This window comes from Dipteris shenzhenensis, chromosome 15 (genome assembly GCF_047967505.1).
Source record: "Dipteris shenzhenensis isolate YYH24624 ecotype China chromosome 15, Dip_SZ_1.0, whole genome shotgun sequence".
Taxonomy (NCBI): Eukaryota; Viridiplantae; Streptophyta; class Polypodiopsida; order Gleicheniales; family Dipteridaceae; genus Dipteris; species Dipteris shenzhenensis.
In genome coordinates, this window is record NC_141610.1 from 42,766,359 (window position 1) to 42,838,447 (window position 72,089).

The following is a 72,089-nucleotide window of genomic DNA, read 5'->3' on the forward strand; positions in this document are numbered from 1 at the left end:
GTGAGCTGCGGGTGAGATATAGAAGATGAACGACTACTAGGGAATTTATAGAACTACAGATGAAGACCGTAATGCGAGACATTATAAAATAAAATGATGGGATGCAAGACCGTAATGGGAGACATTTGAGACATGTAAGATAGTGATAGTACGTTGAAATCTATAAAATAAAATGATGGAACACAAGAATGATATAATTAATAGAATCTCATCATGAGATATTCTTTTAATATAATATAAGTTAGTAATTATTAGAATCTCATCATGAGATTCTTTTAATATAATATAAGTTAGACTTGCTGTACATAATAAATGATAGATTTTGAGTACATTGAAATCTATAAAATAAAGTGATGGAACATAAGAATGATATAATTATTAGATTCTCATCATAAGATATTTATTGTACATAATAAATTAGACTTTCAAAAAAGTAAAACCTAATGTATTGTAATGAATAAATATCATAAAATATCCTAATGTATTGCAACATTTAACATAAGTTTTAAAAACACTATCATTAATCAATACAAACAAGATAAAAATCTTCAAGGACTCATGTTTCTTTCTACATGTTTTACAACTGAATAGAGTCTGATGAGTACTCTTGAGGCTGTGATTCTCTAAGAGTACATTGAGTCTCTACTTGTGTGGATGGTGTACATTGAGATTCTACTTCTGGTGCAATCGGGATAGACTTAATCTCTTCCTCCTTTACAAGATGTGATGTTGTAGATGGACATTGAGTCTCCACTTCTTGTGTAGCCGGAAGAATGCATTGAGTCTCTAATTCAAGTGTAGACTGTAATGCTTCTACTTGAGGCTGTGATGATACAGAAGGAGACTGAATTGTCTCTTCTTTTTCTTTGGCTCCCTCAGGTTCTTCATTGAGTCCATCATGTTGTTTCCCAATGATAGCAGTTAGATAGTGAACAGTCTTAGCCACAAAATCTTGTAGCTCGAGCTTGGTATATGCTTCTATGGAGACATGTTCAAAAATTTCATTGAGATACAACATGAAGTTGTAGGCAATTCTCCACCCACTACTAAACATGTCTTTCTGCTCCACTGCGAGGCGTGTCTGGAAATTTGGTTGGTCTTGATGCTCCCTGATTTTCATAATCGCAAAAACTAACTTGTTTGCAAACCTGTCCATCATGACATATGACAAAGTGAATTTGTGTAGTAAATAGTAAGATGCATGTTCATAATGATATGATAAAATAACACTTACCTGAACACCCCGTGAAAGCCTGTAATTGAGTTGACAAACCAACAATGGTTGTCATCAAGGTCCCATACTATCAGGCTCCAATGTGAACTACATCACCAATAAAGAGCGATAAGATTTATCACAATATTAAGTATTAATTGACACAATATTATAAATAAGAGAGTAAAAGAAAGATTGAGACCATACTTACTTCTCATAGTATGGCATAAAGACAAGTAGTATGCCATCCAAGTCTAAAGGTTGTAGAATTGAACAAACATCATCTACTGTCTTCTTGGTATCACTAAGTACAGCTGAAAGAAGAGAATCGAGCATACAGACGCGATTTTGTACTGATCTAGGAAAATGAGATATAACCGTACTGCAGCAATAAATAAACAAATGTTAGAAGCAGATTGAATCAAATGATTGAAGTATCAAGCCAAGAGATGTTCATATCAAACCTGAGGATGGCCATCATGACTTTGTCATTAGCCTCTTTCAAAGGGTCGGAGAGGATTGTAACTTCCTCGCTACCAAAAGTCAAAACACGAGGTTGCTTGCTAATGATGACCCTAACCTCAGAAGAGCTCCCCATTTCGTCCAATACAGCGGTTACATCAGGACAACTTATGGGCGTAGCAACCAATGTTTCCCTCTGGATGCTCCACCACGTTATCAATAAATGCCTTAATGATAGATGACATAAATGCATATAGATGCAAGTCTGTATATGTGGACAATGAGGTTTCACCGCCTCTCAAATTAAAAATTTGAGCAAGGAGCAAAAAGCAGTTATATCTGACTCTCCACCCACAACTGTGGTCATCATTCTGCTTCGCTGCAGGGCATGTTACATACTCTATTTGATCTTCCAAGTCACCCTCCATTTGCATAAGTGCATCTATAGCACCTACCAACTTTCGAGCAGATCTACACATCAAAATAGAAAACATAAATGAATGTGCACATTGCATAGGATGCATCTCATTGACATAATTATGACACAAGTAGGTTATACTTACTCTGACACACTGCCATGGATAGATGCTATTGAATTGACAAAGAAGCATTGCTTGGCTAAGATGTCCACAATTACCAAGCTCCAATGCAAGCTGCATTATCAATTAAGAATAATTATTATTTGATATAATCCTCCACAATGTAAGAGATAAGCTAGGTAGGGATTGATACTCACTCCTCATGATATGCGGTAAAGATAACTCGTGCCGCAGTCAAATCAATAGGTTGCAATCACTTAAAAACATCATCTATGGTCTTCTGCTTATTGCTAAGTACACTAGAAACAAGAGGATCGACCATATATGCACATCTTTGTATATATAGCGGAAGCTGTTGTAAAACCATACTGCAATAAAAAGAAAAGAATATTAGTTCATTTGATCCAATGGAAATACAAAAGCATAAAGTCAGTAAAAAGTTTGTGTCAAACCTGAGGATGGCTATTATGACCTTGTCATTGACCTCTTTCTTGAAGTTTATGAGGATTGAAATGTCCTCTTCATCGAATATAAAAGTAAGAGGTTGTTCTCGAACTTGAAACCTAACTTGAAATGACTTCTCCATTTGCTGCAATGTATGATTATTTTCTAGAGTCATCCGACGGATAGCCAGAGCAGCTTTGCTTTCTTGAGATGAGCTTTCTATATTCTCTGCTCCAGCTATGTCCTCCTCATCCTCCTCCTCTCCCTTCTCCTATAAAAGGATAAAATAATTATGAGATTCAAAATTTTAAATTAATTATAAATTTAAAAAGACCTTTAAATGAATAAAGAAAATTAAACATAAGTTTTCATACCTCTACATATCTTCACGGTCTTTTTATGTAACCTTCAGAGGCAAGGTCAGTGTCATATCCATCTTCTTCTGCTTCCTTGCTATCGTTGGTGTCCTCACTATTATATCCAGAGCTTTGATCATTTTCATCATCTTTCTTGCTCTCATCATACATGATCATCTCTATGTCATCCTCTTCATGTGAGATCGGACCTTTCTTATCAAACTTTATTGTGAGAGAAGCCACGGTATCAAGGTATTCCAAGCAAGCAGGGCTCTCAATAATATTTACATTGTGTCCTTTTCTGATAAGAGCTTCAAACAGATGTCCCATTCGGCACAATGCGACTTCCCATCCGGACGGTAGCAAAAATTCCATCATACTAATTAAAAGATCAGCACTTTTTGCTGGCCTTTCATAGTGATTTGCGTTGCGATGGAGGGGACTTGGAGCTTCATGCTCTTCCAGCAGTAGTTGCAATCTCTTTGCATTCCCTCTTATATTGTTTTGTAAGGAGTGATCATTGTAAGGGCTCTTCATGCACAAGAAAAAGGTTTCTAGACTCTGTATCTTGAGACCGCATTCTCTCTTGTCCCTTTTTCTTGAGTATATCCCATTGTAAATCTTGAGCTCATTGCCATATTGTTTTTCTAGGATTGTTTTTCTAGGGTAGCAGACATTTGTTCCTTGTCATCTTTATCAGCAAATATGACTATATTACATTGTCCCACTCTACCAATGGTGGTATGTAATATTCTGTCAAGGAGTTGACGGATGTCATCCGGTGATATTTCATAGACAAAGAAAAGCTGAGGTCTCTCCCAAGCAGTGTCGTCGGACAAAAAATCATTCAATGAAACTCCCTTGCACTCAACACTCTTTCCAGACTCTGAAATGATTTCATGTATGAAATAAAAGCCCTTGTTCAAAGTTTTTTCTTTTCTGAGAGTGTGGTTATTGATGACTTTTTGTGCATATGCATACACATTTTCCGGAATGTCACTTCTCATAGAGGGAGTAATTTCAGATCCATCATCTTCTACCTTCACCCATTTATGCGCCCAAGCCTTCTGTTTAGCTGACGGTAAAGCTGATGCCATCTGCCTCACAATGTTATGATCAATTTTACATTGGCTAATTGGAATATTTTTTTCTCCCAATAAATATTCAATTGCACTCTTTACTGCATCACGCTTGACCTGTTGAATGATGCAATCTTCCATGCAATGATCTTTATCCTTTTTGCCAAAAAACCATTCTTTGGACATTAATTTCTCTGTAGCAAGACTTGCGTATTTGTCTGGTAGGTTTCTTAAAGGCCTCCACATCCGAGCTGTCATCTCTTTTTTCTCAATCTTCTTTGCCTTCTCTTTAATCAATGATGGAGCCTCATATGTGACATCTCCTTTCTCACATGCAAGACACACGTCTTTGATCTCCTGATGAAAAACTTCATCACTACGGAAAAGTATGCTTGTGTAGTCTTGATACCTATCCCTTACTGTCTTGAAGCTTGTAATCACCTCTGCTCTTTCCTGCTTTCCCCTTGGTACAATGGCACTCAAGCATGTGTAGAAGTCAACAAGATTATCCGCTTCCACTTTAGTTGCAGTTCTTTTGAGAGTGGTCAAAGGAGAATTAAAAGTTTTCCATATGGTCCTAGCTTTGAGCAACATCTCTGAAGTGGAGGTGATTTTTCGTAGTGCATAAATGTCATGATTAAGTCTTTCCGACTCAATCAAATATTTTTTCTCATTCTTGAAGATACAGATGCATGCAGAATAGTAGTGAAATTGAGGCACACTCACGAAGGTTTGATAAGTAATTTCTCCTTTCTTGTATGCATCTCTAGAGCGCTCATTACAAGCATAGGCATAGTGCTGACCATCTATTGCCTCAAATGTACAATGAGCTAAGAAATTTCTCTTGGCATCCCTTATATGTTGTTCTGGATCATTCACTGAACTCTTTCCTTCTTGAAGTGAGGGAACTTGTTTTCCGAGGAACTTAGTGAATTGCATCTCAAAATCTATAGGCTGAGAGAAATTGATGGATTGACTATAATCTCCCATGACTGGCCAAAATGTTCTTGGACGGAGTACCACATTAGAAACAACTGGTTTTTTTTCATCAATCAAAGCCTGAAAAATCTTTTCAGCATAGGCTGTATCTAAGGTCCTACTGTTGGTGAAGACACTTGCTTTGACCACTGTTGAAGCATGTATAACTTGAGTCTTCTGGCCCCATATATATCCTGGATCCTCATCTGTCACAGCCTCATTCAAGTGAAGATTTAGGTTCTTCATTGATAACATTTCTGCTTCTAGATCTGACTCCATTTCAAGACCCTCCGCATCCTCTTCATGTTCTTCCTCTTCTCTTCTTTGCCCTTTCTTTGTATATGAACGACCTCTTTTTCCAGTTATAGGACTTGGAACTGTAGCTCGTGAAGTACTTGCCTTTTGCATTTGATGTCGAGGTTTATTTTTTAGGGGCTCAATGTGAACTGCTTTAGATCGCCCTACTTCTTCTTCTATTGCCTCAACTTCAGGTATACTTAAGGGCTTCACTTGTTCTGTTATTCCATCAACTTCATGAGTTACACTATCTAAGTGAGTAATACCATGAACAAGAGATGTGTGTGCATGTCCTGTCTTATCTGATGCATGTCGTGTCTCACTCAATTCAATTTCTGTCTGAGATGCATGTGCATGTCCAGTCTCCACCAATTCAATTCCTGTCTCAGATGTAGATCCCTTGTAAGCATCCACGTGTACAAGGCCCTCATCCATTGCTACAATGTGTTCTGTCTCATCCACTCCACTTCCTCTCATTTGTATTACCATGAACCAGGTCTACATGGCGTGTCTCATCACTTCCTTTCTCATGTGTGGATTCTTGCACCTTAGGTCCCTCCAATGAAGTTGAACCTTGTTGGATGACACCCTGAAAGTATTCAAGGATAATCTTTGACTGCATTTTTCTTTCTTCCTCAATGGGAAATTCCTCCCACACATGTTGAAGGATCTCCAATGCAGGAACCAATTCAGGAAATCTAGGTGCTTTTGGCGGCGGCATCACAAAGTGCATTGCATCTTTCTTAGAAAGAAGAAACGATCTGTTGCTCATTCTTGACTTTGTGTAAATCATCATTGTACTGCTGTCTTTTTCAATTTTTATTCCTACTAAGGTGCCCCCTTGAATCAAATTGCTCTTTGAGAAAGATACATTTGATGCCCACTCATCTTTCTCCAACTCTCTCTTTGTCATCACTAGAATGAGATTTCCTTTACTTAAGACCAAGAACCATGCTTTCTTTGTTGTGTCAACAACTGTCCAGTTTGTGAAGTCCTTTGGGGCATAAATTCTTCCATTGTATTTCAGTGTCATACCATTGACAAATGCTGTAGCCTCAAGATCCATCCTGTATTCAAGCACAACACAAATTTTAAGTACTTTGACAAACTACAATTACTTTGAAAAATCAAAAGTACAATGAGTCCCATTAATACACCTCAAGTTTTTATTCTTCCCAATCATATAAGTATCAATTTCATGCTTTGGGAATAGCCTGAAAGGCTTTACAAGGCTTAGAGCATAAATGCTTTGGGAATAGCCTGAAAGGCTTTACAAGGCTTAGAGCATAAATGTGAAAAAAAATAAGGATTTACAATGATCTCTGAATACAAATTCGAAGTCTGTCATATATAAGTGCAAAATGCTCTGTCAACTCCCACAACTGATATAAGTGTAAAATGCTCTGTCAACTTCCACAATTGTAATCTGTCATGTCCACTGATACAACTTTCAATCATCTTGAAAGTTTAAAAACCTTAATCGTTGCTTAAATGGTAGGGTTGTTGTGACTGTGAAACCGAATGTGAACGAATGGACTGACTCCGATTAGGAACTAGTCGGGAAATTTTGAGCATGGCTTTGATTGGTTTTTTTGGAGTTCTCTCCTCTAAGGACAAACTAATCTATGCTAATCTAGACTACACCAACCGTCGAAGCGAAGAAAAGCAAGAAATAATTTCTTTTCCATTGTTCTTTTTAATATCCTTAGGTTGCGAATTAAAAGCAAAAAATAATCTATTTTCCATTATTCTTTTTAATACACTAAGGTTGTGAGTTTAAAAAAGATAAAATTTATATTTTATCTTTTTTAAACTCACACCCCTTTCTCTCTCTCTCCCCCCCTTCTCTCCCCCCCCTTCTCTCTCGCTGCCACCCCCATCCTCCCACCCCACCTCCCCCATTCTCACTCCCACGCCCACGTCCATTCTTTCACCTTCCCCACTCCCTCTCCCACTCCCATCCTCCCACCCCTTTCTCTCTCTCTCCCCCCCCTTCTCTCTCGCTGCCGCGGCAGCGGCCCCCCCCCTTCTCTCTCTCTCCCTTCCCCTTCTCATTTTAAAAAAGATAAAATTTATATTTTCAAAAACTAATTTACTTACAACTCATAAGAATTGAACATTCACATTAATAAGAAGTTAAAATCTTAATAAATTTGAATTTAAATAATAAAAACTATAAAGTAGTTTAACTTAAAGTTTATGAAAAAATAACGTAAAATAAAGAAAACAAGACTTAAAATTAAAAATTTAATATTTACCTAGAAGAATATATTAATTCTCCCTAAAAAGAAATAAATTAAAGTAATAATAACGAATGTAAGTTAAACTACTTTTAAAATTTTAATTTAAAATGTAATAAAATTAAAATTATACTTTTTATATTCCGAAACAAAATGCATTATAGTCTAAATTAAACTAGTAAATTGAAAATGAAAGTGAAACTCATTTTAAATTCAAAAACAAAGAAAAATTTAAAATTCAAGTTTCTACAAGTTTTGCTTTTAGCATACATTTGTCTTTTCACATCCACACGTTTGTCTTTTGAAACACAAGGTTGTCTTTTATCACAATTTTCACATCCACGCGTTTGTCTTTTGAAACACAAGGTTGTCTTTTATCACAATTTTCACATCCACGCGTTTGTCTTTTGAAACACAAGGTTGTCTTTTATCACAATTTTCACATCCACGCGTTTGTCTTTTGAAACACAAGGTTGTCTTTTATCACAATTTTCAAGTTTTCACACATTTATCTTTTCAAACACAAGGATTCATAGTTTAAAAAAAGGCGGGAAATTTGAAATTCTAGTTTCCACACGTTTCTCTTTTCAAACACCAAGGTTTATAGTTTTGTTTGTTTAAGTTTCGACTAAATCACACACCAATCTCCTCTAATATGCCTTGAGCATTGATCGTAGCTCCCAAATTCTTCCATCAAAACATCTCTCCTTTATCTCTTCTTGATCGTCGCCCACTCATTTTTTCTCCTCATTGGTAAGATTTTCTATCTCGATCGTACTTTCTCTTGTGCCCTTCCTCTCTAAATTTTCATCAAACACCAAGGTTTATAGTTTTGTTTGTTTAAGTTTCGACTAAATCACACACCAATCTCCTCTCATATGCCTCATTGATCGTAGCTCCTTTATCTTTTCTCGATCGTCGCCCACTCATTTCTCCTCTTCATTGGTAAGATTTTCTATCTCGATCGTACTTTCTCTTGTGTCCTCCCTCTCTAAATTTTCATCTCTCGTCCATCTCTCTCACTCTTCTCTCTCTCTCTTTCCTCTCCGCTCTAGTCTACGTTTCCTCTCATCTTAGTCTACTCTCTCCCCTCCTCTTCATTTCCCCTCTCTCTCTCTCTCTCCCTCTCTCCTCACCTTTTCCCTCTCTCTCACTTGCGCTCCCCACTCTCTCTCTCACTTGCCGCGGCCTCCCCCCTCTCTCTCTCTCCCCTCCCCTCTCTCTCTTTCCCCCCCTCTCTCCCTCTTGCTGCTGCGGCAGCGGCCTCCCCCTCTCTCTTTCTCTCTCTCCCTCTCTCTCTCTCTCTCCCCCCCTCCCTCTCTTTCGCTGCCGCGGCAGCGGCCCCCCCCTCTCTCTCTCTCTCTCCCCCCTCTCTCTCGCTGCGCCTCCCCCCTTCTCTCTCTCTCCCCCCTTCTCTCTAACTGCCGCGGCAGCGGCCCCCCCCTCTCTCTCTCCCTCCCCCTCTCTCTCGCTGCCGCGGCAGCGGCCCCCCCCCTTCCCTCTCTGCCGCCCCCCTCCTCTCCCACCCCCTTCTCTCTCTCTCTCCCCCCCTTCTCTCTCGATGCGGCAGCGGCCCCCCCTTCTCTCTCTCTCCCTCCCCCTCTCTCTCGCTGCCGCGCCCCCCCTCTCTCTCTCCCCCCCTCCTCTCTCGCTGCCGCGGTAGCGGCCCCCCCTCTCTCTCTCCTCTCCTCTCCCCCCCCTCCCTCTCCCCCCCTCTCTCCGCTGCCATGGCAGCGGCCTCCCCCCTGTCTCTCTCTCCCCCCCTCCTCTCTCGCTGCCCCCCCTCCTCTCTCGCTGCCGCGGCAGCGGCCTCCCCTCCTCTCTCTCTCTCTCCCTCCCCCTCTCTCTCGCTCTCACACCCCCCCCTTCTCTCTCTCCCCCCCGCTCCTCTCTCGTTGCCGTGGCAGCGGCCCCCCTCTCTCTCTCCCCTCCCCTCCCCTCCCTCTCCCCCCTCTCTCTCTCTCCCCCCTTCTCTCTCGCTACCCCCCCTTATCTCTCTCCCCCCCTCCTCTCTCGCTGCCGTGGCAGTGGCCCCCCACCTCTCTCTTCCCTCTCCCCCCCAGCGGCCCCCCCCTCCTCTCTCTCTCTCTCCCTCCCCCTCTCTCTCGCTCTCGCATCCCCCCCCTTCTCTCTCTCCCCCTCTCCTCTCTCGTTGCCGCGGCAGCGGCCCCCCCCTCTCTCTCTCCCCTCCCCTCCCCTCCCTCTCCCCCCCTCTCTCTCGCTGCCCCCCCTTATCTCTCTCCCCCCCCCTCCTCTCTCGCTGCCGCGACAGCGGCCCCCCCTCTCTCTTCCCTCTCCCCCCCCTTCCCTCTCCCCCCCTCTCTCGCTGTTGCGGCAGCAGCTCCCCCCTCTCTCTCTCCCCTCCCCTCCCCTCCCCTCCCTCTCCCCCCTCTCTCTCTCTCCCTCCCCTCTCTCTCGCTGCCCCCCCTTTTCTCTCTCCCCCCCTCCCTCTCTCGCTGCCGCGGCAGCGGCCCCCCCCTCTCTCTCTCTCCCTCCCCTCTCTCTCACTGCCCCCCCTTCTCTCTCTTCCCCCCCTCCTCTCTCGCTGCCATGGCAGCGGCCCCCCCTCTCTCTCTCTCCCTCCCCTCTCTCTCGCGCCCCCCCTCTCTCTCTCCCCCCCGTTCCTCTCTCGCTGCCGCGGCAGCCCCCCCCTCCTCTCTCTCCCCCCTCTCCCTCCTCCCTCTCCCCCCCTCTCTCCGCTGCCGCGACAGCGTGTCGCGGCCTCCCCCCTCTCTCTCTCTCCCCCCCTCTCTCGCGCTGCCGCGCCTCCCCCTTCTCTCTCTCCCCCCCTCTCCTCTCTCGCTGCCGCGGTAGCGGCCCCTCCCCTTCTCTCTCTCCCCCCCCCTCCTCTCTCGCTGCCGCCGCAGCTGCCCCCCCTCTCTCTCTCTCCCTCCCCCTCTCTCTCGCTGCCGCGGCCCCTCCCCTTCTCTCTCCCCCCCCTCCTCTCTCGCTGCCGCGGCAGCGGCCCCCCCTCTCTCTCTCCCCTGTCCTCCCCTCCCTCTCCCCTCCCCTCTCTCTCCCCTCCCCTCCCCTCCCTCCCCCCCTCTCTCCGCTGCCGCGGCAGCGGCCTCCCCCTCCCCTCTCTCTCTCCCCCCCCTCGCGGCTTCCCCCCTCTCTCCCCTCTCTTCCCCCCCTCCCCCCCCCTCGCGGCTTCCCCCCTCTCTCCCCTCTCTTCCCCCCCCTCCCCCTTCTCTCCCCCCTCCCTTTCTCTCCCCTCTCTTTCCCCCCCCTTCTCTCCTCTCTCTCCCTCTCTCTTTCTCTCTCTCTCTTTTGCTGCCGAGGCAGCAAGACTCTCTCTTATATTCTCTCTCTAAAAATCTTTCCTTCAATTTTCTCTCTCTAAGTTCTCTCTCTATAATAAAATTTCAAAGAATACAAATTTTAAAAAAAGTACCTGAAAAAAATTGAAATCTATGCTTGTGCTTGCTTGTGCTTGCTTTTGCTCTTCCTCCTCTTTTTGCTTCTCCTCTTGCTCTTCCTTGTTGAAATGAGAGAAACAATGAGAGAAGGAGAGTATATATAAGAAAAACTAGGGTTTTAAGTGCTTCTCTCTCATTGGTCCTTCTATAACATTATCTCCTCTCCCATTGGCCTCTCTATTAGATTATCTTCTCTCTCTCTCCCACCCACTCCCATCCTCCCACCCCATTCCCACTCCCACTCCCACCCCCATCCTCCCACCCCACCTCCCCCATTCTCATTCTCACGCCCACGCCCATTCTTTCACCTTCCCCATTCCCACTCCCTCTCCCACTCCCATCCTCCCACCCCACCCCTCCCACTCCCACCCTCACCCCACCCCCACCTCCCCCATTCCCATTCCCACTCCCACTCCCACTCCCACTCCCATTCTCCCACCCACTCCCATCCTCCCACCTCCACCTCTCACTCCCACTCCCATCCTCCCACCCCCACCCCTCCCCCCCCATTCCCACTCCCACTCCCATTCTCCCACCCTTATCCTCCCACCTCACCCCTCCCACTCCCATCCTCCCACTCCCTCTCCCACTCCCACTCCCACTCCCATTTTCCCACCCCCCCCACCTCCCCCATTCCCACTCCCACTCCCATTTTCCCACCCCCCCCACCTCCCCCATTCCCACTCCCTCCCCCATCCTCCCACCCCACCCCTCCCACTTCCACCCCCACCTCCCCCATTCCCACTCCCATCCTCCCACCTCACCCCTCCCACTTCCACCCCCACCTCCCCCATTCCCACTCCGTCTCCCACTTCCATCCTCCCACTCCCACTCCCCACCCCTCCCACTCCCACTCCCATCCTCCCACCCTCACCCCACCCCCACCTCCCCCATTCCCACTCCCTCTCCCACTCCCACTCCCGTTCTCCCACCCCCACCCCCACCTCCCCCATTCCCACTCCCTCTCCCACTCCCACTCCCATTCTCCCACCCCCACCCCCAGCCCCACCTCCCCCATTCCCACTCCCGCTCCCACTCCCACTCCCATCCTCCCATCCCCATCCCCACCCCCACCGCCCCCATTCCCACTCCCTCTCCCACTCTCCCTTTCTCCCACTACCACCCTCCCACACTCCCTTTCTCCACTTTCCCACTCTCCCTTTCTCCCACTACCACCCTCCCAACTATCAATTCCACTATTACTTATGAATTCTAATTAAAACTATTACTTAAATAAATGATATTACTTGAAAACACTCATAGGATTTAAGGTTTAGGATTTCGTGGTTTGGGTTTAGGATTTGGGGTTTGGTGAGTTAGGGTTTAGGGTTCAAGGTTTGAGGGTTAGGGTTTGGGGGTTAGGGTTTAGAGTTTGGTGGTTTAGGGTTTAGGGTTTGGGGGTTAGGGTTTAGGATTTAGGGTTTAGGGTTTAGGATTTAGGGTTTAAGGTTTAGGGTTTAGGGGTTAGGGTTTAGGGTTTAGGGTTTGGGGGGTAGGGTTTAGGGTTTGGGAGTTAAAGTTTAAGGTTTAGGGTTTAGGGTTTGGGGTTTAGGGTTTAGGGTTTAGGGTTTAGGGTTTGGGAGTTAGGGTTTAGGGTTTAGGGTTTAGGGTTTGGGGGTTAGGGTTTAGGGTTTAGGGTTTGGGGGTTAGGGTTAAGGGTTTAGGGTTTAGGATTTAGGGTTTAGGGGTTAGGGTTTGGGAGTTAGGATTTAGGGTTTAGGAGTTAGGGTTTAGCGTTTGGGGTTTAGGGTTTAGGGTTTGGGGTTTAGGGTTTGGGAGTTAGGGTTTGGGTTTTGGGGGTTAGGGTTTAGGGTTTAGGGTTTGGGAGTTAGGGTTTAGGGTTTAGGGTTTATGGTTGTTATTGGTTAGGCTTGAGGGTTGAGGGTTTAGGGTTTAGGGTTGTTTTGGTTTACGGTTTAAGGTTTAGGGTTTAGGGTTGTTATTGGTTTACGGTTGTTATTGGTTAGTGTCTAATTAAATTTTCAAACAAGTTCTGGATTTTTAAATCATTAATAAAGTAGATTATTGAGAAGAGACTAATGTTCTTTATAATGGTTGTTACAGCTTGTTTGCAAAGGAAACTCACAAAGGAGATGGCTACAAAATTTATTCCGGGGATGGAGGTGATCTTATGTTGCAAAAGAGAAGTAGTTGCATTTGCTACAATCCATGAAAGTGATCCAAATTCTATTTGTCACTTTAGAAGACTTGGCGAAGATAAGGTGGCGGTTATCGTATCAAGGATTCTTAGTGCACATGTTGAGCTAAAGCATAAGTGTGGGGATATGGAAATCCTTGGAGATGTTATGCCCTATAATACTTCCAACAAAGCATTTATTGCATGGGACAGAGATGAGACTTATCCAACACATGTCATCAGGAATACAAAGTGCATATCTTTGGATTTTAGAGTGGGAGATATTTTACAAATGTTATCATTTACAAATAAGTATGTAGCAGAAGGTCAAGTCTTGGGATTTGAACAAGTTGAACACTGGACATTTGCGTAGATGAGAATTCAAAAAGTTACTAATGATGGTATGGATGATAACTCAATGTCATTGGATGGTCCCTACTATGAGGTAGGTAAGGATTTGAGATGGAGCATGCAATTTTTAAAGATTGGAAAGACTCGGCATGTGGTTTTTAATGATAAACATAATGTATACTACAACATCAAAGAATTGAAATAATATGCCAATGTACCAAGCTCTATTCCTTCAGAGATGGATGATTCCAATGCACTCAACTATAGCACTGATGTCTTATCAGAAGTCGATGAGTTCATTGGTACCGAGAAAGAAAAATATTTCACAAGTGATGCCTTATCCGGGGTGGATGAGTTCATGCACATTGAGAACTTGGGCAAAGATGTCAAAAGTGTTATATCTTCAAGCATGGATGGCTTCATGGATACTGATAAAGTTCTTGGAGTCAAAGCAGGTAACTATGGAATTATGGAAATCATGCACGATAGTATAATGAGTGATGTTCTCTCTAGAGTAGAGGAGTTTTAAGACTATGGAGTTATGAAATCCATAGAAAGTGCATCAATGAGCGATGTTCTCTCAGGAATAGATGAGTTTGAAGATCATTCTGGACACTCTATCACCACTAACTATGGAGTTATGAAATCCATAGAAAGTGCATCAATGAGTGATGTTCTCTCAGGAATAGATGAGTTTGAAGATCATTCGGGACACTCTAATGCCATTGTGACAAGTGGTTCTACGATTGTATCAAAAGTAGGGATGAGATCAACAAAGGACTATTCGGTGTTTGACTTTGATTGTGAACTTGTAAATGTTACAAATGGTTTGACGAATGTCTCAAAAGCAAGGATGACATCAACAAAGGAATATTCAGTATTTGACTGTCAGAGTGATAAGATCAAGGATGCAACATCTCATGAAAACAACGTGACAAATAAATCTTACAAGGAGAACTACACAAATCCAAATAAGAATGTACAGAAGGTCCCAAAACGGACATACAGATGCATGAAAAGACAACGAGTGCAGGCAGATCCAGAAAAGCAACCAAAGAGAAAAAGAGTAATGAGTGAAGATGTTATGCTAAAAGCAATGCGATCTACATGCTGTAAGCATACATGTATGCGATCCATTAACTTACATGACATCAAGGGTTGTAGAGAACATGTCTGGCAAAGGAAAGGAAGCAGAAGAAATGAATACCTACTCACGAGATTGTCTTGCTTTCTTGTAAATGATAAGAGAAGGCGAAGTTCAGGACATCAAATAAGGCCTCTTATAAATGGAAAAAGTATATGCAATAATGCATATCGCATTTTACAGGATTATCACATGGCACATATTGGAATTTGGCTAATAAAGCAAAGTATGGAGTTAAATTTAACATTCATGGAAACATAGGAAGGCCCAAAACAAGAGCTTGAACGGTTGCGGCAACAGCAATTTTGAAAGATTACATTTATGAAAATGCTTTACCGCAACCCCACCTATCAGAAATGCATCTTCCGATAGGTTTGACCAAAAAAGAAGTATTTAACTCTATTGGAGAAACACAGAGGCAAAGAGGGCATGCACCAGCATCTTTTCATACTTTGTATACTCTTTGGAAAAAAAGCTTTGGACATGTTAAAATCCCAAAGAGGCAAAAAATGTCAAAGTGCAACGACTGTGATGATCTAAAGCGATCACTTGAGAGTGCAACATCTCCAGAACAAAAAGAAGCTTACAAAAGAAAGAGAGAATTTCATCATGGACTTGTTCGACATTCTAGAATAAAATATGCATTTTGGAAGGAGCAACCTATTTCTCACCCAAATGAGTACATGTGCATTATTGTAGATGGTATGGATCAAAATACAACAACATTACCTCGATTCGTTAACACTCCACCTAAGCTACAAGGCAAATACTTTTTAAAGACACATCTATGTGGAGTGTTAGTGCACGGATTTAAGTTTTTTGCAGACATATGGATTGATTCCTTGCATCTACACGATAGCAATCAAGTTGTAACATCCGTTATGAAGGCAATTCACAATGTACATGCAGAAAAAGGTCGCCTACCAGCAACTTTGAGAATACAAGCAGACAATTGCGAACGAGAGAATAAGAATGTACTCTTCTTTGCATTTTGCTCAATGCTAATCGCTCATAGAATCTTCAATGAGATTGAAGTTGGGTTTTTGTTGGTTGGGCACACACATGAGGATATCGATCAGGTATTTAGCACAATTTCAAGAGAACTAAAACACAAGGGCATGGAGACAATGGATGACTTGATAAGAAAATGTGGGAGGCAAGTTGGTGGCCGTAAGGAAGAAACAATATGCTCAATGGTTGAGAGGATGTATGATTGGAAGAGCTTTATTCTACCTTTCATACAAAAAGGTGGTGATGCCCTGATTGGTCATAGCGCTCCACACTATTTTTGATTTTTCTTAAAGGATGAAAAACCAGTGATGCAATGGCAACACTATTCTCTTGATACAAAATGGGAACCTGAAGAACCTTACTCTCTCTTAACTTCAATCCCGAGCAAAGAAATGCATCCAACATGGGCTCCTATAAAAGAATTCAGCGAGAAATCCAAAGGTGAAATAGAAGGCTTAAAAGCTTTTATCGCATACAAAGAGGAAATGCTCCGGAGATTTCCTGATTGGAAGCCCTCTTGGAAGGAACACACTACTGTTGTAATTAGCAAGACCTACCAATTGATAAAGGACCTTGCAAAAATGCGAGAAGATGATATTAAGGCAGAACGGCCTTTATTTTGGCCAAATGTTGGTAATGACTTGCGTCCAGCATGTGGTCTCTTTGAAAATGAGTTTGAATCGTTGCTCCCACGTCCATATTGTGGACCCAAGAAGAGAGAGTTTATGCCACAAATAGACATAGATGTCCATTGTTTTGTTGCAGTTCGACCATCGGATGATGAACATGAGAACGTGAAGTTTTGGGTTGCGAAAGTAGTTGACGTGAGCATGGATGACCGGGGGAGAGCTACAACATTTACAGCGGTATGGTATGAGCCAAGGGGCAGGAAGGAGAACCAAGATAACAGTACATTGTATAGTAGTTGTTTGAAAAAGGAATGGGTCCCAAACCCTGAAGCAATTTCAAGACTTTCCACAGAGACAGTCATAGTATCCTGGAAATCAAGGTCAAAGAAAACAAAGAAGCACATGGGGTATGATGTAGAAGACAAAATAAAATTACCGCAACCAATTATTACGCACATTACAGAGTTCACAAAGATGCTTGCCCGGGAGGAAGTAGAAGGAGATAGCGCAAATGAAGAATGCCCATGATAACACCATTCAAATATCGAGAAAGAGTGAAGGTAGTGGTGGTTGTCAGATGAGAGTGAATGAAGATGGCACCCAAGCGACAAGTGACGACAGAAAGGACATTCTGAACAAGCAAATGTTTGGATCGCTCATTTCTGTGATCATGATAGAAAAGGACATTCAAACAAGCAAATGTTTGGATCGCCCATTTGTACTAAACTCATTGTAAAGGAAAATTTAAATTATTGAAAAGGCCACAGGAGATCCTTTGTACAAAGACTCATCCATAGCAATATTTGTTGTAAGACTTATGACATGATAATGTAAAATTGCAAGCATAGCTATTGCTATTTTTTGGAGTACAAAAGAGGCTTCCATCATGTCTCATGTGTATATAAACCTTTTAATTTCTTGAATATTCAAGAGTGTTATAGTTTTCTGCATTGAAAGTAAAAAGAGTCTTACAGGTCTCTTATGTATACATTTTTAAAATGTTGTGAATCCTCAATAGCATGGTTTTTCATGGATTTAAACTAATAACTCGGATTTTTTATTTTAAGAATATGATTCTTATAAACAAGAAATACAAATTTAGGATTTAATAGTAGTTTTTGCATTATTTGTACAACATTGTAGAGAGATATTTTGAAATGTCTTATGTGAAAATGATAGTGCCAGAAAGTAAACTTTTGATTCTCGAATGACAGTTTCATAAAGTAAACTTTTCAGTTGGGAAGGATTTTAAGGAATAGTCCAAAAGTAGACATATGAGTCCAAAATTAATGAAATAAGTGTTTATAGCAACCTTTCTAATAGTCATTATATAGCGACGCTTTACGGGACGTGCTTTTTATACCGACGATTAGCGCCCCGTGCATCCTAAACGTCGGTACGTAAACGTGGCAATAGGATCCGTGTGTAGTAGTGTATGACAACTAAAGTGCAATTGCTTGTGTACATACATGATGAGGTGGCCATTGTAGGTACCGTTCATAGTTGGTCGATGTTTTTGCGGTTTATGAAAACTTTGAAGGGATTTGTAAGGTAGAGAGAAAGACCAAAAGCAAGAATGGTAGAGGGATGGCTTGTGCAAGAGCCATTAGTATATATCACGGAGTTTCTTGCATCCATGGATCCCGATATGCCATAGGCTTGGCATAACAAGGATGATGATCGCATTGTTGGCAAGGTTCCCCAAGGAAAAGGGCTTGAAAGAAAGATGAGCGAAGAGCAAATGGAGAAATTCAATAAGTTTTGTATCCTTAATAGCAATGAGATGCAAAAGTGGATTGAGAGATCTAAAGCGGCCAAAGGAGAAAGAATAAATGCAAGGATTAGGGATTTGCGAGGGAATTTAAACAGGCAAATGAAAATGTTTTAAACATTTTTTGACCCCCTCAGGAGCGTTTAAACTACCCCCCACCACCATTTTTAACTGAGATTGGCTCCAGCCTGTTACCACACAGTAAAACCACCTACCATGCAGCATCATGGCTAGTATACCGCCTGGTGTTCACCTATACCATGCGGGGGATGTATACATTGCACGGTCCTAGGCATATACCATGCGGGTTTGTGGTATATACCGAGTAGTATTATAAACATACCACATGGTGTAATTTCTTATATATACTTTGCGCCGACCTCGTATTATTCACATTCCCAAGAATCTAGCTCTGCTTGGAGTCTCGAAAAAAACAAAGAAAGACAAGGAAAAAGGGATAAAGAAATCTTCCAAACTAATTTGTGAGTTTTTATATCCTTTGGAAAAGTGTCCAGTGTTGGTGGTGTGCTTGCTTAGGCCAGTTGATATCTACCCACACTAGGAAGCAAAATGGATAAATGCATAGCTCTAAGTTGATGGATTATCGTTTGTGATGTGAAATATTATTTTTTAAAGAATGTTTTCATGTAAATATATTTGAAGTTATTTTCACAAAAAGAAAAGGAGAAAAGTTTTTTTCGTAGACATTAGCTTTTAAAATTTAGTGAAATTTCATATTTTTTATAGTTTACTAGCTATATAGCCTATAGATTACAAAAAACTAGTAAAAAATATATATGAGATTAATTGTAAGTATCTATGTGCCAATGGGGAGTCCGCTTATGCCGACTTGTAACTACTTGCATATAGATACAAATACCTTTGAACCATGTGCTAGTGGGTGATCTGCATATGCCAATTGGTAACTACTCGCACATGGATGTGAAATTCAAAATGATATATTATAGTTTATATGTACTTATTAGGAAGATGAAAATACTTGGCTTTTGCCGATTGTGGCTCACATTCACCAGCTGATAACAACTTGTTGAAAGTCTAGCTGATTGTGTAGCTCGCAATTGCCAGCTTGTATACCATACCCGCACATTATACGTTAGAGATCATTATAGACTATACTAGTTTGCTTGTAAGAAGAAATTTGTGGCATTGTATATTGTATATTTATGTGCAAAGAAAGTACTATCTTATCTGAGAACAATTAGTTGATCTTATATAGGTATGAGATGTATGTCTAAACTTACGTTAGATATTTTCCAACCTAGGTAGTATCCTTCACTTCATAGATTCAAACAAAGAATTTTGATTTAACTGCAAATGTAGGCATTGCTGGCTACTGCACTAGTGTGTGTGAAATACCGACATTTGCATACAGAGCATGATGATGTGAATGATTATAGTGTATGTATGTTGGCTCTTTCCTACTACTTTCGTAGGAAGAGCAGGGTTCTCTTAGTATGTAGGGTTCCGTGGCTTTTTGTCACCTATAGATATATTGGGGTTGTTGTTGTAGTATACGTGTAGAGTATACGTGTAGCTTAGGACCTCGAGTCGTGTTCCGGTGAGAGACGTAGGCTTAAGTGTGGTAACCAAACAAAGTGCATGCGTGTGTAAAAGGAACGTGTATCATCATGATTGAGGTAATGAAGGCTTTCGCCTTCATTGGGGGTTGTAGGGTTTAGGAGGAGTTTAAGGGTTTAGAAGGAGGTTCTAGGTTAGAAGGACATTCCAGGGTTTAGAAGGAGGGTCTAGGGTTTAGGAGTCCAGAGTTAGAAGGAGGATCCAAGGTTCAGAAGGAGGTTCTAGGGTTAGAAGGAGGTTCTAGGGTTTAGAAGGAGTTCCAGGGTTTAGAAGGAGGTTCCAGGGTTTAGAAGGAGTCCAGGGTTAGAAGGACTCCAGGGTTAGAAGGAGGTTCCAAGGTTCAGGGTAGAGTACATGGTGGAGAACTCATCTCCCTCGTAGATCATGGAGTTTAAGGGATGAGAAACAAAGGGTTTAGGGGGAGCATATGAGTGGGAGAGGAAGAAGGTGTAAGAGCATGGGGGAAAGAAGAGAGAGGAGGGAGGAGGAGGGAGGAGGAGGAGGAAGGAGGAGGAGGGAGGAGGAGAGGGAGAGGATGGGTTGCAAGGTTGGAGGAGAGGGGAGGAGGAGTTGCAAGGTTAGAACATGCTTTTGGACGTGGAGTGCAAGGAAGCATGGACACTTGAGACAAATGCTTGGAATACCAAAGTAGACTCAACACAATGCCCCAAAGAATGTGGGCTTCATTCCATTATGAGGTATTTATACAAGTCGGAGAGCTTCTCTCTCTGCATGTAGGAATTGTAACACATTCTCTCTCTACATGTAGAAGTTGTAACACATTCTCTTTCTACATGTAGAAGTTGTAACACAAAGTTGTAACACATTCTCTTTCTACATGTAGAAGTCGTATGTAGAAGTTGTAACACATTCTCTTTCTACATAAGTTCATGTTGGCACAGAGTCAACAGTGTAGATAGATGCTTACTTGAGAAAGAGCGGGACATGGGAAAAGGCAACTTACCATCCCACACCTATTTCTACAGGCAGATTACCACGTCTATAATTATCCATTTATGTCAGGAGGAGGCACGATGATTGGATGGTTGCTCTCTCCTGAAGTCTAGCAAACATACATTTTTTTTCGATGACATGTTAGTGACATTGTCTTAAGTTGCTGAAAACATATTAATAATTGAGATGGTTTTTCTCTTTTACATGTAGAGCAACCATGTCAGACAGAAAAGTTAGGGTAGGCCAACATCAACCACCAAATGAGACTCAAGGAAAAGGACAAAGTGTTTCAAAACCATAGGATTTTTTTACAATGTTAGGGCATCAAAAGTGGAAGTGCAACTTCTGCAACCAAGTCTTTACAGGATCGGCCATGAGGATAATAAAACATTTAATTGGCGATGAAGATAAACTAATAAAGAGATGTGAGGGACCAAATGTTGAATCTATTGCTAGCATCCTGCAAGGCATTAACAATGCAGAAAGTTGAATCACTTGTGTATGAGTTGAAGATGTAAATGAGTGAACATAACTTTGATGTGGAACTATTCTAATGGAATTTGATAATGATTTAGACCATGGATGTTCTTAATCAATCAATTGTTGGTTCCTTGCATTTTCATTTGAGTCCAGATGTTTTAGATTGCTTGTAGCATGAATGAATGCATTTAGATCCTTTGAATAATTGTGTTGAAGAATTTAGATTGAAAAGTAGAAGGTGAATGAGAGAGACCCACAAGGCACCACGTGCATGTAAGCAATGCTAGCTACTGCACTAACATGTGTGAAATACTGACTTTTGCGTACAGAGCATGATGTTATGAAATATCATAGTTCAGATAGATGCTTACTAGAGAAAGAGAGAGATGTGGGAAAAGGAAATTTGTCATGCCACACCTAGGTCCCTAGGCAGATTACCACGTCTATAACCATCCAATTATGTCGGGAGGGGGCAAGACGATTGGATGGTTGCTCCGTCTTGAGTTTTGGTGCACTTACTGAACGTTGGCAGAATAAGAATGAGAAAAATGATTTCTCCATGCAACAAATATTGAGGAAATAAAAGTTTAAGATTAGAGAAATGTTTTTATACATGGCAATAATTGACAATTTTGCACATTATTGATCGATTAAAATATGCATACAGAGTTCGTGAGCATGGCTCCAGAGAAATGAGGCTGAAACCCTACAAAAGCTCGAGATTATGTTATGCTCGTAGCTGCCACAAAGTGGAGATGTAACATGTGCCATGAAGAGTACACAGGTTCAAGAATTCATATGCGCAAACATTTCCTAGGCGACCCTCAAAGACAAATCGAAAAGTGTAAGGGTCCGGGAGTGGAAAGGGTGATTGCCATCTTGGGTGGTCAGACAATCAGTAGTGTAGACATGATTGTGGATGAAATAGATGCACGGCACCATTCTCAACTTATAATTGAAGAAAGGACCATGGGTCTTGAAACCCCGGGCGAGCAATCAGTGACTATGGAAAGTTGTTCGCAAAGTACAACTCCACATAGTAGTGGCATTGTATCCCTTGCACAGTCGGCAAGTTGCTCGATTGTGCATATGGAAAGAGGAAAATGCAGTAATGTGCCTCGTTTGAATGCCCGTGCATGTGTGTAGGAACAATCCCTCGAAGCTTCCTTCAAAGCAAACATATCGAGAAGGTGCAATAAGATGTGTTTGAAGCTATATGTTGCATGGGATATCCATTGAACATGGTACAAAGCCCACATTGCAAAAAAGCCATGGCCTCTATCGCTAAAGCTAGCCTGGGTTTTATAATGCCTAGTTATGATGCTGTCCGTAATAGCATGTTGGATGCTTACTGTAGGATGAAAGAGGAGATACAGCAATTGGTTTATGATGGCACTGAGAAAACTGCTTGCACCATCGTATTAGATGTATGGAAGAATGTTAGCAAGCGGCCCTTTATTAACATCATGGTTGTGACGTTCAAAGGGGAGGCTTTTCGATAGTCAATCGATACAAGTGGTGAGGCTAAGACGGGAGAATTCATTGCAACGCAGTTAAGTAGATGTATTAAAGATATTGGTCCTGACAATATTATTCAAATGGATACTAATAATGCCCAGAATTGTCAAAAGGCTAGGAAAATTATAAATCACAGATATCGGCGTATTTGGGCATTGCCATGCTCATGCCACTGTCTAGATTTAGTCTTGGAGGATTGGTATAAAGCACCTGAGACAAACTTCTTCAAAGTTGTTTTGGATGAGGCATGAAAGATCGTGTTGTACTTTCTTAACCATGAGCAATTACTAGGCATACTCAGGAATCATTAGCCTGCGAGTCACCCGCTAGAGCTTCTGAAGCCAGGTGAAACATGCTTTGGCACAACCTATATAATGATGGAGCAGTTGTTAAGGCAATAGGCCCTTGTAAATGGAGACGCTATTCAGCACAGTAGCGACAGAGTGGATAGCCAAGGCATGCTCAACCAACTCTCGTAATGAATTTAGAGACGTAAAGGTGTTGGTTAATAACCCGACATTTTGGAAAATGGTATCCAATGTAGTGGAAGCTATGAAGCCAATTTGGTTTGCAATCCGTAGGTTGGATGTGAAAGGGACAAGCATGGGAAGTGCTTATATGGCATGGTGGACTGCTTAGAGGGATGTTTTGAAGGAAGATGCGAGGCCAAGCGAAGGTGGGTATAGCATGACTAAACGAACTGCATTGCAAAAGATGGTGTGAAAACAATGGAATCAAGCTCACAACTCTTTGCACTATGCCGCCTATATATTAGATCTACAATGGTGGGAATATCGCATAGAGATTGATGTTCAGATAATGCAGTCATGGCATGATCTTCTTAGACGTTTCTTTGAGGATAGGATAGAGTATGCCTCTGCGGTTAGGGAACTGTCAACTTTTTGAAATAGAGAAAGACTGTTTGCCTATCCAAGAATGAAAGAATTAGCAAAGAATCAAAGATTGTATGCCAGCATGGAGATGGTGGGAAGAGTCTAGAGCATCCATGCCTCATTTACAAGCCTTGGCCATGAAGGTGTTGTCGCAACCTTGTAGCAACTCCTCTAGCAAATGCAACTGGAGTAACTATAAGTTCGTGCATTCCATCACAAGAAACCGCTTGACATAAAAAAGATCAAAAAAGCTAGTTTACCTCTATGCAAATGGTCGAGTTTTGGATGATGTGAAAGGGGTATGCAACAATAGTGATAAGCCAAAGTGGGTACATACTGATCTTCCAAGTCCCTTGCATGATGCCCCCGTACTGACTCACCCTGAGCCGAATTCTAGTGACTCAGAAGAAGAGATGTTGGTTTGATGGTTGGTTATATATGGTAAATGTTTCAATTGCAATTCTTTTAACATGCAATCCTTCTGAAATGCAATTCATTTAAAATGCAATTTAAAATGCCACTTAAAATGCAATTCTTTCACACTACAAACCTTTTAAAATGCAATTTATTTGATATGTAGTTTAATTTGATATCAAAGTGTTTGTGAAAGATTTATAATTTCAATGATGGCTAATCTATGATCATTTTTCTTTCACCAAAGATGACGATTTACAATAATCCAAACATGCCAATTTTCACATCAATAAACATAATAACGGCTTGTTATCATATTATAAAAGTGCACATTGTACATGATAGTGATTGACATTTGTAGAGTTTGATCATAGTTTACATTTCAAGCCACAATCGGTAGGACAAAAGTATACATGTGCTTAGTTTTCAAAATTTATAGTTACTGTAGGTGGCCAAAAAATTATACTGAGAAGCTCATTTTCAAAAATTGTGAGTATCAAAAGATTGTTGGTGCATGTCATGTCCATGTCCTATTGCTAATTTTGTGGTCCACATGAACGATTGCATCGTGTGCAATTGTTCAACAAAACGATGAATAAACCGCACAGCAACACCACCAACACCAAGGTGGACAAGATGGAGAGCATAATGATCATCATGGTGGGGAGATTTGTGGAGATCTGAAGAAAAATAATTAAGTATTAATTGCGGAGGTCTGAAGTAAAACAAGCATTTAAATCGTACATCATTTATTTAAGCATTTCAAAACAATTAAAATACACCTCTAAAGAAAATTGCTTTAAAAAAACCCAACATTAAAATCACACGTCATTTACTGAAGTATTTCAAGACAATTAAAATACACCCTTAAGGATAATCGATTTGAAAAAATCCAACACTCACACAATATTTACTTAAATATTTTAAAATAATTAAAAAGAGATGCAAAAACAATATTTCATGATGAAATAAATTCAAAACATGCTAATGAGTAGCCATCGCATTAATTCCATTAATAAAATTGGTATATGCATGTATTTACAATGAGGCAGTACAATATATGAGACCTATAATCTCCGCAACTGAGGATCCACTAAAAATGTTGCTCCAATGCCAATAACATCGTACAATTGCTTGGCTTGGGGAGCATTACAAGTTGGGCAGGCACTCCTGACTTTCAAAATATTTGCCAAGAAAACCAGGTGAAATTGATGATGACACGATAGTGCATAATATCCAGTCGCCGTATCAAAACAATCTTGGCATATTGGACATAAAGGCTCATGATCCACGAAAGTGATACGTGATGGAAGGGTGGATGGTTTCTTGGCTGCCAGACCCACAAAATTTGGATCTAAGTTTTGAACACGGCTGCCATCTTCAATGTCTTGGAGGGCGGCCTGTGCATCTCACACTTGTTGAGAATACGTAGTGGAGATGTGGCATTGCTCCTCGTAGGCATTTTCAAGATCTTCCTTGGGCCGACCTGTTGGAGAATGGCATTTAGGCGATTGACTTCAGCTTGTAGATGATCGTTCTTGCTCATCACCCGCCGATACTCATACATTGTGTCACGCACTATGATGCTCAAAAAGGTGAGATCTTCCTGCGTAGCACTTTGCGTTGCAGCATGTGAACCCTCAGCATGTGGGCCCTCTACACCTTCATCTTCTGCGACTTCACGCACATTCATAAATAATTTAGATCTTGTCACAGAAACTACACAAGCGCACAATATGGCTAATGAGTACACTCTGTATGATATAACAACTACAACAATCGACATTTAACAAAATGGTATGTACTTCAGTTACCTGAAGTCGGGCTTCCCACGTTAGCAGGTGGTGTTGCAAGGATAGGAACGGCAGTGGCTTGTGGTTGCGCTGGCCTTTTGCCACATGTCCTTGGTTTGTCAACAAAATCTACAGGCACATCCAACACAAACTTTGCATATAACATCTTTGCAAAGTAAAGTGGCACGGCCCCGCTATGAGGCTTTTCAAAGTTGATCATGCAGTGAATATCGTATGCATTATCCCTCATAACAAGGTGGTGGCAATTCTTGATGGGCCACCATCCATGTGCAACATCGGAGCAATCCCATACCGATGCAATGTCATCGTTGGAGACCATTGCGTTGATGCGGTTGTATTTCCAACCGTTTGCATGATGAAAAATTCTTGCATTGGCAATTGCATGCACCTCATCTCTTCTTGTCAGTAGGAGGGTAGCATCAGCCACATCCATCATGTGCTTCATGGCTTGCTTTCCGCTCATGCTTGGATCTTGAGATGCGTATGGAGCTTGCATTGAACGTTGTGATGAGGACGCCATGGTGACTCGTGAGTGAGGGAGCAAGAGAAGATCTAACAACCACATGAAATCGAGTGAGAGACTTGTTATTGAAACATTTAATTATAACATGCTTACGCCAACCACACCATATAAGAATTTATCTAACTAACAGGATTATGGATTGACTACGATTGATTAAATTGTACAAATAAAAACGGCAAACTCTGGAAAATTGTCACATTTTTAAAATCACATTAAAAATTTTCAAAGACATTAAACTTTGGCAATCATAGTGCATGCCACTGTGATCATATGGGTCAATCTCAAAGCAGATGTAGCTTTATTCAATAAGATGTCTTCATTTCCTCAATGGGTCGCATTGCCACATCCTCATTTACATTGAAACTATGCAGTTTTGTTAAAATTGCTCCCATGGAAGGTCGCTTCTTTGGATCAATCTTGCAAAGCACATTCCCACAATCAACCAAGAGCTTAATTGCAACATCGCCCTTCACTGAGTTGTTAGTGAGAGCGTCTGTAACATCTATGAGAATGTTGTCAATTTGTCGAAATAGCCATCCAACGGCAAAGCAACCAGTGCCCATGCGCCCTTTGAATTTGCTCAGTTAGTAGTACTGGCATATAATTTTGATGCTAACCATGGAAATGCCCTAGGAGGAGAAAAAGCCGGGTTTTGTGGATATCAACTTTCAGTCCAATGGAGGCTTCTTCCCCAATCAATAATCCCCACTCGGATAGACATGTCATCTGTCGTTAAGTCCAGCATGTAGTTGGTGCTTGCAAATCGGTGTTCGCATATCTTTGTTTGTGAATTGCTTTCAAACCACTGGCAATAGCAGTAGCAATGGACAATCCATGATGACAAAATAACCTTGCTCGAAACTTGGTGAGTGGAGATTTCCAATCAAAGTGAGGTTCTTCTCTGGGATGTGTGGTCTTAACCCATTGTACATATGTCCCACATCGCTGTGGGAGACACATCAGCATATCGTGCACAATTCCACCATTAAAAAAGGGAGTGATGACCCATAACTTGGGTGTGTGAGTACCCCAATATTCAATAGCTCTATGGACAACTGTCATCGCTAGCTCATTCTTTAGTGCCAGATGAGCATGGGCATCGTCTCTATTACTCCTCTTGCCAGCATACCACTATGTTGGCCTAAGACCTGGGACACCCACAATCTGTATCTTGAATACCTCCCCTTCTCCTCCCTTGCCCACCAGTTCATGCAAGGTCAACGCTTGCAATGGAAAGTGTACTGTGTGGGAGCACATGTCGGCAAATGCAGTACATAGTTCTATCTGTGCTCTCCCTTTAGCTTGGCGTGTATTGGCATTTGCTTTTGGACCACTAGCCATCTTGGTCATATGGACCAGGGCATGGGCTGTTACCTTTTTGATGGACCCTTTATCCTTCTATTTTTTTCTAAGTTTAGATGTCTGTGACATCTTCCATTCAGTCATCTAAAGTGCAAGCTTCACCTCTCCATTGTTGGGCAAGGCTACATTGCTCACCTTCTCATATAATTCCCATTGTCCTGCTGGATCTCCAAACACTTGAGCAATAAATTGAACAAGTATCACTTTAACCTCCGACTCTGTCATTCAACCATGATCGGGCCATCTCGCGTAAAGAAGTTCAAGTATTCGGGATATCATTTGATCATGTAGAAATTTTGAGCTTGCATGGGCTCGGATTCCTTCGTCATTCAATCCTATCAAGTGCTCGATCGTTGTCTTACGGGAAAGCATCTGAATCTCAGTCTTCAATTGCTCTTGTGTGGCCATCAAAGATGGGTGTGTACACAGTCTAGTGATCTAGTGCATGCAACAATTGTATTGTAAGCACTCAAACTTCAAAATAAAGAACATCCAAAATACACATGCAAAATTGCAATGCAGGTGTAAACTAAATTTCACTCAAAAGCAACGTGCAACATGCAACATCATGAAAGTTTCTAAAATACTTCCAATCCTTTTAAATAAACTACTAATTTTTCAAGGTAATGTTATATTACTTCAAGTAATTCGTGATCTTGCAGCATAATCTACTACTGTAGCAATCACTGCGTGATCTTCTACTATTATAGAGCGAATTCTGTAAAGTCACTATTGGGTTTCAATCTATCAGCTAGTGGAGGTAAGAATAGAGAACATATAACAATATCACATAACCAAGATGATCTGGATCAGCTTTGTCAATTACAAACATCCGGTTGGGAAGAGTTTTATTGGGAGGAACCGGCCAGCAAAAGCGGGCCATCATTCGGATAAAACTCAGCTCTACTGACACCTATGTACATAAATAGATATAATATATAAGAAGATCGAAACAAGGGGAACCGACTGGCAAATGCAAGCCATCACCCGGCTTCGATCTTTACTATTATACACATCAGTCGAGGTGAGGCGAATCCGATCGACTGAAGCGGATCATCTCCTAGCCTAACTGAGACATAAACAAACATCGTTCCCTCTATCTCTTTTACTCTGCCTCTCTCTATTTTCCTCTCTACTTTTACTGTCCCTCTCTTTCCTCTCTCTGTTTTACTCTCCCTCCCTCTCTTTCCTCTCTCTCTCTCTCTCTCTCTCTCTCTTTCAATCCCTCTCTTTCCCTCTCTCAAACAGCCTACTGACAGTCAGCTAGGTGGGGTGAATCTCATTGACTGACGTGGGTCATCACTTGGCCCGATTGACTGACTCTAAAAGCTCTAGAATCTCACCAAAAGGCAGAATAAGGGAGCTGTGGTAGGAAAGCGATAAGTTTGGCAGGGCGATAATGGTAGGAGCGGGGTCCTTTTATAGGATTTGTCACAGACTCCGTCAGTAACCTGCTTGTACCCCGCGGTATGTCAACATATAGGATTTCTTATCCTTCCCAATCGGATGATCCAGGGTGTCACACGTGCCGATTGGACACATACCGTGCAGTACAGGCAAGTTACCGGCGGTGTTTATTGGTGCCCTAAAAACACCACGTGGTAGAGACAAGGGATCGTGCAAGGCAAATGACACCGCTTGCTCTAGCTAGCTACCACGTGGTGTTCTCATAATGGTACCGTGTGGTAAGGGCATACACCATACGATGGTCTTTTGGTGCATAGCCAGTGTAAAGAATCGCGTTCTTTTGCATTTAGGGCGTTAGGATGCGATCTTCAATCAAAAAGTACGTATTTTTATTTTTAAAAATATACTTTTTAAATCCCTAGCAAGGATGAGATTTAGAGTAATGCACAAGCGAGCACAACCATATCCATGGGATCTTGCCCTTCTCCCCACTCATATCACTTGATTGGCTACAACTGGCTCTACGTAAAGCTAAACGCGATAGAGAGAATAAACGAGCATGAGCGAGAGTTATCATCTGGATGTATGATGCATGTAAGTTTCTTATCTCTTGACGTAATTAAATAATTATTTTGTGGCAATATACGCTATAAAATAGATGCATCTTCATTGTTTTAATGATGCTATTTTCCAATACAAAATGTATAGTGCATTATGGTCATATGGATGACATTTTTGCATGGAACGTATCGATTCAAAGAGAGTCGCGTATAACTGTGGAGTCATGGCTAACTTCACACAAGATAGCTGAGCAAGTGCTTCGGATACCAATCTTCTCTCCTCATAGTTGGATTATTGTGGGACCATACGCGAAATCTATGAAATTGATTTCAGACAATTTAGTATTTTCATTCTTTATGTAAAATGGTTTAGAACTATTTACAACGGTCCCCATGTGATAGTGAGGAAAGAGAGTAGTGGTTTCTTTGTGATAGACTCCACCAAACTTTGGACCAATGAAAGTGACACTTTTGTTCTTCTTGAGCATTATGCGTAGGTGCATACTAAATATTTAATTAATCAAAGCTTTTATTTTTAAAGATCAATTGGTACATGTACTTAAGCATAAATTCATATAATTGATGGCATTTGACACTCATCATCAATATAGGTGGTTTTTCATTCGGATTGTTCTGATCCAAGATGGTGGTACGTGATCCAAGTTGCACCACAAAGTAAGCAAAGTTTTGAAGATAGAGATGTAGATATGAAGATGCCATTACCAATGCCTCATCCAATTGATCTAGATGGATCTAGCGAAGAAGATGAAGATCACAATATGAGCCAAGAGGAAGATGCGCATAATGACATCGTATGGGAGGAAGATGGAGATCACGATATTGAGGAAGAAGATAACGATCATCAAGAATCACCCAACTTTGTTGAAGAAGATCAAGTCTTAGGTGAACGTACGATGCCAGAGTACGATGATGATATAGGAGATCAACTCAATATAGAGTTGGAGATAGACTTGTTTGGCACGTTGGACTTGGCTCAGGATGAAACCGTTGATTTAAATCCTCTTCATTGATTTTTTTAATCTCAAACTTGGACATGAATATGTGAGCTTCCAACTTGATGTACATGCTCTTGTACTTCTATTCTTTCAAAGGATCAAACATATATGAAAAGAAACTTTTTTGTCATTGGGAAAAACTCTCTTTAAAGGCACTATAGGAAAGTGTCTGTAAAACACTCTCTGTAAAACAACACTATAGGAAAGTGTCTTAGAGTTGTTATATAACGATCTTTTACAAGTCCAGTAAACGTCGCGATATACCCACCATTTACAAGTTTGGTAAACATCGTTATATACCAACGTTTTACAAAGGTTGCTATATACCAACCAAAGGTCGCTATATACCCACCTTTTTAAACACACCTTACGTACCAATGATTAGGCACCATGTGCACTAAATGTCGGTGCTTAACCATCCGAAAAAGGCCAGTGTGTAGTAGTGAGGTACTACCATTACCACCCATCTTGCCTGCTTCTTCTACTGGTGTGACTACCATGGATATAGATCATGTCCGTAATGCCAAGCTTGGTTCCAAGCCTCAACTTTAGCCGCATGTTTTCATCCCCCACCTAATTGATTGGGATGCTTAAGGATTCCCTCATGTTTCTTTTGCAACCGCTATGGGCATGCCAAACAATATTATCGATAGTTATTGGCATCTCAAGGTTCTACCTCAGTCTAGAATTCCCAATTGTCTTGGAACTCCTGCCTGTCTCTGGTGTTGGGGGAAAAGACACTTTAGGGACATTGGGGGAGTGACATCCTTAGAAATTTGCCAACATATCTCATCTTGTATTGCCTTCGTGGTGCCAACTCACTTTCAAGGCTCAACTATTCTCGTGTTGGTGGATTTTGGTAGCTCACTTACCACTGCTCATGACCACTTTGTTGCTCAGCCCTAGCTCCCCCTCTTCTCCATTCCCCCTTGAGCTGTTATTTTTGGTGACGCTAGACTCATCTTTGCTCCTCCACTCCCTGTAATTTCCCTGTCGCTTTTGGCTCTCACTCTTCTCTTGTTCCAACCACCTTGTTGCAACACTAGTCTATCTTTCCAATCACCTTGGGTTCTGACTGGTGGCAAGCTCATGCTACTGTGATCGACTTTGCCTAGTGCTCATTGATTTTACCTGGTGTTCCTCCCATTCCATGGCTTTCCTCATGATGCTTCTCCAAAAATGTTTCTACTACCTCTGTCATTCATGATGTTTGGGTTCACACCCAAATCAATCAACTTCATGCTCAGTACTCCAACAACTTTTCTGATGGCATGCCCTTTGTTATGATGATCGCATCCATCACTCATGGTGTCCTTACTATAAATTCTCACCCTATTCGTGCCTCCTGGCATTGTTGAGTTTGCAAAATTCATCATCAAGTCAACCTCGTGTTGAAGAACAATCATATCTACTATTCCAAAATCACGTGGCCTACAAACCACATTTGGTCGCAATCCGAATGGTACCTTTCACTTTTGTGTATATTTTCAACCATTGAATTAGGTAACCATCAGATGGATGCCCCTTGCCCTGGATTGATGACATACCTCATGGGGTGCAATACAAAGAAATTGTATGTATCACGTGCGTTCAAGGGATATTTAAAAAACCCCTGAACTAAAACATTTCCTTGAATAAAAACACCCCTCTTTACTTATGAACTAAGTGATTTTTTTGATTTATATTAAATAACCCCTCCTATTATTGTAATTTTGTTAAATTTTTTCAAAAAGTTGAATTAAAATGCCTCTCATTTTTTAGTGCATGTAGTACACTAAATTTTTTTGAGGTGAGCCCCCCAAGTGACATACTCGGTTCTTTGGCACATTCCAGTTATTTCACCTCTGTGGATTTGAAATTTGGTTAGTGGTGGCAGATTTCAATGTGCAAAGTAGATAAACACAAAACCCCTTCTGCATGCCCTTTGGTTTGTATGAATTCATCGTGATGGCCTTCAACATGTCAAATGCTTCAAATGCCTTATGAACTTTGTACTCCATGATTTTATTGTAAAGTGTTTCATCCTTGTTTATTTAGATGGCATCTTAATTCACACACAGCCATGTTGGAGGAACATCTGAGGGTCCTTGTTGTAGAAGTTTTGCAACTATTGTGCAAGAGGGCATAAGAAAAATCTACATCTCAACAAGGCCAAATGTTGTTTTGCTCAAACCGAGCTTTAACAATCTCTAGCAATGGCATCCATCCTGACCTTGCAAAAGTTCAAGCACTTAACAACTTTCTTATGCCACAGACTCGCAAGGAGCTCCACTAGTTTTTGGGATTGTTTGGCTATAGTTCTCGCTTCATCCCTGACTTGGCATCTCTCACCGCTCCTCTGTGCGAGTTGTTGCAATTGTCAACCCTGTTCATTTGGTTTCCCATCCGCCAAGTCAGTTTCTATTTGGGAGACTCTCAAAACTAACCTCAAACCCCTTTATGCACTATCTTCATTTTCAAAGCCTTTCTTAATATAGATAGATGCATCTACCTGGGGCCTGGGTACAGTTCTCATGCAACAAGATCCAATCGGTTCTCAGTGCCCCATTAGCTTTGCCAACATTTCAGCTCCATTTTAGAGGCTCATTTCCACCATTGAGCTCGAGTGCCTTGTGGTAGCGTAGGCTGTTCATAATTCATGCTTTTGTCCAAGGCTCACAATTATATTTGCATGCATTAGGAAAAATCAGAGCTCATTTTGGGGCCTTTGAGCCTAGAAGGAAAATATTCCTCCACCTATCACAATGTAACGTTTGAAAATCATAGAAAAGGAAAAAATGGAAATACCGCTGAGTTTGCATTCAATGAGGCTACTGGAGTTGTAGAATTTGGTATTTCTGACATCACCGACATATTCGAACGGGCCAAAACCCTTGGAAGCACTTTTAAAACGCTAAAAACAGGCACTCGGAGGCTTGGAAAAGGCCAAAAAGGTAAGAGAAACCACTTGTGCAATTGAATGCGATTTGATAGGTTGGCAAAGGCCTAGAAAACAACTTGTGCAATTGAATGTGATTCAGCAGGTGCCAACATATCAAATCACATTGAATTGCACAAGTGGTTTTTGGGGTCTTTTTGGCCTTTTTTGGGCCTCCTCATGCCCATTTTCACCATTTCAAAAGTTCTTTGGGGGGTTTTGTGTTACTTCGGATGTGTTGACCCTGCCAATCTGTCAAATCACATTCAATTGCACAAGTGGTTTTTCTAGCCATTTTGGCATTTTTGGGCCTCCGAGTGCCCGTTTTTTGAATTTTAAAAGTCATTCGGAGGATTTTTGCATGCTCCAGACGTGTCGATGATGTAAAAAATACCAAATTATGCACCGTATGTCAGTGGCATTATGTTGTATTTTATTGTTTTAGAGGAAAGACAATTGAAGAGATCATGAATTTCTCTTAGGGCCCCAAAATGAGCCCCCTTTTTTCCTCATGTGGCGTTGGGTCAGCCTCTTGACCAAGAAACAACATGCTACCAAGTAGTTGACGCATTGTCGGGTATCTATTACCAATCAGTCCAGATTATGCCAACTTTCTCATCCCCTCGCCTGCTAGTCGTCTCACCGTACCCCCTTCCCATTCTTCTTTACAACATCGCTTTTCCTTTGTACTCTAAGTTTCATTAACTCCAAGAACATGATCCTACGATCGTTGCCCTCATCCATCAAGTCCGTTGTCTGAATCTGCATAACAATATTAGATGCTTGATGGTCTTGTATGCTATCATAATCCACCTTTCCAACCCGAGTGTTAGATGCCACCCCCTGTAGAACACATTTCTCTCAAGTCACTCCATGACAACTTTTTCGACGGCCCTTTAGGTTTGGCTAAAGTTCTTGAAAAACTTCAAACCAAGTTTTCTTGGTCGAAGCTCCATCTTTTAGTCCATAATTATCTATGTTTGTGTCCCATTTGTGAGCTTTGTAAATTTCCTACCATGTTTAGAAAACTCTCTAAGAAGCTTAGGATGAGCATGACTTTCACTTTCCACACTTGGTGCATCATTTTCAAGGACTTAAAGTTTAATTGGGGGAGACTTGTCTAGTTGACCTAACTTAAAATCTAGGTGGTGTAACTGTTAGTTAGAGTAACTATTGGGTAGGTTAGAGTAAAGCATGGTTACTTTAACTGATATAGTTTAGTTAGCCTAACTCGACAATTAGTTTGAGTAATAGTTAGTCCAACTAACCTAACCTACTTACTCAAGGTTAACCTAATGTAATTGTAGTTAATTGAGCCTAGTTATAGTTAGTCTAACCTAGAGATAGTTAAACTAAACTAACAACCTAACCCAATATAATTAACTAACCCTAGGTTAGCCTAACCTAACTAGCTAATCCTAGGTTAGTATGTAGGGTTAGTTTTGTTTTTTTTCTTTTTTCTTTTACCAAGAAGGGGGGGGGGGCAGCTGGGAGGGGTGGGGGTGGATTTGGGGGAGGAGTGTGTGTGGTGGGGGTGGGGGGTGGATGGAGGGGAGGTGTTTGAGAGGGTGGAGGGGAGGGGGTTGAGAGGTGTGGGGCACAGGGATGGCAGCTGGTAGAGGAGAAGGGGGGGTGGCCAATGGCAGAGGCGGGCCTAGAGGAGAGTGGTGGTGGGAGGCAGAGGTCATCGGGATGGCACAAAAGGTGGAGGCCATTGGGAGGGTGCAAGTGAGGGGCCGTCGGGAGGGCCGCCACGCCGCTGCGGTCGGCTGGCATCGTGTGCCCTGGCTGGCAAGGCCTTAAGGCCGTTAAGAGAGGGAGAGAAGGGGGGGGTTGGGGGGGGGAGGGAAGGGGAGGGGAGTAGTATCAGATCCGATTGCCAATGATGCCAATATAGTTTTGCAAAGACCCAACCTTGTTACCCAAAGCCTTTGGAGTTAATAGCCTATGATATTATGAGCCCCTTCCGTGTATCCATGCCAAGCAATTCTTATATCATTGTCCTAATGGACTGTGTTACTCAATGGGCTATCACGAACTTTGAATTCGGCTCACGCCTCTCTCGTCGCTCAATTTCTGCGCGAGCATGTCATCTTGCAACATGTTTGCCCTCATTACATCTTGTTTGATCAAAGTTCTAACTTTAAGTGTGTAGTTCTTTAGATTGTGGCTAACAAACTTGAGCTTTAAACACCATTTCACGAACCCTCTCCATCGGCATGACTGTAATGGCCTTACGGAGCGTCTCAACCGTACCATCAAACTAATGCTTGCTATGTATGTGGAACTAAAGCATATCAATTGGGATGTTTCCCTTCCGTATGTCCTAGCCGCTTATAAGATAGCCCTCCAGAAATCCACTCAAATCAACCCCTTTGAATCACTGTTTGGATGATCTCCCGATTTCCCCGCTGAAATAGGTCTCATTAAGCTCCAAGGTAAAAAAAATCAGGATGTTATTCAGTGGTCTGATTTTTTATAGGATGCCCTTCAGTTCATTCGACAAAATGCCCTAGCCCATCTTCTCAAAGTTTAGACCTGCCGATAGCAATGCCATCATAGTAGTCATCATGTGCTCGCTATCTATGAGGTCAGCGACTTAGTAATGTTGTACTCTGTCACTCCAAAGCTAGATTGGTCGAAAAATTCCTTCCCAAATGGGTCATTCCGTATCAAGTCACCAACCGAGTCGACCGCACTACCTATGCGTTAACCCGCCGTGCCCCAACTTGAAAGACCAAGACTACGGCTCATATCGTTCATTAAGCCTTTTAAAGCTCGCACAGATGTGACATAGGCATCACGTGGGGTCACAAGGGTTTGCATAAGGCCACTCAGGAGGGGGTCACAAAGCCCAAGCTTAGCATAAGAAATGAGATTCGCCTTTCCACGTAAATAGGGGGCCTTCGGATTGAGCAGGGCAGTCCTCTCTTTCGGAGTTCTATTCAGTTGTGTTGTTCGCTTGCGTTGGTTCTCTGTGGTTTCATCTCTTACGGTATGTTTTTCGTATGAAAACTCTTTCGAAATGGGAATTTGGATCCACAGTCGAAAAGCAAGTAGACCTTTTCACCTCCATAAAGCCCATTACATTTTTCCCACTTCTTTCTTGACCCCATCCTCCCAACAGAACCCCAAAAGAAAAAACATCCTCCCAAAAGAACCAAGAGGAATTGCCCCTCTAAAATAATAGTAGAGGAGCATCACTCCGGTGTTGCTCTTGCGAAATTCAGAGAAGCTCTGTCGGATAGTACGTCTCTGCTGAAGTAGTTCTTGAGATAGTCTGCATAGACGACATCCTTGTAGAGTGCCGGCCGGTTCTCAGTCACCAGCTTCGAAAGAGGAGCCACCCTGGTGGCTTCCGTTGGTGTAAACAAACAAGCTACTGAAAATCTCGGCTTGTCGACGTTCGTCACTACCCTGTGCTCGATGCTTCTGTATGTTCCGTTGGTCAAGATCTGCAATGGAAGATTTAACACGTTAGAGAGAAGTCAAGCGAGAAGGTAAATCTCACCAAGTTCGAATTTGGATTTTGGATCGGATACCAAATTCATATGTCAGGACTCCTGTCAATACCTCGATTTGATCGCCCACGTTGATCACGAACGCTTTAGGAAGGGGCTTCAATGCTATCCACATATCGGCCTTCCGTATCTGCAGCCCCAGTACTTCGTCTGGTAGAAGAACCGTGAGACAGCCTGCGTCCGTGTGCTCACTCGAGCCAAAGGTGAGACTCGGATCTGGACACTTGGGATAGTAATTCAAGCCCATGTTTAGCCTGCATATCTTTGGCAACGCCATCGTCAAATAGTCGGAGCTCAATCCCAGGCTTTGGAAGATCGCTTGATATATCAGATTTGCAAGCTTGTATATATCGTCGCGATAGTCCTGAAACGCTCGTCTAAAACAAAACCACATAATACTTTAAAAATTAATGGAAGATACTCGATCAGGTATAAGTTACCTTTCTATATACTACTTTAGACATCGTTGCACACGAGTTCAGCATTGCTTTACTTGCAATTTAGGGGCGCCTCGTCGAAGCCATTGCGATTGCCCGGAGATTCTCGAATGAATAACGCATCCTTCCAATCTCTCGCCTTCGCCAAAGGTCGTGTAGAATTACTTGTGGTGTAAACCACAGGATCTCCGGAATTCTGACTACGATACCGGTTTCTCTCCTCAACCGGCTGTCCAAAGAACTTCTGACAAGTTGCCTTCATTTCGTCTACAACATCTTGTGGAATGCCATGGTTAATCACCTGCACTCTCGGACGCTATAATTCCGTTAAAACGTGCACAAATCCGGACCACGGCCGGAAGCGCCGCTGAAATTTGTGCAAGTACTACAAGCGCCTAATCCACGTCCTCAAAGTGTGGCGAACGAAAGCTTCAAGCGCTGAAAGCTGGCAGACAAAGTGCTTATAGCCAGCGATTTCGTGGGCACCTGAAAGAAACCCCACTCCTCGCAGGCTCGGCCGATGTCGTGGATGGTCTGCACCCGACGAAGCTCATCATGAGAGAGCAGGCCGGAGAGGTCTATGACGGGAATTTGTTGGCCCTCGTCGGAGATGATTTCCAAAAGGCGAGGTCGCAAGTGAGGGGGTCGGATGTAAGGGGCAGGGACGTCGAGGATACCGCCATCGACGATCTCTTGGATGCCAGCAGAGAGATGGAAGGGAGTGTGCGCTGCAGTGGCCATCGCTATGGGGATGCCAACAATCTTCATGTGCTTATTATAAAATCGAATTTTTAAATCATTTTTAATGCTTAATCCATTCCATCTTTTGGGGCTAGGGCTCACGGCTTGTATTAGTGGTAGATGGGAACCGGAGCTCAAGAAAACCAACTCTGTCTATCGTAAAAACACCACTTGTTTTTTTTGTGTTTTGGGGACATGCCTTACGGGAGGTATAATGATAGATCTGAAAAATACCTATTGCTGTATAATATTTGGGGTGTAATTCCTTCGACCTGGGAAACGAGTATTTATAACTTTAGAGCCCTCTAATTTTATCGCTTTGCAGGTTCTTGCATTCCATAGTCCCATCCCTTCTCACTTCTTCCTCAACATCCCCTCCTCCATTAGTAAGGACCCGGGGTTTCTCATCCCAACCAAAAATTTATTGGTGCCACTGTGGCTTGGAAACTTCGGGTGTGAGCATGAGGGTTCATAGGTTAACATGGCTTGGAAACTTCGGGTGTGAGCATGAGGGTTCATAGGTTAACACAGAGTGACTGAGATCAAGGATTTTGCAAAAGTTTGCATGTGCAAAGCAAGAATGCTATATCCAACTTTATTTGTTTCCAGACGCAATGACTAGATTGACGAGATCATTGGTGAGGGAAATCTCAAAGAGATTGCCTTTTCGGGGCGCTATAGGAACTGTCTAATCGTTCATCTGTAGATTGCAGGCTTTATGGTGGAAACCAACAAATAGACCTAGATCAACAAGGCATGCTACCGATATAAGATTCCTTTGAAGATCAGGTACGTGAAGGACACCTCGTAATATGTGTATGGAGGAACTGGTGCCAAGATAAAGATCAACTATGCCTTTGACCTCACAAGTAGTATCATCTGCAAGATATATTGACCTTTGGGTTGGGATCTCTTGGTAGTTATGAAGCCACTGGGCTTGATAAGTCATGTTGGCAGTGGTCCCTGAGTCAGTGAGATGAAGGTTGTCCCATCATGAATGAAGAGAACACGGTGAGGTGAAACATGATGTCCGTGTTCACATGGAAAAAAATGTGCCTAGCAAGGGGTGTGCCTATGGAGCACTATGTGATGAGGTGGCAACTGTGTGTTCATATGCAAGGGAAAAGTGTGCCAATGGAGAGGTCAATTTGTTTAGCTGACACTGTGCCATGTGGCAGATGATGTGGTAGTGCTGACATGGCTTGCTGACTCAGATGCTGACGTGGCCTACTGACTCAAATGTTGACGTGGTAGTTTGACTTTGACTGATGACATGGTAAGTTAGTGATGGCATGGACTGCTGAGGTGATGACATGGCTTATCTACCACATGTCATATCGTAGACCAACGTGGGGTTAACCGGACTTGATGTGTCAATGACCAACCCTATCCTCAAGAGACTGGCCACATGTCAATCGCTAGGGGAGCTGGAATCTATCCAAGCTCCATCGAGTCGAGGATATGCAGGTCGGGTGGCGCTGGCAGCCCGCTGTGAGTTTGGGCGTTACAGTGCGTGCTTGGAGGAGGTAGCACTGGCTATGGCCATTCGAGGAGGTGGCACTGGTCATTGAGGCATGTGGAGAGCCGCTTGGTTGTGCCGCTAAAAGAGCTCTCTGAGGGTGTTTCTCGTTCTACTTACGTCATTGAAGGCATTGAGTTAGCTCACCTCCAATCCACGGTAGGTTGGCTCCATGGCTCCTCGCAGAGAGGGATAGATGCAAAGGGTCCAAGGAAGGAACCAATCCAAGGAGGTGTCCCAAAACGGGTCCAAGGAAGTCGTCTTGTGATGCTTGTCATCGTTGGAGAGGTAGATGAGCCGTTCATTGGTAGCTCGTATGACAGGAAGCTTTGAGTGTTGAAAAGCCTTAGTAGGTCGAAGCAAGCTGCTTGGCATGTGAGTTGTTGCTGCTTTGCTTGCTTTGGATGATGTTGTGTGCTACTCTCACCTTTGTGTCTTGTTTATAGTTGGGCAGGCCCACGCTCAGGTCGTTAGAGCTGCTACTACAGTAGTGCTTGTGCTAGGCTCATCGCTAGCTGCTATACTCGCTTAGCTTAGGTCATCTTGCGTCTGTAGACAGTCGCATGTGTGTTGCATGCGTGGGATGTGAATCGGGTCTCCAAGAGATGGAGCACACAGGCCGTTGGTGGTCGCAATGTGAGCTATCTGTTGAGGTAGCTGTAGATGCATTTAATCTTGTATGCTACCTTTGCCAAGGTTGTGTCTTGTTCTACTCCAACTACTGCAAGGTAGTTTGATTTGTTTGGACTCAGAGCAACTACCTGCAAGATCCTTGGATTGAGGCTTTAGACTTAGAGGAGGCTTGTTGAGCCAAGGCTTGTAGAATAGATTAGGACTTTGAAGATAGTCCACCTCTCTCTTGTGATAGAAGATGTCTCTCTTTCCCTCAGAAAGAATAAATCTCTTTCTTAATGTAAACCCTCAAATAACTCTCTCTTTCAATGGAAATCTCTTGAAGAAATAGAAAGGAATGGAAATTTCTTTCACCAATGGAATGAAAGAATGCTCACAGGATGGTGCCTCAGTGAAAGGTACTCAATCTCTCACACTCTCACAAGGATGGCACCTCAGTGGAAGGTACAACCATGCTCTGATACCATGAACAAATATGGGCAGAGGAGAGGAGAAGAGTGCAGACAAGGAGAGAGGGCACAGCTAGAGAGCATGCCACAAAATAACTAGCTATACACTATATTAATTGTAAATAATGAATATATACAAACCCCTTTAGGGTTAGGATTAGGACCCTTTTCCGTTTTTGCACTCTTTTGGTTAGTGCTATGCACGTGATGTTGAGATGAATCCTCAACATACACACCCCACTAGGTCACAAATTCAGTCTTTGTCTAATTCTCGGGGGAAGCCGAGATCTAATTGTAGCCACTGTAACCATCCATAAAGAAGTATTTCTTGTGGCCTGCAACCTAGTCAAGTATTCCATCTATGAAAGGGATTGGAAATAGATCAAGCATTGTCTTGCACTACAAGGCATAGGCCCTTTTCTGACGAAAATACCGACCTTTTTTACACTAAAAAGTTTTTTTTTGATGGGCGTAAAGGTCGGTATTTACGTCGCTATAAGAGTCAAAAAAGAACGGTCGCTATATAAGCATCGCTATATAGCAACACTAATAAACGTCGCTATATAGCGACACTGGTAAACGTCGCTATACAACGACACTGGTAAACGTTGCTATATAGCGATGATTAACAGAATCTTTTTAAAAAAAAATTGTGGGGCTAAACAGGGCGACAGCAAGCCCTATTTTGCCCCACTAATGTTTTTTATTTAGTATTACAAAAGAATGTTTTTTGTTACAAAATTTTCCTTGTGGAAAGGGTGATACAAAATCGCTCAAATGAACCGAGCGACAGAAGCATATACATGTTGAAGATATACAACATTGTTTGTTACAAAATTACCCTTTCGAAAAGGGTGATACAAAATCGCTCAAACAAGCCGATATACAAAACCATATACATGGCGAAGTATATGCAAACTACTACTACTATTACTACTGCTGCTGCTCATCTGAATCATCGTCCTCATCCTCGTCCTCGTCGCATTGGCATGATCCCTGGACCTCGTGAGCTGCGCCTAATCCCTGGCCCTCGTGAGTTGCGCCTGATCCCTGGCCCTCGTCGAAGCCGTGTAAGCCTAATCCCTCATCATCACCGCTCACCTCCACTAATGGGACGTTCGAGCTTTGATTCTAAGAGTGAAACCATATTAATTGGAAATTAGATTGGAACTTAAAGAATAAAATAGTTTAAAAAGTGAGATTACAAGTAGGAGTAGACTTATACCGTGCGAGCAGCCACCTCAACCCAATCGACCATCGCTCCAGTGCCTCCTGCTCAATAAATCACGGCTTTGTTCCTACACGAAACGTGCATCTTGTCTATGTGTCTGTAGGAAGGCGACGCATCACAGCTTGCTGTGGGCCCAATTTACAAGAGTTAGATAAAGTGCATGCAATATGTAGTAAAACAAATAGAACAATACATTAAATGAGAAGAAGTAGACTTACCACGATTGCCTCGAACGCTCGGGGGGTCCATCTGGGAAATGTAAGTATACTATGAGAGTTCAAAATGAGGGGTATTTTAATTCTTAAGACTTACATAAATACATTTATAGCAGGGGTAACTTTATACACCATTTTTAAATTAACAGGTAGGGCGTGTTTATTCATAGATCCAAATTAAAATTGATTTTTAAATATTGTCTCATCTAGGATGATGTGTAAGAGCAGTCACAATTTGTTGATGGGTAGCTCAAATTTTTAATGTGCTCACTAGCCCTCATAGTCATGATGAGTAGTTGGATTTAGCAAGACACGTGCACACACACACACACACACACACACACACACACACACACATAGAGAGAGAGAGAGAGAGAGAGAGAGAGAGAGAGAGAGAGAGGACTCCAATTGTATCTTTTAAGCTATGCTTTGAGATAGTGGCAATTTAGTAACCTAATGTCAAGCTCTGCAAATCGAATAAAGTGTGTTTGAAAGAACATTTGAATGGGCTCAAGGATAATTCTACTACATGATGTTATTGCAAGCTTCTACTACATTGATCCTAAGCATGTACAGTTTGAATCTCCAAAGGTTCTCCCACTTGTGTACCTTTTGGACACAACAAAACTTGACCATTTTAAAGTGGAAAAAGAGTACCACCTTACCCTATATATAACCTTCTATATAACATTTCCCTATATTTATAACCTTCTACATTTAAAATGATAAGAAGCACAAAAATTTGTTCATATAACATTGCTTTATGTTACACCATGAATGATTGTAATTACTTGTAAAGGAACATTGAGTTTGATTTGATGGCATAGCCTCCCAATTCAAAGCATGTAGGCCTTTGTAGTTCACTATTCATGTCCATGTCCATTAGTCTCACTAGTTTGTGCATGATTTGGAACTTTCTTAGACTTGGACATGGCAAGGGAGAGCACAATAGTGCAAGGGCCATTGTAAATAGAATGTTGACTCATAAAAATATAAAGCAAGGTGGTGCAAAGCTATAACGTGCTAGTGATGTTATGACATTCCTATAGGCTAGCATAAAATGGAGGCTGACACTTTATATGTCCTAAAAGGTACTTTATATGTCCTAAAAGGTAGAGATTTTGAATGCTTTTTCTAGGAAGTAAAAGAACAAAATGTGAATAGAGATGTCTTATGGAGCTATGATTCCATTCCTAACACTCTTTCCCTTCATTTTGTTAATGGGTACTCTTCAACACTTAGCACCACTTAGATCATGCTACTGGGTCCTTCAAAAGTTTGAATTGAAATATAGTAGAAATGGAATGAAGGGTGCTTTCCAAACTGAAAAATTGTCAGATGCATTAATAATTAAGATCTAAATTCAATAAAGAAGCTATAATATTTCATCATTCTACAAATTTTTCTTTTATATCATATGCATCTAGTGAAGTTAGGAGATTCAAAAATTTAGCAAAAAGTGATGCAAATACATAAATATGAAAGCATGTAACTTAAAGAAAAGTAAAGCGACATAAATTGAGAAAAAGATACAGATTGAGTGATAATAAGCTTAATAACTTTGTGCACTTAACATGATTAAGTTGCATGCCTTTATGATGAGATGATAAACACTATCTTTTCCCAATATAGAGAGTGGCATATATATAAGCAACATGATGCTAGTGCATGCATCATATTGAATATAAACACTTGCACTACATCAACATATTGCTACTACATGCATCATATTTAATATAAAAACTCCCATTAGATTAACACAAGGTTAAAGTTCAAGCCATCTTCTTATAAGTTTGTGCCATTTTATTCATAGTTCAATTCAAGTTACTTCATGAAAATCTCTAGTAGGTAGTGATAGTTTGGGAGCATGCAAGGGAAACAAAATTGGATAAGGTGGAGTAAATACATGAGAATTTGAGAATTGAAAAGATCAAAAGTTGAAAATACGTTCTATTAGGTAATCGTATGGATGTAAAGCATGCATCTCAGCAACATACAATTTATTCAATTATACAATACAATTTTTGAAAAGTAGCCTCTGTTTCAACTTACACTGAAATGTACAAGAGGAGGGCAAAAAATATAGGCTTCTCAAATTTTAAATTTATTGAAGGGATATAATTATTGATCCCAAAACTCATAGTAGGGGTATATAAATAGATAAAATGTGGTTACAGAGGGGTTTTTTAAATACCTTTCGAACGCATGTTGTATAGCTAGCTTATGTAAGGTGGACCCCCCGAGCTCGAACGCCAACCGTCCGCCTGCACCAAAGTGTGAAATACTTAGGGAGTCCAACCGTCCCCTCGCAGCCCTCCTCTGACCCTCGAACAGTTCGAGATGGTCCCTATACTGCTTCTTAAAAAACTTCCAATTAGCTTTGTCTGCCCAGCTGGGTTTAGCCATCCCCTTTGTGATGGAAGTACACAAGGTTGACCTACGATGCTTCAAGAGGACCCCCATGCACTTTTTCATGTAATCCAAATTAAACTCCCAATTTGGAGGGTTAGGATATTGTCTTTTGAATTCATCGATGACTGCTTGCTTCTTTCCCTCATCTTGGTACCGCCAATTAGTAGCTATGCCGCTCCTGAAGTGGTGGCTCATCAACCGCCTCATGGTGGCCATCACTACTGAGCCCTTTTTATTTTCTATTATGTCTCCAGCAAAAGCGTGGATTCATAGGACAGGTCCTTGATCGGGTAAGGAGGACTCACAGTAGTGGCAGAGTCAGAGCGAGTGGTGTTACTGCGAGCGCTTATGGAACGAGGAGTAGCAGTGGGAGTAGGAGAAGGAAAGGGACCTTACTGGTACTAGGTCTCGAGACCAAGTGGAGACCTGTAGGGATATGAGTGTGATGACTCGTCTACATCTCCTGAGTCAGCACAACATAAGCGACCCCTCCTACTCTTCCTTCCCTTACAATGGGCACGTCCAGGTGATGACCCCTCAGTCAAAGGGGCTAGAGGGGACGGCTGGATAGTAGGTCCAGCCGTCGGTGTAGGAGAGGGATATGCTGAGGTCCTCTAGGATAGCAGAGAGAAGAATCTCGCTACCTCGGCATCGGTCATCTGTGCGACAAGCCATGGGCTGCCAACAAAGGAGTTCCCTGAGGGGTAGTCACAGTGCTACTTCCAAGAGGAGTCGGGCCAGGGGTAGTCACAAGGGTAGGCCCCTGAGGTGTCGCCTGAGTGGAATCAAAGTCCTCTGGAGAATAGAGATCATGATGTCTCCTCCTACGAGGGTTTTCGTACTTGTCGGACGTGCGACGTGATCCCATGTCTAATTTGGGGGGATCGGACAAACGTAGACATAAACACGAAAATAAAAAACAAAAAACAAGAGCGTATAAAAAGCGGAAAGCATATGCATAAGAGAAGGAGCATAAGAGAAACATAAGAGAAGCAAAAGAGAAGGAGAAGCATAAGAGAAGGAGAGGGGAAAAGAAGAGAAAGAAAAGGGGAACAGAGATTGAAAGAGGGGAAAAGAACCCAATATGAATAAGAGAAAAAAGAGAGAAAGCATATGCTTATGCTTATGCATAAGCATATGAGCATATGCTCATGCATAAGCATAAGCATAAGCATAGGCATAGGCATAGGCATATGCTTATGAAAAGAAGAGAAAAAGAGAGGGAAAAAGAAGAGAAGGAAAGAAGAAGGAGAAGGAGAAGGAGACATATGCTCATGCATAAGCATAAGCATAAGAGAAGAAAAAACATATGCATAAGAGAAAAAGAGAGAAAGCATATGTTTGAAAGAGGGGAAAAGAGATTGAAAGAGGGGAAAAAGAAGAGGGGAAAAGAAGAGAAGGAAGAGGGAAAAAGAGATTGAAAGAGGGGAAAAAGAAGAGGGGAAAAGAGCATAAGCATAAGAGAAGGAAGAGGGGAAAAGAGATTGAAAGAGGGGAAAAAGAGATTGAAAGAGGGGAAAAAAGAAGAGGGGAAAAGAGCATAAGCATAAGAGAAGGAAGAGGGAAAAAGAGATTGACAGAGGGGAAAAAGAAGAGGGAAAAAGAAGAGAAGGAAGAGGGGAAAAGAGATCGAAAGAGGGGAAAAAGAAGAGAGGAAAAGAGCATAAGCATAAGAGAAGGAACAGGGAAAAAGAGCATAAGCATAAGAGAAAAAGAAAGAAATTATATGCTTATGCTTATGCATGAGCATATAAGCATAAGAGAAAAAGAGAGAAAGCATAAGCTTGTGCTTATGCATGAGCATATGAGCATATGCTCATGCATAAGCATAAGCATAGGCAAATACATATGCTTATAAAAAGAGGAGAAAAAGAGAGGAAAAAAGAGAGTGGAAAATAAGAGAAGGAAGAGGGGAAAAGAGATTGAAAGAAGGGAAAAAGAAGAGGGGAAAAGAGCATAAGCATAAGAGAAGGAAAAACATATGCATAAGAGAAAAAGAAAGAAAGATTATGCTTATGCTTATGCTTATGCATGAGCATATGAGGGAAAAAGGGAGGAAAAGAGAAAAGAGGGGAAGAAGAGGGAATAAGAGAAGAGAGGGAAAGAGAGGGTTCCTACGCCCATCACTATAGCTAGCGCTTAAGGCGTTAGCTGTAGGCCAATGCAAACAACGGAAATAACAAAAGGGAAAAAGAGGAAGCACTTTCTTACCTGGAAAAGTCCCAAATCGTGTTTCGTGGACTGGCCCTACAAAAAAGAGAAAACATACCATTTTTCAGATAACTAGTTACAAGGAGGAGTTTGGAGAAGCCTACAAACAAGGAGAAAGAGGAGGAAGAGAAATACCAAAAAGAGAAGAGGTGAGTCTTCTTTCTTTCACCAAATCTCATTTTTTGTCCTTAACCTCTGAAAATCAAGCATGAAAATTAGCACATAGCCTTAGCAATACAAGGAGAAACATGCTTCAACACTCACAAAACGAAATCTCACAAAAAATGAACCTACATTGCTTAAAGAGACCCACCTTCTTGAAAAACTTCCTTTCACACAAGTAGAGAGGGAGAAGGGTGGAGAGGGAGCACGTGTTGGGAGAGGAGCTGGGTAGGGGTGAGGAGTGGGGAATAGAGAGGATGAAAGCGAGGTCGTAGAATATAAGGTGGGAGGAGAGATTTTGCTTTTCCCGCAATAGAGATGTGAAAGACGGCTTCACACAGGGTTTTGGGATTAAGTCCCCAACATCGCTATATAGCGACGCTGGTCAGTCGCTATATAGTGACGTTTATATAAAAAAGCATCGCTATATAGCGATGAAACAGGACAAAGCGGCACTATATAGCGACAGTTCAGGGCACTTATTGTTAGAAGAGAGAAAAGGAGAAAAGGAGCTTATGGGTGGCTATTTTTTGGATCTTAATAGATTTCCTTGCAGCTCATGTTGTGATTTTGGAAGTGTGTAGATGGAAGGGATGAGTGGAAGCTCATCAGATGATGCGCCGATGCCCAGGAGCGCAGAGTGGCTTATGGAGAGGTTGTATTGTCATTGCACTCATTGCAAGCGAGAAGTACGACATCAACATCGTATTGTCATGCGCCACTTGCGGATGTATGGGGAGGAGCCCGAACTAGTACCCACTTTTGGGGTTGCACGTGGTGATGGATCATCGGTAAGTCAATTCTATTTGAGTTCGTGATTAATGTTGGATACCATTATGACACGAAACCTTGAGACAAGATCTTATATTTACATGAAATCTTGAGACAGGATGAGGAGGGTGGCGAGGGTGCACATATACCTTCACACTTTGAGCAAGACTATAGTCTCCCAAGCGTGCCAGATGATGACGAGGGTATGGTGGACATGATCGATTCTATTTTTAGAGGCACTATATCACATGTACACATGATGTCAGAGTCTGAGGTCAATATGCGAGAGTTGCAATCAACACAGTTGTACGAGGGTGATAGGATGTCTAAACTATGGGCTTGTCTCTCAATCTTGAATCTGCAAGCAAAGTATGGGTGGCCGGATACAAGTGTCTCGGCCTTAATGAGGTTAGCTCACGCATTAATTTGACTCATTATTTGGATATTGTTTGTTTTGAGAATCATCATTATTCGAAGCCTATGTATGTTTGAATTGTGACTCTCCTTTATCCTTCTCTCTTTTATCCTCTCTTTTCGTCTCTTTTCGTCTCTTTTCTCCTCTCTTTTCTCTCTTTTTTCTCCTCTCTTTTCCTCTATTTTCCTCTCTCTTCTCCTCTCTTTCCTTCTCTTTTTTTCTCTCTTTTATCCCCACTTTTTCTCTTTTCACTTTCTCTCTTTTTCTCTCTTCTCTCATCTCTTTTTCTGTCTTTTTTCTCCTCTCTTTTTCTGTCTTTTTTCTCCTCTCTTTTCCTCTCTTTTCTCCTCTCTTTCCTTCTCTCTTTTTCCCCACGTGAAGCTTCAATAGCCTACCATTGAGCAAGCAGATACAAACTTCTGTCACTCTAATTTAAAAAATGCAAGAGTCTGTAAATGCTTGCTCAATGTCAGGCTGTAGGATTCTAAGCTTGCTCAATGTCTTAAAGTATTCTAAGTTGTAGGATTAGTGTACCGATAATCGTGATGCATTAGTGTAATTATGATTATGTTATATTATTGACATGACTTCTTTGTTGCTTTGAAAGAGGGAAAAAGAGAAAGAAAAGGGGAAAAGAGAGGTGAGAATCATCATGTATGTTTGAGAATAATCATTATTCGAAGCCTATGTATGTTTGAATTATGATAGGTTGCTCCAGAAGATGTTGCCTGCACCAAATACCATGCCGGCATCAAGAGATGAAGCGAAGAAGATGCTAACAATAGTGGATATGGATTATGATACCATCCATGCTTGCCGTAATGACTGTATTCTCTTTCCTTGTGAGCATGGAGATTTGGCTAGTTGTCCAAACTATGGGGAACAACGATATAGAGATGACTTGTAGGGTGAGCAGATATCGGTAAAGGTCTTGAGACACTTTTCCATCATTGCAAGAATACAGTACATGTTCCGATGCAAATCCATAGCAGAGTTGATGACTTGGCATGCATCTCATCGGTCCACTGATTACACATTGAGGATTCCCGTAGATTGTGCAGCTTAGAAGCACATAGACAATCAGTGGCTGGACTTTGTGAGGGAGCCACGCAACTTACATCTTGGGCTCGCCATGGATGGCGTGAATCCTTTTGGCATACGATCGACATCTTGGTCAACATGGCCCATAGTCTTGGTGAATTACAATATCCCACCATGGCTGATAATAAAGAAGGGACACCTCATGCTTGCACTACTTGTGCCAAGGAAGTACAAGGCCAAAAATATGGACGTGTACATGGCACCTTTAATAGAGGAGTTACAGATATTATGGAGAGGAGTGTGGGTCTTTGATGTTTCCAGAGCTCCTAGAAATACCAATGATATTTTGGTCAAGGGTATCTTGATGTGGACCATGCATGACTACCCAAGATATGGAGAGTGCACAGGTACGTAGTTGTGTCTTTACATGTATAATATAGAATTATGCTTTTATGACTCTCTTTCGCATGCATGTCTTATACTGACACATTCATGCACGCATGCAGGACTTGTTACAAGTGGGTACCATGCTTGTCCTGTTTGTGAATCAGGTTTGAAATCGCTTGCACGATACTCCAAACATATGAGGCAAAATGTTTATGAAGGTCATGCTTGATACCTTCCGCTAAACCATCTTGCGCGTGGAGGTCAGCTTGATCCACCACCACCATATTTGAAGGCAAGTGGCTGGATTCAGGCTTGGAGGGCAAATGGAGAGGAACCTCCTCATGGTATGAAGAGGCTATCGATCTTTCACGAGCTTCCTTATTGGGGTCAGTTACAAATCAATCATCTCTTGGATCCCATGCATATCTTCAAGAATGTGGGGGCTACTATTTGGGCACACTTGGTTGGTTCCAAAGACTTGAGAGGAGTGCGAGAAGACTTGCGTGCTATGAATAGGATGTCTCATTTGTGGCCCCAAGTGCGTGCTTCGAGAAAAGTTGTCCTCCCAAAAGCAACATGGATCGTCTCTATGTGGACATTGCCTCTTTTCAAACACCCACATGGTACATGCGTTGCTTGAAAGGAGCATTTTCAAAGGACAATAAGCTTAGTGGGCTCAAGTCCCATGATTGGCACAAGGTCTTATAGGTATTCTAAGCTGTAGGATTAGTGTACCAATAATCATGATGCGTTAGTGTAATTATGATTATGTTATATTATTGACATGACTTCTTTGTTGCTTGGATAGTTCATCCTCCCAATTACAGTGAAAGGGTGCTTACAAGAAGCTATTAGAAATGCTATATTCAAGATCAGTGGTATTGTGAGGTATGCTTACTATCAAATTGCATTGATTGCATTTTCTTCAATTTAAGCTGAATAATTTGTAGACTGATTATGAATATATCTTACATGGGCACGTGAAATAGGTGGATATCTCAAAAAGAGATCTCCATATTAAGCATCGAGAAGGCTAGGGTGGAATCCATCGAAGCCGTATGCTTGCTTGAGAAGCACTTTCCCTCGAGCATTATGACAACTCAAGTGCACTTGCCTGTGCACATAGTTGATGAGGTGGCCATTGCAGGTATTGTTCATAGTCGGTGGATGTTTTTTCTCGAGCGGTTTATGAAAACTTTGAAGGGATTTGTAAGACAAAGAGCAAGACTAGAAGCAAGCATGGCAAAGGGATGGCTTGTGGAAGAGTCATTAGTATATATCACAGAGTTTCTTGCATCCATGGATCTTGATATGCCACAAGCTTGGCATAACAAGGATGATGATCGCAGTGTTGGTGAGGCTCCCCAAGGAAAAGGTATTGAAAGAAAGATGAGTGAAGAGCAAATGGAGAAATTCAATAAGTTTTGTAACCTCAATAGCAAGGAGATGGAGAAGTGGATTGAGAGATATGAAGCAGCCAAAGCAGAAAGAATAAATGTAAGGATGAGATTCATAGTAATGTACAGTGTGAAGATAGTGGGAGAGAGGGAAGGAGTCTCACTTGAGGCTTTCTCACAATCACAATGGGGGAATACACACAAAGATGGAGGCTGAAAACAGTTTTCCTCTTCTTAGTTGTGAAAGCCAAAAGAACTCAAGTACAAAGAAATAGAAGAACCCTATATGTGGGTCTCAAACCAAACTCAACTAACTAAGGTGGCATACTAACTGAGCCACGAACTAGTGTAGATAAGGATAGCTGTCATCCAGCTATTATTCGTGGGCGGTGTACCAACCGCATCTCCAGCTAACAAGTCGGTGACATAAGTACACAACGGTCACCCTGGCATATCTCTAGTGGAGCTCGATATCTCAACACTCCCCCTCGAGCTCAATCCCAAATCCTGCACACCAAGCAGGTCTCTGAACTTGCGCAGCTTCTCTGCGCCCAATGCTTTCGTGAATATGTCAGCTACTTGATCCTCTGTGCTGACATAAACTAGATCAATAAGACCTAGTAAAACCTTCTCCTGCACATAGTGATAATGCACCTCAATGTGCTTTGTTCTAGCATGAAAGACTGGATTCTTTGCCAAGTGTATACTGCTCATGTTGTCACAATAAAAGACAACCGGCCCATCTGTAGACTGATGCATATCATAGAGTAGCTTATGCAACCAAGCTACCTCACATGCAGCCATTGCTGCACCCCTGTACTTAGCCTCTGTGCTCGACAAGGCAACTGTAGGCTGTTTCTTGCTGCTCCAAGTGACTGCAGCACTCCCAAAAGAGAACATATATCCACTGGTAGATCGTCTATCAGAAATACTACCAGCCCAATCAGCATCAGTGTATCCATGCAACTGTATCTGAACCCCAGCCTTATAAAATAGTCCATACTGCAATGTGGACTTCACATACCTGAGTATGTGTCTAGCCGCATCCAAATGCGGTTTCCTTGGAGCCTGCATAAACTGACTTACCAACCCAACAGCATAGCTCAAATCTGGCCTGGTAATAGTCATGTAAATCAAACTTCCTACTATGCGTCTGTACATAGTAGGGTCTTCCAGAAGCTCACCTGCATCTGCGCTCAGCTTCACATTCTGCTCCAAAGGAACTGAAATAGGCTTACAGCCTGTCATCCCATATTTGGACAGCATGTCCAATCCATACTGCCTCACTTGGTGATCTAATCACCTCAATGCCCAAGAAATAACGCAGCTCTCCCAAATCCTTCATCTCAAACTTCTGCCTCAATAGCATTTTCACATGAAGGATATCTTCATCACTATCACCTGTGATGATCAAATCATCAACATAAATGACCAGCAGCATAATCCCTTTCTCTGTTTTTCTCACATAGAGTGAGAAATCTGCCTTGGAAATCTGAAAGCCAATAGTGACAAGATACTGTCCTATCTTGTCAGACCATGCTCTAGGTGCTTGCTTCAATCCATACAAGGCTTTCTTCAACCTGCAAACAAACTCAGGATGAATAGCATGAACATAACCTGCTGGCTGCTCCATAAAGACCTCTTCTTGCAAATCACCATGCAAGAAGGCATTCTTTACATCCATCTGATGTAAAGACCATCCCTTTGATGCAGCCATAGCAATGGCTGCTCTTACGGTTGCCATCCTTGCAACCGGGTTAAAAGTTTCTTCATAATCAATGCCATATGTCTGTGCATACCCCTTGACAACTAATCTTGACTTGTATCTATTCACAGAACCATCTGCATTGTGCTTGATCTTATAAACCCACTTACAACCAATTGCATTCTTGCCTTTAGGCAAAGGCACCAATTCCCATGTAGCATTAGCATCCAAGGCATCCATTTCTTCATCCATGGCTTTCTCCCATTTTTCATTTCCCATGGCTTGCTCAAAAGAAGTGGGTTCTGGTTCCTGTATCACTTTGACCATATAGGCATAGTGAATGGCTGTAAATCCATCATATTTCAGCCTATCCACTAACCCTGGTAGACCTGCGCAAAATAGGCTCACTTCCACGTGCTCTCAAAACATCCCTGGTCTTCCTTACTCCAGGTGTAACAATAGAAGGAATACCCAACTCATCATCAATGCTCTGTTCTGAGCCACTGGATTCACCATCCACACAAGAGTGACCTGCATTCACATCAAACATGGGCTGATCTACCTTCTCTTTTCCTTTTCGTGATACCTGCGTACCACTCTCTGCATTGCTTTGAGGGGATTCTCCTGATCTCAATCTGCCTGTCCATGGCGTAGTATGTGAACCACTAGTAGAGGACACTCCAGGTCCATTGATATTTTGTGATTGCTGCTGTGCATTCTGTGCAGCATTACCATTTTGTGCATCTACATCAATCATCACATTTACTGGTTTATACCAGCTGCTCATCTCATCAAAAACAACATCTCTGCTCACTGTGAACTTACGTGTAGAAGGGTTATAGCATCTATACCCTTTCTGCTGCAGAGAATAACCAATAAAGATGCACTTCTCAGCCTTTGGATCCAACTTGGACCTCAACTCATCTGGCACATGGACATAGGCAATGCAACCAAAAATCTTCAAATGAGAAATATCTGGTTTCCTACCAGTATACATCTCCTCTGGCGTCATGCCATGTATTGCTGCAGTGGGAGTCCTGTTCATTATATAGACTGCTGTAGCAACTGCTTTAGCCCAATAATAATCTGGTAGATCTTTTTCATTTAGCATAGCCCGAGATACCTCTCCAATATGCCTGTTTTTTCTTTCTGCAATTCCATTTTGCTGTGGGGTATGACTGCATGAATATTGCTGCTTTATACCATGCTCCTGCAAGAACCTTGCAAACTCATTTGAGAGGTACTCTCCCCCTCCATCTGACCTTAGGCATTTTATTTGCAGGCCTGTTTCTTTTTCAACCATAGCTTTGAAGTGCCCAAACACTTCACTTTTCTTTTTCATAAAATACACCCACAGTTTTCTGCTGAAGTCATCAATAAATGTGACAAAATAGTGACAGCCTCCAATAGATGCAACTTTTGTAGTCCACACATCAGAGTGGATTAATTCCAGTGGGTTTTTACTCTCTTGAACATGCCTAGGAAAAGGTTTCCTTGCCTGTTTCCCAAATTGACAGGCTTCACAAACCTTGTGCATTTTTGCAACCTTGAATTTAGGCAATCCTGCAACAATATTTTGGGCTTGCATTGATTTAAGTTGTTGTATATTAACATGACCAATGCGTTTGTGCCAGATATCAATATCTGCAACTACACCGGTCCCATGTGCAAACATTGCTACACTCAATTCAGGCATGTCTGCATCCAACGTAAACATCCTGCCCTTCTTCTTTCCTTTTGCTATCAAGCGACCATTATTTTTCATATCCTCAACAAAGCATCCATGAGGATTAAATCTGACCTGCAAGCCCTGCTCAACCATCTGACCAACAGAAACCAGGTTCTTGGTGATGTTCGGGACATGAAATACATCAGACAAGTATTTCTTTTTCCCATCCTGCATAGACAAAGGAATTTTTCCAATCTGCACAATAGGATGTGCAGTATCATCACCAGTCTCCACAAATCCTGGCTTTTCCATTTTCCTTGCATCTTGCATCCATTCTGCATGACCTGTCATGTGGTTTGACGCACCTGAGTCAACATACCACACATCATTTTGTTCTTCTGCACTTGTCACAGAATTGGTCATATGCTGCACCATAAATAGATGCTCATTTCTGTCATCACCCTGCCTGCTAGAAGATGCATAATTGCCTTACTGCAATTTTCCATTCATAATGTCATTCTGCTTTTTGTAGCAGTCCTTAGCCATATGACCCATTTTGCCACAATAGTAGCATTCAACATTGCTGTTTGCATTTTGGCTTCTCTGCCATCCACCACGGCCTCTTTGGCTCCCCCTGCCTTTAGAGTTACCACGTCCTCCTGCATAGGACTGATTTTCTTGCGTTTACTGCATATTCTGATTTCTACCACGGCCTGCAGATCGGCCTCCTCTACCTCTGCCTCTACCTCTGCCAGCATTTGAGTAGAAGACAGTTTCTTTTAAAGTTCCTGCTGAAGAAGATGCACCACCATTTCTCTGCTCTTCAGAAATTAGAAGAGCAATCAGCTCCTCAAAATCAGGAAATTTTTCACGGACGGCAATGGATGTCCGGAACTGTGCATAATCCTTTCCTAGACCATTCAAGGTCACAGAAACCAAATCATCATCATCCACTGGCGACCCAATGGAAGCAAGTGCATCTGCAATTTTCTTCACTTTCATGTGGTAGTCATTTATGCTCAAATTTTCTCTCTGCACATTGTGCAACTCCTGTTTGAGTTGCATTTTCCTGGCTTGCGTATTTGTGCTGTACATTTTTGCCAAAGTATCCCATGCCTCCTTTGGCATACTTGCATCCTGAATATGCACAATCATGGAGTCCGAAATACTGATAGACAGCCAGTACATAACTTTCCTGGCTCTCTCATGCCATCCTTTGAATGCCTGCATTTCCTGTTGACTGGGAACATTAGGAAGAACAGGTTCTTCTTCATTTCTTGTAATGAATTCCCAATAGCCTTTTCCCATCAAGAAATTCGTCATTCTAAACTTCCATGCCTGGAAGTTGTTCTTGTCAAGCTTTTCAGTGACAATCTGTGAAAGAGAATCAGATGCCATTACAGAACACTGCAAAATATTCTGTCAGTGCAAAAAACATAGCTTTTGCCTCACATGGGCAGATCTGCAAAACTGACAAAAGTGGTATTTCACCACACAGTCACTTCCTAGTGACGATTTTGCATCAACAAGCAACAGGCATGAATTTGCAACTCCCAATATCTCTGCACACAGGCATACGATGCAATTTCTACGGCACCTTTCCACCGACTAGCCGCGTAGTGGTCGCACAGCAAAAAACAGGGCCTTTTTCTGAGTACCTGCGAAGAACTTCCGCCTTCAAAACGGGCCCAGAAACGGCCTCAAATCAGAAAAATAAAGTCACCAAGGGCTTTGCCCTTGCCCGCAGCATATACTGCGCTCTCGCCACACCGCGAAGGGCATCTCAATCTGAAACAGTGCACTCCTGCGCTTCTGGCTGTGCTACCTATAGAGATTTGCTCCCAAACTCGAAATAGGAAAGCAACACTGGTCCTCTTACCAGGACACCACGAACTTGGCTTGCTTTCTTGAGCTCCTTACCACGAACAAGGCTCTGATACCATGTGAAGATAGTGGGAGAGAGGGAAGGAGTCTCACTTGAGGCTTTCTCACAATCACAATGGGGGAATACACACAAAGGTGGAGGCTGAAAACAGTTTTCCTCTTCTTAGTTGTGAAAGCCAAAAGAACTCAAGTACAAAGAAATAGAAGAACCCTATATGCGGGTCTCAAACCAAACTCAACTAACTAAGGTGGCATACTAACTGAGCCACGAACTAGTGTAGATAAGGATAGCTGTCATCCAGCTATTATTCGTGGGCGGTGTACCAACCGCATCTCCAGCTAACAAGTCGGTGACATAAGTACACAACGGTCACCCTGGCATATCTCTAGTGGAGCTCGATATCTCAACATACAGGCAATCGCAACCATATCCATGAGGTCTCGCCCTTCTCCCCACTGACATGTCAATTGATTGACTACAACGGGCTCTACATAAAGCCGAATGCGATGGAGAGAAAATAAACGAGCGCAAGCGAGAGTTATCATCTAGATGTATGATGCATGTAAGTTTCTTACCTCTTGACGTAATTAAGTAATTATTTGTGGTAATATACGCAATAAAATAGATGCATCTTCATTGTTTTAATGATGCTCTTTAGCAGTACAAAAAGTACAGTGCATTATGGTCATATGGATGACATTTTCGTGTGGAACACATCGATTCAAAGAGAGTCACATATGATTGTGGAGTCATGGCTAACTTCACACAAGATAGCTGAGCAAGTGCTTCGGATACCAATCTTCTCTCCTCACAGTTGGATTATTGTGAAACCATACGTGAAATCTATGAAATTGATTTCAGACGATTTAGTATTTTCATTCTTGATGTAAAATGGTTTAGAACTATTTACAACGGTCCCCATGTGACAGTGAGAAAAGACAGTAGCGGTTTCTTTGCAATAGACTCCACCAAACTTTGGACCGATGAAAGTGATACTTTTGTTCTTCCTGAGCATTATGAGCACATGCATACTAATGATTTAATTAATCGAAGCTTTCTTTTTTAAAGACCCATTGATACATGTACTTAAGCATAATTTCATATATATAATTGATGGCATTTGGCACCCATCTTCAATATAGGTGGTTTTTCATCCGGATTGCTCTGATCCAAGATGGTGGTACGTGATTCAAGTTGCACCCCGAAGTAAGCAAATTTTTGAAGATAGAGATGTGGATATGGAGATGCCACTACCAATGCGGATCCATATGGATCTAGCAAAGAAGATGATCACAATATGAGCCAAGAGGAAGATAACGTGGAAATGGAGGACATATATTACGGTGATTATGGAATTCCGTATTTGAAATTCATTAAACTTGAAACTCGAACGTAAAACATAGAAACGAAGTTAGGAACTATTAATGATACATTGAAGTCCCTAATTGAAGCCATAACCAAACTATCCGATTCTCAATCGGTAACTAATCATCGATTCCTCCTAGCCAAGTTGAGAGGTCCATCTCTCAACTTAAAGAAACCTCTAATATTCTTAAGGACCTAAAACAACCAATTTTTAATGGGAAAGAATGAAAGAACACAATGAGGATGCAATAAATATGTTCTTGTAGAAATGGCAAGACTTTCATTGACTGAGGAATATCCCTCCTGAAAATCAAGTCGTGGAAGTAAGTCTTTCCCTTGGAAATAAGGCCTATGAATGGTGGATGATGTTGGTGAAACTGAAAGGAAAGCAAAGAATGGACACAAACTCAGAATACTTGCATTACTTAGTTGTAGAATGAAGAAGAGTGAGGTCCTTAAGTAGGCACCTCATACATGCTCACTGACATCACTGATGACCTCAAAGCTCCACAATCATCTCCTCAATCTGCTCCTAGATTCTCTCAATCATCCTATGTGGCTCTCCACCACCTAACTGTGCTTGTGGGCACCTAACTGTGCCTCTAGCACTCACACATAGAAACATAAGGTGTGCCTGAGGCATACACCTTGAGATATCCCAACAAACCCCCCCTCAAGGAAATGCCTCAGGCTATGTCAAGGATACATCTAGTCTCATAGTTTCTCATGCCATCTCATGGTGGTCAAGGATAAATCTATGGCTAGGTTCTCATGCTAGCAAGAGTTCCCTTGGGTGTAAGGTAAACAAAAAAGGGATACAGAAAGACCTTCCAATGGTTATCTCCCCTGCATGTACATGCACACAATGTTTGCAGGAGGTACCATGGAACAAAACCTACACATGGCCTACATCATAAGGTGACCAGAGGTGTTTACAAAACACACAAAACACAATAGTTTATTTTCATTCATTTTGGAGGACTATCCAGGCTGAGTACCTTGACATAAAAAGAGAGATCTGGAGCATACATAGAGATGTGTTTTAAAATGCATAATCTTCAAAGGATGCCTCATCTTGTGGAGGCTCATTAACTGTAAGTGCATTTTCTGTCTTTTCTTTGGCTCTGCAAAACTTCTCATTATGGTTGTTCTTGCCACAGTGCTTGCATGGATTAATTTTGAAGCAGTCCTTTGAAAGGTGATTTGTCTTTCCACAGTGATTGCAAGGGGAATTTTACAGCATAAGCAGAGTCATTGCCTTTCCTGAGCTCCATATGCCTTTCTTCTTCTTGGAGAGCAGAGATAATACCTTCAAGATTAGGATTAGGAAGATTTTTCAAAGTGCTAACAATGTGATCATAATCTTCAGGCATACTCTTAAGTAACACTGCCATAGCATCATCTGCAGTAATAGGAGAGTTGATAGAAGCTAATTGAGTCATAAGACTCTGCATATAGTTGACATGAGCTGCTAAAGTAGTACCACTAGCCATCTTCAATTCAAAGAAAGAGATTTTAAGTGATAGTTTAGAGATGTGAGAGCTAGCACCAAAAATCATGTCAAGCTTCTGCCAAGCTTCCGAAGGAGACTCCAAGTCAGAGATATGGTGAATATAATCATCTCCTAAAGCAAGAGCAATGATACCATATGCTTTTTCTTCTCTAGCTGGATCCCTTGCCAGTCGTGTCGGAGTTGAGGATTCTCCAGCATTGGAGGCCGTAGAAGTAGCGGTAGGAGTAGGTTTGACAAGTCCCCATAAGTTCTCCCTCATCAATGCAAATTTCACCTTCATCTGCCATGTGTGGAAGCCCTTTCCATTGAACTTCTCAAGATTAAATAGGGTAGCCATGAGAGGGTCTAACCCAGATATTGGGCAGTGTCTATCTCTCTTACAAGGCAAAAATAACTGAAAAACTTCCAAAATATGAGCACTTGATGTAGCAAAGACTAGTGACCAATATTCAATCAATGATGCTTCTTCTTACATGCTTCATAGAAGTGGGTGAAATAAATACTTTCCAATCAAAACCAGGTCTAGTAATTCAAAACAAAACTGAAGCCACACTTATATTGAAGTTATTGAAAGCTTCAAAAAACTAGAAATGCTAGAGTAGCATTTTATGTAGCATCATCTTCAAAAACTTGTCTAAAACTGTCAAAACTGAAAAAAGCTGAACTTGGAGGGCTTGTAGCTCACTCTTCAAAGCAAAGGAAAAGGGGGTTTCTAAGGCAAAAGAGAGCTGGTATACCACAGAAGGTCCTCTGGGAAGAAGAGGTGCAAAAATGCGTCAGGTCACCCTATCTTGCCTCTTCAAAGTCGACTGGTTTTTCTCTGATTTCTCCTTGAATATACAGCCATTGCTGCTCAGATTTCAGCACAGGATAGCTCTAGGTATGGACTAACTCCCCCTGAAAGGAATTAGAGAAAGATGAAGTGTGCTGGGAGAAAACGCAGAAGGAATAGTCGATGACTTTCGTGCAATGGCGACGAAACGGGCGCACCTTTCTTCAATTCCTCTCAGCCAAAAGTTTGCCCTTTTGAGATAGATCTCCAGCAGGAAGGACGTGGGAAATGGCTAAGAACCGGAGGAGAACAAGCTTAAGCAAGTTTGGGAAGAAAAGGGAGAGATGGTGAAGAAGAAGATGAAGAAGAAGATGATGATGTGGCAGAAATGGGATCAAGGGGGATCAAATGGCTCTGATACCATGTTGGTGAAACTGAAAGGAAAGCAAAGAATGGACACAAACTCAGAATACTTGCATTACTTGGTTGTAGAATGAAGAAGAGTGAGGTCCTTAAGTAGGCACCTCATACATGCTCACTGACATCACTGATGACCTCAGAGCTCCACAATCATCTCCTCAATCTGCTCCTAGATTCTCTCAATCATCGTATGTGGCTCTCCACCACCTAACTGTGCCTCTAGCACTCACACATAGAAACATAAGGTGTGCCTGAGGCATACACCTTGAGATATCCCAACAGATGAGCCTCAGAGAAAATGATAGAATTCCTAGGTATTGGGATGAATTTGAACAAGCCTTATTAAAAGAGTTTTAACCTGAAAATGAGTTAGAAAGAGCTTGGAGGCTTGGGACAATTGTATTATGGATAAAAACACTCTAGTCCAGCACATAGCGAACTATAGGGAGACAGTCCTTAAGCTGAAAGAAATTTATGAATTCGAGAAGATAAAGGGTTTCGTGAGAGGTCTCAAAGACACTTATAAGGTTTAGGTGACTGTCCTAAACTAGCCTAGTAGTTGAAATTGTGACTGTCCTAAACTAGCGCGGTGGTTGAAAAATTTTTTTCTTCATTCTATACTTTAATTAGACTATGTTTTGTCTTGTTTTGGTGGTGCAAAAAGGGGGCTCAATATACTGTTGTTCCATTTAAAAGAGGGATCATTGTTTTGTTGTTCCCACATGTTGGGTCAGCAGATGGAGTTGTATCTCAAGTTTATGGATCAGAATCTCGACATTTCTCCCAAAAATTTTGAAGAAGCAATTAAGTATGCATGCACATAATGACATCATATGGGAGGAAGATGGAGATCACGATATTGAGGAAGAAGATGACGATCATCAAGAATCACCACACTTTATTGAAGAAGATGATCAAGTCTTAGGTGAACGTACGATGCTAGAGTACGATGATGATATAGGAGATCAACTCGGTATAGAGTTAGAGATAGACTTGTTTGGCACGTTAGACTTGGCTCAAGATGAAGCCGTTGATGTAAATGCTCTTCATTGACTTTTTTTCATCTCAAACTTGGACATGAATATATAAGCTTTAAAGGCTTGATGTACATGCTCTTGTACTTTTATTCTCTCAAAGGATCAAACATGTATGAAAAGGAAAAAAAAATTGTCATTAGGAAAAACTATCTTTTAAGGTTGGTATGGGAAAAAACACTCTGTAAAACATCGCTATAGGAAATTGTCTCAGTGTCGCTATATAACGACCATTCACAAGTCTAATATGTGTCGCTATATAGCGACACTCTCTAAAAGTCACTATATAGCGACACTTAACGAATCCCACTTTGGTTATCGATGATTAGTGCCCCGTGCAAGCTAAACACGTCGATGCTTAAGCATCGGAATAGGGCCCGTGTGTAGTAGTGTTGGCATTCAACTTCCTATAATACGTGTACACATACATGCAGCTTGCCAGTCTTCTTGGGAACCACAACGATAGGTAATAACCATTCACTCCAATGTATGGCATAGATGAACCCAGCCAATTTATCCAATTCTACCTTCACCTTCTTGGCATAATTCGGGTCCATTTGATACCTATGTTGTCGGACTAGTTTAGCATCCAAAACCAATTGAATTCAATGCTAGTAGAGCTTGAGAGAGACTCCCCATAGATTGGTATAACTCCATGCAAAAATAGCTTTGTAATGCGAGAACAAGTCCTTGACTTCCTTGAGTTGATTCTCAAGTAAGTGCACACTAAAATTACAGTCTAAGGTTCTTCATTTGTTCGCAAACTTAGTTCATTTATCAACTCAAGGACCAACTACTTCGTGCCAAGATGAGTAATGGTAATCCTCGTCTCGACCAATTCTCGTTCAACAACAACATCTTGTGTCAAATTTCATGAGAAGAGATTCTCCTTCTTAGCTAACCTTTTGGCCTAACGATGGAGGTGATTTGGATACTGATGAGGAGCTCATTGAGGAGCCTCTCTATGAAGGGCATCATGAAATGCTTAGTGATGCTCTTTGCGTGGGGGACAACTTCGCAGTGAATGCAAAGGTACACAATGAAGAGGGTGCTGACTTCTACCTCTTGAAGTGTATCAAAGCTAAGAAGAAGAGTTAAAAGGCTATGAAGGATGCTTGGGGCAACATAATTGCTACAAGCTCCTTTGTTGTGAAGGGTCTCTTTTAGGGTCATCAAGGTGACCAGTGCTACAAGCTTCTTGATGATATACCTGAGGTCATTTTATATTCCCATCTTGTAAGGTCAATCAAGTTTCCATTGGAAGCCATTGAGGGAGAGAGAAACTTCTACTTGCTGTCACTTGAAGAGCATGAGGCTGTCTACAATAGCATGCCTTATGATCTCTAGACCACATTCTAATTTATTTATTTCCCATGCTTGATTTCACTTTCTATGATTGTTTATTTTGCTTGCCATTTTCTATGATTGTTTATTTGTGCCCCCCCAAAAAAGAAGCCAAGTATGATTAGCAATACCAAATATGTGAGAAACCATTGTATATACATCAGTCAAGTAATGGTCATATGATCCAAGTTACTGATAATATTTGCAAGCAATCAAAAAGCACTATAGCTAGGCAAGACATGATTCAAGTCACAAAGATAAATATAATATGATCATTAGCCAATTGAATAATTACATGGTCTGGTATTATATTCATGATACAGTTGAACAATTGTACATGATCCAATAGCCAAAAATTACACCTCATGAAACAACAACAAGGTACATGACCAAGGTTATAGGTAGTATTTGTAGTCCTTGAACAATTTCACAGATAACAGCTTGTAAATGTCATTGGTCTGGTATTATATTCATGATACAGCTGAACAATTGTACATGATCTAGTAGCCAAAAATTACACCGCATGAAACAACAACAAGGTACATGACCAAGGTTACAGATAGTATTTGTAGTCCTTGAACAATTTCACAGATAACAGCTTGTAAACTACATCCTCCACCTTGGTCTCATAAACATGCCACATCTCCCAGAAGCAATCAGCTCCACAATTGGGGTTATCACCTATCCAAGTTGCATGGCATACTTTTTCACAACTAGCAGGCTATCTGTATTTTCCCAAGCACCAAAGTAGTCTTCAACACCAAAAATGTCAAGTCCTTCATGGAAGTCTCATACTTGCCATGCATGAAGATGCCATCAGGTCCAGAATAGCTACTTTTCACAATTGTGATGATAAATCAGCACACCATTCATGTCTATCACAAGTGTACGTCGTTAGGCATTCTTGTTCTTTGGGATCATGTAATAGTCAAGTCCTGGGGGAGACAACAAAATCCTACTCTCTGAGTTCATAAGGGGTATTGCGATATTGCTGCTACGGTGAATGATCCCTAGATTTGTAGCATATCTTTTTAGTGCTCTCCTGTGCTGAGTTGGATGCAAACCACATGCTATCTTTACACTCATCTTAGGCCATAGTTTGAACTCGGGGGGGTCACTCATCATATGTAACCCTATCACGTGAGTTCAACAGAAGGATATTTTTTATTTCTAAAATTTACAGAAATAAATATACATAAGGGACTATTTGATATAGTTTTGGAAAAAATTTACAGATTTGTATAGAAAAGGGGTACATTTTATTAATGAAAAAATTTACAGATAAGGGATTTTAAATATAGGCCTTGAACGCACGTGATATAGAGGGTTTATACATAGTGACCCCCCTGAGAGTTTGAAAGGACCTTTTGTATACACGACCAATGCTAATTTTTGGTCACCTATACAAACCACAACATGATTGAGCTTCATCAAGGAACCTCTCTCCATCTCTCACTTTCTCAATAAGTTAACACATGTTTATGCACAGGTGCAAATATCTATAACTCCCAATTTTTGAACTGTAATTGTACTATGATACAATTTCCTACCTAGCTTTTAAGTTCTTCAAGGGGAGTGATGAGGTAAGCAGTCACAAACCTCAAATGCATGATAGTATAAGATTAATGTATGATAATCAAATTATTTTAAGGTTTATGAACTCTGTTCAGATGGAGAACATGCGCAATAACTGGAAGACATTTAGAATACAATAAGAGACATCACAATAACAATGACTTGATTATGATGGCATTTCATTACATGGGGTAAACCCAGATATAAAAATTAGAGTCTCTTGTGGGCCCGTGGTGGGCAGTGCATACTTGCTTTTAGGTTAACTACAGGACTTGCATCCTTCTCCGAGACCTTCTTAGCATTACTTGGTGTTTAAGTCCTTTTTGCTCTGGTAATAGGCGTCTGTGCAATTGATGGACTGGCTTCGGTTGCATTGTTCAACGTGGTATTGCGCTTTTCAATACCCTTATCCATTTTCCCACAATCAACCCATTTGGACTGGTCTCCTGGTTGGGAGCAGCATCTCCTATAGTTGTGGCTGCATTTATGAGATCATCGAAAGATGCCTGTGCAGGTGCATCACCCATTTGTGTGTTTGTTCCATCTTCTAAATCAACCACATTTACAAGACTCTGCACAGACCTTGGGCTGCCCGACAAAGGTGTTATCTCATCATCAATAAATGTACAATCAGGTTCTCTTCCGACCTTTTCTGTGACGACCTCGCCTGTTCATTATCAAAAATAGCTTTCCAAAAAAGAGAATGAGGCTCAGGCCCTAGGCTGAGGCCAAGAATCTTTTCATGGGCTGTGCTACCCAAGAAAGGTGCAAGCTCACCAGTAAATGCCTGTGTAGGTCCAACTACTCCAGGCTTGTCTAATGATCCTACCTGTGAATTAGCAACAAAGACTGCATCCACAAAACACACCGAATTTCAAACAGAGATTTTATCCTAGTGGAAAAAACACATGCAAACTAATGCAAGAACACATTTAGTAATCATCTAGTCATGCACAGACAAATAAAGAACAAAGCACTACCAAAAAATATACAAAGGACTCCATGAAAACTGCCACAAAGCTCCTTTGGTGGTAGTTAGCTCTGAGAGAGATGATGTGCACATAGGTTTGTGGATTAAACATAGAAGGGTATGGTTGGAAATCTCTTGCTATTTCTAGGGAAGTCTCCATGCTAAGTAGAGGCTTCCAGTCCATGCTACATGTGGTGTATGCAAAGAGAAGTAAGGGTTGAGTTTGTGATGTGTGGGCTGTCCATTGCCACTCCCCAGATCCCACTGAATCTTGGGAAGATGTTGTCCTTCCCATTCCCAAAGCCAATGACACCACTCAGCTCGATTAGGTTGATATCATGACCTTGGTGAATCGCCCACTACCTCCTCTAAATGCTCACGGCCCACCACCACAAATCTACCATGAGAACTTGTTCATGGAATTCAGTACTTCAACATTATGTGGAACTTTGTTATGTGAGCAACATAGTAGATGCATGCACAACTCTTTGGTGTGCAATCTTTGGGTGTTACCACAATTGTGGGCTAGCTAGAGAGCAATGGTTTCCACATGAAACATTTGATTGAGACATGTCATTATGTTTTAGTCAATGTTTTTGAAGATATTGAAGTGGATCTAAAGGGAAAATTCTAGAAGAAGACCAATGGCAAGACAAGGAGAATACTAACAAATAAATAAAGAAAAATGAAGGTCCTTACAAACAAGAAGATGAGTTATAGTGCATTGTTGCAATTATTCACTACCCATGAATGCTCGAAGTTCAATCTATGTTATAGTTATTAATACTTTACTTGAACTCTATGCTATATTAAGGAAAATATTTGAGTTTAAGTTATTCATTATTCTTGGGGACTTGTTCTAGTCCCTCAAGAATCTTGTCTTATTAATTCGTTTCTAGCATGCTTAAAACAAGTTGAAGGGAAGAGTGGAAGGTAAATTCAGCCTCTTGTTACTCCTTCATAGTAACCATTTGGAAAGCAATATTCTTTTTGGGTTTGGCACTTATCTAAATAAGTTTAATGGATCACAATTTTGTGTCGAATAGTGACTACAAGGGTTCCAGTTGATCTCTATAGTTTAAGATACATAGATCGATCATAACTCAATACTGCCATTATTTTTCAGACAGGTTCCTTTTGTGCTATGCTTAAATTGTTTCTCATTTCTATCGGGAAGCCTCTATCAAGCTCATCACATTGGGTAAAAGTTGATGTCTTTTAGTAGCTAGAATCATTAACTTGTGCTCATATCTTAAAACCTAGGGCAAATTTAAATCTTTTTCAGTATAGCTAGACTCATTCTCTTGTGCTCATATCTTAAAACCTAGGGAGTATTTAGAAACTTGGCATAACATGATTATTGCGAGCACAAAAATAGGATTTATTACTTCAAGAAATATATGTTTTGAAAGATATCAAAATAAAATCATGGGAGTATGTTAACTCTATAAAAGTGGGTATGAAAATTACTATGGTGTTGTAGCAAGTACCACAAATTCATAAGCATCCCGATCAAAGTGCCACAATTGCCCACCAAATTTGACTCAAGAATATATGGGCATGCTTACCTTAATTGGAAATTGACTGCCCCTAATTAAAGCATTAAAAAATATGCTACCCCTTCAATTTATAACTAGTTGTATCCTACAAATGTCCAAATGAGTAGTGTTGTAAGAGATAACAATAGACTCTAGGGATCAACTCATAAGAGCCAAGGAGAGTGTCTATGAGAAAAATAGAAACAATGGGTAGCCATAAATATTTTGAATCAGCCATCAAATATTAAATTAGCATGATGGCTACACATAGTAGTATGTTCCATGAAATGTGTCCTCCAAGTAGTAGTCTGATGATTGCAGCAAGTAAAACACAGCTAGTAGATATGGATGTGGCCAAAAGTTGTAAACACGCATCATCAAGGTGTTAATTAGCAAAGGGGGAATGATGAAAACCAAAATGTGACTAGCATAGCTATGGTGTGGAAGAGGAGTGACTGTTAATTTTGAGTGCTCAATGATTTTGTAGGGAACTTCAAGGTGTCATCAACGAAGAGCTCACCTCTAAGAAACCTTTAAAAAAAACTATCCTTCATGATTCTTACAATGAGTTTCACTCCCATAGATCTTGGATTGCCACCATCAATGTTTTGACACAAGATGAAGGAAGGGAAAAGAGGAGAAGAGGGTAAATCATGACCATGGTGGAGGTAGTAAATAAGGCCAATGGAGAAAAGCGAGCAAGCCAATAAAGTGAGCAAAGAGTCGTAAAAAAAGCACACATGATGTACACGATATGTAAGGGTCTATGTATGTGGTATGTAAGGGTGTATGGCATATGTCATGGTTATTTTTTAAAAATGCTTACACATTATGACTCAAACCTATTAAATAATCATCAGCTTAAATGAATTTTACACACACTGTCTCAAAAGATTTCCAAAAATGCTGCAACAAAAGGAATTTTGAAATTATTTAACTTCACGACACATTGTCACCAAGCTCATTAAAGAACTAATACACTAAGGAATAATTTTCTCAACATTGGATCTACAAACAAAAGGTATGCATGTTCATGCACATAGGTCATTTGATCTCAAATCACCAGCTACTTCTCGCAACACTCATTGTCAAAACAAAGCAATTGTGAAGACGTTTGTTGATCCATCATACATGATGTTTGATGACATCGATGTTGCCATTGCTTCTGCATAACATAATAAAACACTCTGTTAAGATATCAATTTCCAAATACAATGAGCTAAATAAGTAAGCCTAAAGTGTACATGTTAACATGGCAACACAATTCTAACTTTGCTAAAGTCAAAACTCGTGATGGTTACATCATTCAAAGACAATACGAAAGTTCAATTGATACAATGGAATGACTGCAGTCTAGATCCAATATCTCACTAATCATCAAAAGGATTATGACATAATCATCTCCACCAATAGTTGCATCCTCATGCTCCAACCTAGTATGTTTGCTACTATATGCATGTAGCAAAACAGCTCCACAGTACCTTTCACCACACTATCATCAACATCAAAAGGAAAGAAAAGGCAATCAGAATCCTAGCATGCTTGAATTGGGGGCACAGTTTGCATCCCATCTCCAATGACAACCATCTTGGAACACACAATAAAGTCTAGATGCAAGAAACAAAGTACGAGCATCTTTGCATCCCATCTCAAGACAAACAAGAAGACAAAGGCTATATTGTCTTCTCTGCTTTTGGAACATAGTGTGTCTTCCTCCGACTATATAGCAAGCCTTATAAACAAAGGCTTGCTCATAGACAAGAACAAACTAGGCCTCTTAATCATCCTATTCATGAACATCAATATAGAGAGGAATGCATCTACAGTCAAGCCAAAGAATATATTTATAACATAAGGATGATGGAAATTAAACATTTTGTAGTAAACACTAGTTTAATTCTAATCTACCACTATCACTCTTTTATTGGCCATTGTACACCTTCTTGAACCTTCTTTTATTTGCTATTTTAGATCATCTTGCTCCATTTTGGCATCAAGGTTGGATCCTAGGTAGATCTTTTCAGGTAACAATATCATAGGTTCACTGAATTTCTAGCTTTGCTACAAAATGTTGCTTACAAAAGTCAGGAACCATGTCACCAATCTGATTAGCATGGTTCCCTTCCTATTCGAGATCTAGTCCCATGGATCCCAGTCTAACACTCTTAAAAGGCCATTGATTTTGACTCAAACTTGTATTTCATTTTGAGCTATGAGTTCCACCACCTGATAAAATGCTTCATGAGGCTCCCAAACCTAGGGTTGTGAAGGTATCCTCTGAAGATACCATTAAAAGTATGTAGGATAGTTATGTAGTCGAAATTATAGCTGTGCTAGGGTCTTTATGTTGGGTCCCTCATTCAAGTCAAATCCGACCTCACTATAAACGCCTTGTTGGTGTTCTTCAAGAGAGGGTGGTAGTTAGTCAAAATGATGAGTAGCCAAAAGAACTTCTTTGTGTCCATGACTACTTCATAAAATACCTTTTGGTAATGTGTAGGGTAGTGAGTCAGTGCTCACCCTCAAAAATTGGAAAATTATAGATGATATTGGAATCCTATACTTGTAACTTTGTAAATTCATCTCAAAACCACCACCTTTCTATTGACATGTACATGGGTTTGGGCCTTGCATGGTAGGGGACTCTATAGTAGATATCGCAAAATTTGGGTTCTTTAAGGAACTCTTTTTGCCACATTGGTTGGATTCGCATATCTTTGGATGTTATGACTTGTAGATTTAGTTGAGGCTGGTGATAACCACCCTATAATCTTGTAGGATATTTCCTTTTTCATTCCTTGTACCCTCAATAGAGCTTTCAATTGAGATCCCTAATGCCCATGAACCTAATTATTTGGGAGATCTTCTTGTGCTTGGGATGTGCCTCCTGATTTTCTGATTCTCAAAAAAGTTGGGGTATGTAATATCTATCTCCCATTCTTGTTCAATAAACCTAAAGGATGAAGGGGGGTCTAACTTTGAAAGATCTACTTCATTGGCCTATTCATATTTGTTGGTTTCTTCTTCATGTTGATCCACTAGATCTGCTACATTAGGAGCCTCTAGCAAGGTTGGAAGTATATGAATAGTTAGTTCAATTTTCAACTCTTCTTGTACTCTAGATGGCTCTGTGAGTCCTGGGCGAGTTACAACAATGAGAGGGTCATTTTATGCTACTCCTGATTAGCTAAGTACTTGTGTGTAAATATCCTTAATCACCAAAGTTCTTAAGTTTACCTCATAAGCCAGTTGGCATAAGTGTAGACGTGAAAGCTAGTGTATAGGATTAGTGTAGAAGGTAGAACTCTACACAGTTGTTCATGCAAGAAGGAGAATTACATGAAACGATTCTTGAAACATGGAAAGCACTCATTCTTGATTTCCATTGGAATGATTTTGAATGACTTACGGTTTTTGATTTGTGATTCAAGTCTCAAGCTCCTAAAAGAAGAACCATTCTAGTCTTTTATCAAAGGATCTAGATAGAATTGTGTGGAAGTGGAATGAATTTTGGTGGCAGCACCAACAATAGGAGCCAAGAGTAATTTGGAGGCCTCCTCCTAAGCCTGAAGACCATGCAGTTTGGTGAGCACTTTCAAAGCTCTCAAACCAAGCTCAAGCTCATGAAGAACCCTCATTTTTAATGACCAAATGGCTCTTGGAGTCCTCTAAGCCTCCAAGCCCACTACCATCAAAGTGTAGGAAACATATTGCAAAGCCTCAACAACCAAGAACTACCAATTGACCACCCAATTTTGAGCAAGGGCTAGAATGGCTATCCAAGGAGTTATAAGGACACATCATAGCTGCAATCAAGGTGAATGTTAACCTGAGTTAGGTGAAACTCGAGCTATATTGCTTGAATCATGGCTAAGCAAGAAGACACGAATAGCACGTGCTCAAAATCAGAGCCAGTAAGAGCAGCAACAACGAACTCACACAAGGGGCCAAGAAACAAGAATGTCCGATGTGCCGATCAAGAGAGGCGGCCCAACAATTCTCAAGTTCTAAGTTAGAATGCGGCAATCTCAACGGCCTGAGTCAAGTCTATTGGTTAAAAGTACTATGCTCTATTCTACTTCAATTTGCTTTTGGTGCTAGATTAGACTGTCTAGTCTATAGACAAGTTAGAAGAGTTGGGTTGAGTTCTTGAGCTTTCACAATCTTAGAATCTTAGCCGATGAGAGCAAGAGCAAGAGTCGATCCAAGTTGGGTCAGCTGTTTGTGTTCAAATATCATTCTATAGATACAAGTGTGTTTCCTAATGTAATTATGTCTTTTACTATTGCAATTACATGCTCAATCACCTGTTGTTTCTAGTTTCCTCTCTTGCCTTTCATAAATCCTCCTTGTGTTACAAGAAACCCCCATGCTTGCAAGCACTATTCACACAATTCTTTTTTTTCTGTTAAGCTTCAATAGCTTCTTCCCATTTCCCTCCTCAGAGAAGTAAGGTTCATGAGATACACCTCGATTCAGTTCAATGGCAACAAGTTAAAAACTTAAAAAATGCTTGGTTAGGATTTTAGATCCCTTAAATAGAGGATAAAAGACGAACATTATAACATAATGGAGACAAAGTACAGGGAATGTAACTCTAAAAGTTCAATGCAAATGGGGATTAATGAGAGGGGCTTTGAGGAGGAAGGTGCCCGACCCTAAACCCTTATGCTCTGGACTTTGGTGTTTATGCTCTAGACTCTCGTGCATGAGTTGCCCACATCTTGCTGATCTCACTGAAAACCAGACTTCACTTGTTTCTACAGATGCAGTCAAATGAATAATGATTTTATCTCTTGAGCTTGGGCGACCAAGAGTACATGGCATTTTGTTTGAGGGTTTTCATGTTGAGATAATGCTTTCCCTGGTTCACAGAGACTATTGGTCTGTGCTAGTGCAAGTGAATGATGAGGAGTGGGCTGAAATAGAATGATGTGTAGCCTGAAGATGTATTGAGTGTTGATGTGTGTAGAGATGAAGACTTTTTATGAGTGTTACTTTGCTCTGTGTTTTATCTTCCAGTAGCATATTACGTGGATGAGAGTGGATATAAAGGCAGGATAGGCTCTATCGCTTTTGTGCATCCACATTTTGGAACCTCCACGGAGGAGTTGTGCACTTCAGTTACAAGTGAATGAGATTGGTACAGACAGACTGTAGTGTTTGCATAATTGTGAAAGATGGCACATAATTTTCCTAAATTTTGGGGGATGCCTTATGAAGATGCAAC

At 41.4% G+C, this 72,089-nt stretch overlaps 1 protein-coding gene across 1 annotated transcript; it reads right to left on the minus strand.

Annotated features, from left to right (window-relative positions):
- Nucleotides 1-36,600: 36,600 nt before the first annotated feature.
- On the minus strand, nt 36,601-38,226 carry LOC147893837 (jasmonate-induced oxygenase 4-like). The gene is made up of 4 exons (XM_087386373.1): nt 37,972-38,226; nt 37,542-37,786; nt 37,101-37,425; nt 36,601-36,982 (listed from the first exon to the last, which is right to left on the minus strand). Exons 1-4 carry the CDS (start codon nt 38,224-38,226, stop codon nt 36,728-36,730), a joined length of 1,080 nt encoding a protein of 359 aa, XP_087242499.1. The 3' UTR covers nt 36,601-36,727.
- Nucleotides 38,227-72,089: the final 33,863 nt, after the last annotated feature.

What these genes read in the sequence shown, in the direction of transcription:
- LOC147893837 (XM_087386373.1), bottom strand. Translation starts at nt 38,226, where the DNA reads ATGGCCACTGCAGCGCACACTCCCTTCCATCTCTCTGCTGGCATCCAA. An exon ending in AGGAGTGGGGTTTCTTTCAG is followed by an intron (nt 37,787 to 37,971) that starts GTGCCCACGAAA and finishes CCGAGAGTGCAG; the next exon opens with GTGATTAACCATGGCATTCC. An exon ending in ACGTGGGCGATCAAATCGAG is followed by an intron (nt 36,983 to 37,100) that starts GTATTGACAGGA and finishes CTTCCATTGCAG; the next exon opens with ATCTTGACCAACGGAACATA.